We start from the raw sequence: 65,732 nt of genomic DNA on the forward strand, positions 1-65,732 counted from the left end.
AATTGCTTTTTTTTGAAGAGTAAAACGTGAATGTAATGTGGTTTTATAGTTATTGCCCCAGACCTCTGCACAATAGCTTAAGTATGGTGAAACCAGTGAACAGTAGAGAATATGAAGTGATGTTCTGTCGAATACCTGTTTTGCCTTGTTTAGTGAACAGTAGAGAATATGAAGTGATGTTCTGTCGAATACCTGTTTTGCCTTGTTTAGTACTGCAATGCTTCGTGATACTTTGGAATGAATATATCTTACGTGAGCTCTCAGTTAAGTTTTTCATCTGTTATTACCCCCAGAAATGTATTTTCACTGACTCTTTCAATATCAACACCATTTATTTGAATCTTTGCATTTGTATTTAAACTACTATTTCCAAATGACATAAGTTTAGATTTATTCAAATTTAATGATAATTTATTTTTATCAATCCAGAACTTCACTTTACTTATTTCATTAGTCATATCCTCCAATAAATTCTGCAGATCATCACCAGAGCAAAAAATGTTTGTATCGTCAGCAAAGAGAACCATTTTTAATACTTTGGACACTTTACAGATGTCGTTAATGTACAAGTTGAAGAATTTTGGACCCAAAACTGACCCTTGGGGTACACCACAAGCAATGTCCATACATAAGGAGCAACCACCATTTATTTTCACAAACTTTTTTCTGTCACTTAAATAACTCCGGACCCAATCTAAAACTACCCCTCTGACACCATAACGTTCCAGTTTTCTTATTAACTAAGTGACGGTTATTGTAACTGACTGCAAAAAGTCAGCATAACAAAAATAAACTCCACCTAAACTTGGTTTATATCTGACCAGATAGACTGCAGGTCATAACTTCTTACCTGAAGTTCAGTTCACCTGACACTCGGACCGGCAGCCGCCTCGGGTCTCTGCTCCTCCTGCCTCCCCTTTCCCTCATCCACCCGCTGGCCTCTGTGGAAGCTCCGCCATAGCCACCACCAAACAACTGAGTTATTTTCACACATCGGCCAGCATCTGGCCAAACCACCACCTTTCATTGTTTATACCTTTACAAAAAACAAACAAACAAACAAACGAAAAAACATCAGCCCATAAATGCCCGGTATGCATGATGGCTAGTCCAGCTATGACAATAATGCTCAGTGGCTAGTGGAGCTAAAAGCAGATCACAGCATCTTCCTGTGTAAAAAGAGTTGGACTGCACCAGGCCCTGATATGATTCATAACAACTTGCTAAAAACGCTAAGTGTATTTCATAAGGGTCTGGCAGATCAAACAAACCATCTGCTATTGGCTCAATAATTGAGTGGGGTCTAGCTACTGCTAGATAGAGCAGCCACTGGCGATTGCAATCATATGACCCCCTATGAGCAAGCACTTTGGCGACAGTGGGAAGGAAAAACTCCCTTTTAACAGGTCTGTGAAGGTTCTCAGTCATCCAGGTCATTGTAGTCAAAGGAGCTTGCAAAGAAAAGCGTCTGGACTTTAAGTTGCTTGAAGATGTTTCACCTCTCATCCGAGAAGCTTCTTCAGTTCTAAGGTCAAATGGTGGAGAGTCCCAGATATAAACCTAGTGGGAGTTTCCCCCCAAAGAGGGACACTCTTTCGAGGATGCCAATGTTCACCTTTTGGACAGAGAGGACAGATGGTTTGAAAGAGGATTGAAAGAAGCATCTATGTCCACTGTGAGCGACCGTCTTTGAACAGAGGCGGCGGGGTTTACGACACCAACTGTCTGCCATCTATAATCCAGTTTTGAGATCCCTCCCCAGACACCTTAACGCCCACTCACATCCTGGGCCATCTGATCTCAGGAATTCGCATGATAAGGTGGGGCCAGGTTTCACAATGAACACACCCGAAACTCTGGCTGATTGGGACCCACACCCAGTTTCACACCTTGGCTCAGGCGATTTGAGGATCATCAGGGGGTCCTTTTGTCCCTCTGTGGGGGGATACTCCCACTAGGTTTAAATCTGGGACTCCCCACCATTTGACCTTAGAACTGGAGAAGCTTCTCGGATGAGAGGTGAAACGTCGTCAAGCAACTTAAAGAAGTCCAGACGCTTTTCTTTGCAAGCTGCTTTGACTCCCTTTTAGGCTCAGGGAGGGGCGGCCGGTTGGGGCGAGAAAAGGAAAAACAGGATTAAGACGTGCTGTGGAAGAGAGACAGAGATTAATAACAGATATGATTCAATGCAGAGAGGTCTGTTAATACATAGTGAGTGAGAAAGGTGACTGGAAAGGAAAAACTCAATGCATCATGGGAATCCCTGGCAGCCTACGTCTATTGCAGCATAACTAAGGGAGGATTCAGGGTCACCTGATCCAGCCCTAACTATATGCTTTAGCAAAAAGGAAAGGATGATGTTTGTCATTTGGCAGATTACAGCTTTGGGAGTGGTGGTAGTGATGTAGACATAGTGACTGCTGATGATGAAACAGATAGCAAAACAAATCTGCACTCCATTATGGCTGTGAAACGTGAGCTGTGCCAATCATTTCCTGTTGGTAATGTCTCTTAAACTTAGCAAGAGATAAGGATTTCAGGTTTACACAACACACTGGAGCATATGATCCTGTAATTGGGATTTCCTGGAATCTATTTTTTGATCCTGTACCTTAAGTGTGTTTATTTGATTTTAAACAAATACTGACTAAATGTGAGGTTTGGTTTATATGCTGCGACAACACTCATCGCTGTGGCCTCTGAACGTTGTCTGTCTCTCTCCAGGTGCCAACATTTGGTACATTTGCATTGGTTAAACGGCATTTTTGACTTCCTTGTTGGTTCAAACTAGCCAATCAAGCAAAGGTAGAAAAGCCTGACAACCCCCAAACAGCATCACATTGGAAGGTCTTTTAGGCTAGGAGCCAGACCCAACCCTCAGGATGTTTTCTGTAATACTAAGTTCCTTATCAAATCCTAATATCCTGTGAAGCTGGCAAATAAAAAGTGAAGGGTCAACACCTTCAGTCGAGGGTGGTCAGAATCAGCTAGTTAAGGTTACATTTAAATACTGACTTGAACTTTGACCTTAAACAGATGAAGTGGTATTTAAGCCTCAAGAAGGGGACTTTTCCATACACTTCAATTATTGTTCTGTCAGACAGTAATGTTGCCTTTTAAGTTTGACCCATGTAATGACAGCCTTAAAAAAGAATTTTTTGTTAAAGCCTTTGTGTAGAATTTAAATTTCTGACTTTTGTATCACTGGCTGCAACAAAAATGTATTTGTATCTTACACACAGTCTTTTTGTGCTGGTAAGCCTTAGGCTATGCCACCAACCAAGTGTGTGTGTTGTATGATTGCTCTTTTGTGTCGTTGTCCTGTTCTTGCCGGTCTATTGCCATATCTGCCTTTCTCTCATCCTCAAGCTCATTCTCCCTCAACTATCTCTCTCTCTCTCTGTATGTGTGTGTCAGTGTAGGGCAGGGGTCAGCAAACGTTAACACCCAAAGAGCCATTTGGACCCAGTTTCCATGGAAAAGAAAACACTGGGAGCCGCAAATAGTTTTTGACATCTAAAATGAAGATAACACTTTCTTTTTTTTTACCTTTATGCTTTGTATAAACAACTAAAGTGTGTTGCTTATGAAATACACGAAGTGCTACAGAGAAAATTACATTTTATTTCTGGAATGAACACATTTTGAACTAAACTAAAAATACAAACAAAAACGGTAGTGAGGCGTCATCCTTATCACCTTTGGGATTTCGCAGCCTGTAGCGGAGCCTTGATCTGAATTTTAAAAATAATTTGAAAAAAGCAATATGCTGCTAAAAAATGAAAAATAAGTATTTGCAAAATATCTGCATGAATACTTATTTTACGTGGTTAATGTGTGTGGCAGGGCGTAGTCTGCAGTGCCGCTTCAGGGGAGGTGGACGCACCTGAGCGGCATCTGCAATCAAGCCTCGCCGGCTTAAATTCTGTGCTCTCTCTGCTGTTGTGTTGGTATGTATCAGGCTGTGAGCTGTAAAACTACAGCTGGCTGTGTGAAAAGTAGTCAATAAAGGAAAAAAGCATGTTCATGCGAACATCGTCGGGTCTGCCGTGGTATGTTGACAAGGGGACTTCTGCTCCCGACCGTCTGCGCACAGCGTCTGCAGACCGGGGCTGTACGAAGTCACTAGTAAGCTGTCATCTGTGAGGTGTGAGCGGTGTTTGTTTTTACCACTTGGCCTACCTGGGGTTGAAAGTCTTGATAAATGCACAGCATTTCAGCGGGTATGGTTTATGCGAGTGTGACGCTTATTTTGAGCGATGAAAAATAATAACATAGTTTTATTTTTATATTTCAAGATCACAATAATCTTCCAATTTAGAACTACAAGTTTAAAAAGAACTAACGCAAATAAAATACACTTCAGTTAAATACTTATAATTTTTTTCCAAACCACGTGGAGCCGCAGTATAAGGACTAAAGAACCGCATGTCGGTTGCCGACCCCTGGTGTAGGGACTAACGCGTTATTAAGTAACGCGTTATTAAGTAACGCGTTACAGTAACTACGTTATTGTTGTAGTAACGAGCACGGTAACTAGTTATTATGCCAAAATCAGGAACGCGTTACTTGTTACTGGGATTTAGATAGGGTCGTTACTCGTTACTTTGTGTGGTGGCTATCGCGGAGCTTCCACAGATTCAGTAACATTAGCAAGTGGTGGAGGCCAGCAGGTGGATGAAGGAAAAGGGAGGCAAGAGGAGAGACCCGAGGCGGGCGCTGGTCCGAGTGTCAGGTGAACTGAACTTCAGGTAAGAAGTTATGACCTGCAGTCTATCTGTGTCAGATATGAACCAAGTTTAGGTGGAGTTTATTTTTGTTATGCTGACTTTTTCGTACTGCGTGCTAGCTAGCATGACGGAGTTTCTATACAGCTGGGTGGTGCTATGTTACTAATGTTGAACTTTATTTTGTTCATAAGTTATTAGAGTTGCCAACCGTCCCGTCTGGTATTCAGAGAAAATATTACGCGTTTCGTGTTGAGGTGAAAAGGAACAGTTTGTCCCGTAATTCAGCTACAATGAAAAAGACACAAAGCTGGATTTATTCTGTCGTTATGCTGGACAGCTGTCTCTTCTTCTCTCATTCTCTCCCCTGCCTCTCCCGTTTCTACTTCAATCATGAAACTGATCAATGATCAGCTGATCGTCTCTCTTGTTTGTTTATCGTCCACTTTGCACCAGAAAGAGGAAACCAGCGGATGTCGTGCTAAACAACAGCAGCACGTTTAAGCTGATCAGCTGTTGTTAGAATTTATTTAATATTAATTTCTAGTATCAGCTGATGTTTGCTGGAGCCACAGCTGCAAAAAAGCTGCTGGTCATGATATCGGTTTGTATATCTGGTGAGAGGGAAACATGAAGATGAAACCAGGAGATGTCCTTACTGAATCATCAGAGCTGAACAGGTGATGGAGGAACAGGTTTACCTTTTAGGTGACATGAATGAGTTGAAGGGAAGTTATGAACTGTTTCTGAGAGACAAATAACACCAGGATCCTTTTTTAGGTAGCTGACAGCTGGTAACTGTGCGGGTCTAGCAAAGTGTTGCCAGGGGCCAGGTAGGGCATTAACAGGGAAAGGGGGGCACAAAGAAATACTTTTCTTTCTTATTCTCATTTAAAATGTCTAGCTTTTAAAAAATAATTATCTGAATCTTACAACCAACGATTGATAGATAATAATAATGGATTGGATTTTATATAGCGCTTTTCAAGGCACCCAAAGCGCTTTACAATACCACTATTCATTCACTCTCACATTCATACACTGGTGGAGGCAGCTACAGTTGTAGCCACAGCTGCCCTGGGGCAGACTGACAGAAGCGAGGCTGCCATATCGCGCCATCGGCCCCTCTGGCCAACACCAGTAGGCAAGTAGGGTAAAGTGTCTTGCCCAAGGACACAACGACCAGGACAGAGAGCCCAGGGATCGAACCGGCGACCTTCCGGTTACAAATGCGATTCCCAACCCCCTGAGCCACGGTCGCACATTGATGCATATATACCATCAGAACAGTGTACATCACTATCACAACAGTGTTTATTTTCATTCAAAGGCTTTATGATTTTTCCTATAATGGCGGTCGGTCTCTAGTCAAAATGCCCGGGACGATTTTTTGTCCCAGTCCAGCCCTGTATGCAGCTCATCTGCAGTCTGGTGTTGCCTACATCTTCCAATTCAGAAGGCAGAATTTCTGAGTTCTGAGTACAATTGAAAGCACCACGACTGCAGTTTTTGTGTTGGATGTAAAAGGCGCACATGACGCTGTGACGTAGGCTAGAATCATAGCGGCGGTCAACGGGGATCCAGGCGTGGGGTTTCTCTCGTGGAAATGTGCACATTATCTTTTCCTTTCTATTGGTAGGTGGCACAGTGCACTTGTGGCAAGTAAGCAAGCTAGAAGACTGGCAAAGTTATGGAAGAAACACATTAACAAGAGAATTCTGAGTAAAACCAAAGTTACTTTCCCTAGTAACTAGTTACTTTGAAAGTAACGAGTAACTTGAAGTAACTGAGTTACTTTTCAGAGAAGTAACTAGTAATGTAACTAAGTTACTATTTACCCAACAGTGGTGTGTGTGTGTGTGTGTGTGAGTGTGTGTGTGTGTGTGCATATTCTGGCGCTCTTATCTTTTGGGACATTGATGAGAGTTTCCACTTTGTAAATATTTAGAGAGAAGCTGTGAAGGGAGTATTCAGTATTGGGATCAGTGTGCCAGGAGTCTGAAATACTCTGCTGTGGAGGTCACGTTTTGGAACTGTTGTTTGTTTTATTACTCAGGGGATTCTATGCTTAAAATACGGAGCCCCGCAAGGGACATGGGAGAAAAAAAAATTACGATGAACTTTTGGGAGATCTCGCAAAACAAACTTGGGATCTCGCAAAACTTTTGCGAGATCTCTCGCAAATGTTGAATTCCAACAATGGCGGCAGCTACTTAGTTGTAATATTACTCTTTCTGGGTCACAAAATACACTTTTAAGATATTTAGAAATAGAAATGTGGCTTGACAGAAAAAAACTGAGCTGAACAAAAAATGGATTTTAGTTTTAGATTGTGACGGTTGATGAATTTGGAGGCAGTTTTTAAGCAGAACCTCAAGGTGTTTTTCAACTATAAAAATGTAATGTGGCTGTGCTGATGACAATATGTGTATTCAGGAAATTCTTGATAAAGTGATGCCAGTTTTTAAAAAAAGACACTTTTATAAACTTCAATAGTGTGCATCTCTATAAAAAATATTTTTTCACCTTCAACAAATATATCACAGTTACTGCTATTACCCATAACCTGAGCAGAGAGCATAGCCCTGAACACTTTAGAATTCATTCTGCTACTTCCATTAGCAGCCACATGATCCCCAGTGGCTGGTGTGAGTCATTGGCATGATGTGCCAAAGGCATCAGATTATCTTAGATAAGCAACTGTTGTCGGTCATCAGTTTGGAAAAAGATCTTCAGGCCATTTTCAAATACTATGAACTCTACACTGAGAACACTTCTACATGTTGAAAGAATTAAAAACAGCTGCAAGTTTCCCAGAGAATGGACGCCCCAGCAAATTCTCCCCAGTGTCAGACTGAGCAATGCTCAAACTGGACCAAAGGTTTGTAGATTTGTGGTCATAAACATGTCCTATATGTAAAGCGATCGTGGCTCAAGAGTTGTGGGGGCGCCGATGGCACAATATGGCAGCCTCGCTTCTGTCAGTCTGCCCCAGGGCAGCTGTGGCTACAACTGTGGTTTGCCTCCACCAGTGTGTGAATGTGAGAAGTGAATGAATAGTGGAATTGTACAGTGCTTTGAGGGGTCCCGAAAAGCACTATATAAATGCAATCCATTATTATTAAAGCAGTCGAACTTTGTCATAAGCTGAAGCCCACCTGGAAATGCAGACATCCAGAGTAAATGTACAGCACATTTATTTGTTTACACTAATGTTTTAGAGTCACTAAAGTCTGCATTATTTTTTATTTATTTTATTATTATGTTTTGCTGCGAAAAGCAGCCTTTATTTGTAAAGATGGTTTTCTATCCACAGACCTGTGTGGAGAGGCAGAGACCCAAAAAGGAAAGTGTATGAGGAAGTAATGATCAAGAAAGACGAGAGGAAAGGAAAGTTTGAAATCAATCAGAATCAGAATACTTTATTGATCCCTGGGGGAAATTATTTAAATACAAAACAATACAATTTTATTTATATAGCACATGTAAAAACAAGATGTATGCCAAAGTGCTTCACAGAAAGCAAATAAGAGCAATAATAAATACAAGTAAATAAAATAATAATATAAGCACAAATAGAATATACTAACAGGTGGGAGCCATAACGAACCAATGATACCAGGCATAGTAGGCACAAGTCAAAAGGCTAAGGTTAAAACATAACAACATTAATAAAAGCAAAAAAAGATAAGTTACAGTACAGTTAAAAATGCAGGGTCTAGGAGGCAGGGAAGGCAAGGCTAAATAAATACGTTTTTAATCGAGATTTAAAAGATTGAATTGAATCAGCTTGGGGAAGATTATTCCAGAGGTAGGGTGCATTAGAGGCAAATGCGCGGCCACCTCCGGTCTTAAGGCGGGATCTAGGTCGCACCAGGAGCCTTTGGCCTGCTGATCTAAGCGCTCTCCCAGGGGTATAAAAGCTGAGGAGACCCTTAAGATAGCTGGGCGCGGTGTTATTTATGATTTTAAAAGTGAGCAATACAATTTTAAAATCAATACGAAATTTAACAGGGAGCCAGTGCAGGTCGGAGAGAACTGGAGTAATAGACTCACACCTACCAGTTCCGGTTAAGAGACGTGCAGCAGTGTTTTGAACGAGCTGCAGTTTGTGAATAAGGGCAGAATGGAGACCAGTATAAAGGGAATTACAGTAATCTAATCTTGATGTAACAAAGGCATGGATACGTTTTTCCAGGTCCTTACGTGGTATGTAGGGCTTGGTCTGAGAGTTTAGAGGTAATTGATAGAAACCAGATATAACTACAGAGGACACATGTTTGTCCAACTTGAAGGAACTGTCCAAGACAACACCAAAGTTTCTGGCAGTATCAGAAAGGGAGTCAGCAAAGGGCCCAAAAATACCAGTTAGTTCAGCCCGAGGGATGGGAGTATCAAAGATTACAATTTCTGTCTTCTTATCATTTAAAATGAGGTAATTGCTCAGTAAACAGTTTTCAACTTCACTCAAAATCAAATAAAGAAAAATTCAATCAAAAAAGTGTTGCAACGACGACGTGACATCCTCAGCAAGTTCAAAATAGATTTGAATGTCATCCGTGTAAAAATGAAAGGAAATATTGTATTAGTCAAAGATTCGGCCCAAGGGTAACAAGTATAAAGAGAACAGCAAAGGATTGTGACTGTGATCCGTAATGACAGCCGACAGGAAACCTGCCTTATGCAACCTAACAGATTTCTGGAATTCCAGGCGGGTCCTGCAAAGGAGGTCAAAAGACACCTGGAGCTTATCTTTTTTCCACCGTCTTTCAGCTTGGCGGCAAATGCGCCGTAGAGCACGTAAAGAGTCATTTAACCATGGTTGAGGGCAGCTTCTAAGCTGTTTTACCTTTATAGGGGCCACAACGTCCACTCATAATTCTTACTCTCATGTATATATGTTTGGCACTGATCACCACCTGCACTCATGTATATATCTTTCTACGTAGCACTCATAATTCTTATTCTCATGTATATATCTCATGTATATCTCATGCACATATCTTTCTTTCTACATAGCACTTTAATTCTTATTGTCTGCACTGAAGCACCGCAGCAATTTCCTAATGTTGTAAACCTCAACATCTGGCAATAAACCCATTCTGATTCTGATTCTGATTCTGATTCTAAAGAAGAACATGTATAGAGGAAGGAGTTGGCAAAATCATCAACTGGAGAGGGTGTAGAACGATCAATGTCAGGAAGAACAGATTTGGAGAAAGCAGCCGAAAATTCAGCCACAGTCACAGGATTGATTATGCGAACAAGACGTCGAGGACCCTCAAAGCCAAACAAACCCACAGGATGAGATTAAAAGAGGCTAAAAAATCCTTGGCAAACACATCATCTTTACAACAAATGTGAATGTTAAAACCGAGGGACTGATTAAACCCAGCTGTGAAAGCTGGGTTTAATCAGTCCCTGACAGAAAGCACACTGTTCAGTGCCAGCTCTTCGTCACTGACTCAAACATGTTGCTCGCTCATCATTTCCTGTGCGTGTCTGTGTGGGCGTTTGCGTTTATATTTCTGCTTGCATCAGTCAGAGATCATTCAGCGTTCTCTGATGAAAGATTTATCCTTGCATGCCTCTAGGCTGTTTAGAAATTACTTGTGTTTGTTTTTTATTTTGTTTTATTTGTATTTATTCTATTTTATTTGTTTTGCTATGAAAAGCTGCCTTTATTTGTAAAGACAGGTTTCTATCCACAGACCTGTGAGGAGAGGCAGAGACCCAAGAAGGAAAGTTATTTGAAGTAGACCTGTGTTTTATTCATCTGTCTGCCATGCTGCTCTCTGCCAAGAAAGAAGCTATCAAAACAACTATCTTTATACAATCCTTTAAATATCACGGTAGTTGCAGGCAAGTCACAGCCTGCCTGCAGCTACTGTGACTGTAAATCAGCTGTAAGATTTATTACAGTCAGTGCGCCTCAGGTGGCTGTAGCTACAATGTAGCTGCCATCACCAGTGTGTGAATGTGTGTGAATGGGTGGATGACTGGTTGTGTAAAGCGCTTTGGGGTCCTGAGGGACTAGAAAAGCGCTATATAAATACAGGCCATTTACCAATTCAGTAAATCAATTTTCTTTTGATGTGTGAGAAAGTATCAAAAGATTACGTTTCCACAAATCATTCTTTTTCTTTTAGACAATCTAAATCGGATTTTTGTGGTTTTTTTTTTTTTACTTCTGTAAGAATATGAAACTGAGTATGTGCCATGATCACAATTTCACACCGCTGAGTACTGAAACTTCCTTTGTGCATGAATTGAAACCCGGGAATGTCCAGAAAGCTTGGTTGCTATAATCTCGTGCCACAGACTAGTAGTGTCAAACACAAAGACGCATGTATGCTGTCCTGTGAAGTCCAAGCAGAATTCAGTCATTCGCGGGACTTCAGTATCAGTGCCAAGGAATTAGTTGATCTTTAAAAAGAGACAGAAAGTGGCACAGAAGTCCTCTTTTGACTGATTAAAATGTGCAATTGGAGGATTATATAGGGTGATATCAGAGTTGGCCACTGAGTCAAGTGTCTCAAGCAAGCTGAGGTCAGACAAGTAATGAGGCTGTCATATGCAGAAAGTAAATGCTAGAGGTGCTGGGACATTAGTAGGGTACTCGTGTCGTGAGAATAAAAGACAAAAACACAAATCTGGCTGCAGTTGCTTCACTGAATCTTTCTGTTCATGTTTAGAGAGGGCCTTGGGCAAAACATGAAACCATGACCCTCATCAAGTTTCGGACAAAACGAATTAAAGTGGCAGACTGCTAGTGTGGCTGGTTAAAAATGTGTCCTGTTTTTCTTCCTGACTGTGAGACCACACACACACAATAATGGAAATACTGCAGTCATGCAAAACTCATGGGGAAATATAAAAGAGTTGCTCAGCAGTTTTAACAGAGGTCAACTCTTCCAAATTGTAATGTAACATGTTCAATTTGTCTTCCCACTATTCATATATCAGATACTGTTCGCATCTTTGCTTTCACAATGAAAGGCAAAACAAAACTTTATTCTTGGACAGAGCCACTTCTAAAGCGTTGTTGTTTTTGTTATTGTCACCCTTCTCTAAGAACTAGGCACAGTTTTATGTCCCAGCACTGACTTTTGAAAGTTCAGCTAATTAAAAAGTGTTTCAACATAACTGACCAAATAAGTTCCTGGGCGTGTCAGCAGGAGAGTTCCTGGGTGGATAGACTTTTTATGCTACAATTAAGTGTACATTTCATTTTTACAGCTATCATTTAGCAATTTCAGCACTGACCACTTTCATACACTGCCACATTTCCTTTTAATTTATGCAAAACAGTCAACGAGCTCTATGATTTATTTTGCAGAAACTGTGGTAGATTTAGATTTTTTTTTTGTGCTGTCCAATTAAATGTCAGGTTTTGCTATTCATACCAACACTGCGATGTGTCTTTTTGTGTATAAGTTTCAGCATTATTTGTCCAATAATCATTAAAACATTAAAAGCATTTCACCCATTAATATACATTATTCGCTTTGTGTGTGACCTCTGCCAGCATGTTACCCACTGGCAAAACCTCTGTAACACAGTAACAGTTTGCCCTAAAGTTGCAGGGTATTTCTATAAATACATAGAAAATGCCATTCACATGACACTTTTAGAAAGGATTAATGTAGCTGATTTAAATCAAATCAAATCACTTTTATTGTCACATCACATGTGCAGGTACACTAGTACAGTACATGTGAGTGAAATTCTTGTGTGTGAGCTTCACAAGCAACAGAGTTGTGCAAAATACAATAATGTAAAACAAGCAAAATATAAGAATGGCTAAATCTGAGACTAATAAATATATGTACAATATATAATAGTATATGCATTACTGGATGTGTATACTAGATTTTTTTTACTACGTGTGTGTGTGTGTGTGTGTGTGTGTGTGTGTGTGTGTGTGTGTGTGTGTGTGTGTGTGTGTGTGTGTGTGTGTGTGTGTGTATTTTACAAATTAAATAGAGTAAACAATAAAATAAAATATATAAAATATACAGAGGTGTGTAGTTGGATATTGTGCAAAACCGTCGCATTAATGTACAGTATGTAGTGCAGTGTAAAACTTCTGCAGTGTAACTTACACCAAATAATTTCACGCTGAGTAGACTTCATCACTATATTAAAGGAGCCTTTGCTTTTCTGCATCTTCTATATCATCGGCAGTAGGAATTGTGTCAACGTTTGTAGTGATTTCAGGAAGTGATTTGAGGCAGGAAGGATGGATTATTTTTGGATGTGGTTAAGTGGTTTCCTGCTGACATTATGTAATTTGATCCTGAGTGATTAAGGCTGTAAAACTGCAAAGTGCCTCTTTTAAATCTTTACACTCATGGTGATACTGCTGCAGTCTTACATACACTATTTTCTGGTGCTGCTGATTCTGAGAGAAGGGCTTCTTATTTTATATTCAACATATATGCTTCTATACACGCAAAAAGAGAGAATAAAATGCCTTTAACAAAGATCTTTTCTCCTAATGTATCATTCCGAAACCTGTTGGCTGAACTTCAATAACAATGATTGGAACTTTATCATCAACTACTACCTTATAAAAGATGCTTGTTAATATCTACAAAACTCTTAATTATGCTAAAGTCAGTGCGGTTCACGCCACATCTGTCATGGTCCTGGGTCTGCAGTGTTTATGTTTGGTTTTCCTTTGATTTTATGTTTTCCAGAGTTTAGTCTTTTGTGTTTCTAGCTTTGTGATTCTCAGTGATTTGATAAGTGATCTGATTGCCCCAGCTGTGTCTCCATCTGTTCCCCATTCTCTTGTTGTCCTGCTGTGTATTTAAGCCTGTTTGTTGCCACCTGTTTGTTGCTGATTCGTCATCCTCCATGTTGCTACTGCATTTCCTCCTCAGTGTTTCATGGCTCGGGCTCCTGGTTTCAGGTGTTTGTTAGGGTTTTCATTGTTCATCCCTTCATTCATTGCTGTGAAGTGTTTTTTGTACAGCCACCAAAATAAAGGCTCGCTTTCAGTTAAAAATTCATCCTGCATCTGGATGAGGCCGATGGGTGGTTGTTACATTCTACTAAAGTATGGAGGACCACAACAGCCACGTTCATCGAAATAAAGAATTCTGCGCTTAAATAATGAATTGTAGAATAAATTCTCCATTTGTAAATTCATTTCTGAATTCCAATTTAATAAACTGATTTTTAAAATGCTTTTTAAAACCTTCATTTCAAAAAACATTTTTCAATTCTAATTTAATAAACTTCATTTCCAACCCCTTTTCCCAATTGCACTTTAATAAACTGCATTTCAAATTCCTTTTCCTGTTTGCTCAGGGATTAACTTTTGGATTAGCTGTTGATCCAACCAATCAGAGAGCTCCTTACATTCCACGGTGTGGCTAATTTGAATAGCTGCAGGATTTTTAAAATAAGGTTGTTAATCCAGCAGCTAATCCAGCAGCTAATCCAAAAATTTATCCCTGAAATTAATCCTATTTAAATAGGTTTAAATGTTAAACAAATTTCTTCCAGTCAGAGAATGGTGCATATAACTTAATTTTTGCTTGATGCATAAAGTTAAAAGATTAAAACTAATAAAACAAGTTAAAAAAAAAGAGACGTTTCCATTTGATTACATTTTGTATGATGGATTATGCAGAAAAAGTAGAATTGGGCTGAAAGATCTATCGCTTTATCACCTATTCAGGTTGTAAATCGTGTTTTTAAAAAGTAACTAAGTAATTAATTACTTTTGAAAATAAGTAATCAGTAAAGTAACGGGATTACCTTTTTGGGGAGGTAATCAGTAATTAGTTACTGATTACTTTTTTCAAGTAACTTGACCAACCCTGCTGACGACACAGCCGTAGTTGGACTCATCAGCAGCAACGACGAGTCAGCACACAGAGATGAGGTTCAGTAGATGCCGTTCTAGTGCAGCAAAAACAATCTGTCACTGAACGTGGACAAAACCAAGGAGATGATCGTTGACTTCAGGAAGACTCGCTCCACCCACAGACCACTCAGCATCCATGGTTCCATGGTAGAGACTGTTAACAGCATCAAGAGGAATTCACATCTCAGACGTCCTCACCTGGACCACCAACACCACCTCCATCACCAAAAAGGCCCAGCAGTGCCTACACTTCTTGTGACCCCTGAAGCGGGCCAACCTTCCTCCTCCCATCCTCACCACGTTCTACAGAGGCACCATAGAGAGCGTTCTGACCAGCTGCATTTCCGTGTGATACAGGAAATCTTCCAAAACCGCTGCATCAGTAAGGCTGCAGGCATCGTGCTTGACCCACCAGACTCCTGAACTCACTATCAGCCCTCCCTCTCTCCCCACCACACACACCCATACAATCTGTGATCTGACTTTTTTGCACTTTACACAGCACTACCCCTGTAAGACACGCTGACCTATGGACAATTGATGCTGCTCTATGGACAATCTTCTTTACTCCGGGTTTACAAGCTGCTACACCAGTCACCTTAAACCACACCAAAGTGTAAATTCTAATTGTAACTCTTATGCATAAATTTATTTATTTTCTTCTCCTTTTTATATCGATTTATTAGCTTGTTTTTGCACTGATGTAAACTGAGCCTCATTGTCTCTCTGTATACTGCACTGGATATAGCAGAGATGACAATAAAGTTTACTTTGACTTTTGAAAAGCCACTATCACCTTTAAAAGAAAGGAAATAACAAAACCCAGAAGTTGGTCACTAAACTTAAAGGTTTGTCAGTACGGCTAAAAAACCAAACACACACACACACACACACACACCTCCACAGAGCAGGAGCATGCAGTAGTGATGTGCGATACCACTGATTTCCTTTCCGATCTGATACTAAGTACAATTCAGGGTGGTATCGACGATACCGATACTTTGTACAAAAACGTAATGTTTTTGCGACACATTTACACTGCCGTAAGGTGGAAGACGAAGTAATTCCTTTAAGGTTAGATGATCCGAATGATATAGTTTCTTTCCACTGTGTTCCTGTATGATAAACTACAAATTTACTCCAAATTACTAAAATATCGATATTTTAATATGAGAATCGATTCTAGAACATAAATAACTTGTACTGGAGGAATCAATATTTCAATATTTCGCCTGCAACACCGCCTTTAGGTCAGGAGATGCACACGCCTACAGCACAGCCAGGGCTAATCTAAAGAAGGGCATCAAAAAAGCCAAACACCATTACAAAAAGAAGGTAGAAGAACACTTCTCCAACTCCAACCCCCGACGCATGTGGCAAGGACTCCAGACCATCAGACTACAGGACCACCAAACCCTCCCCCGCATCCTCTGATGTCTCCTTCCTCAACGAGCTCAGCAACTTTTATGCTCGTTTTGAGCGAGGGAACCCCACAACCACAACCAAAGCAGACGTGACACCAGACCACCAACCTCTGACTCTCTCCCCCACCAATGTAGGAGCGGTGCTGAGCAGGATCAATGTCCACAAGGCTGCAGGTCCTGATGGCATCCCCGGGCGTGTTCTCTGAGCGTGTTCTGGGGAGCTTGCAGGAGTGCTGACAGACATATTCAATCTGTCCTTGGCCCACGCTGTGGTACCGGCCTGCTCAAATCCACCTCCATCGTCCCGATACCCAAAAACTCCAACCCATCTTGCCTCAATGATTACTGCCCAGTAGCACTCACCCCCATCATCACTAAGTGCTTAGAGCAGCTGGTCCTAGCACACTTCAAATCCTGTCTCCCCCCCACCCTGGACCCCCACCAATTCGCATACCGCCAGAACAGGAGCACAGAGGATGCAGTCTCCATCGCACTGCACTCTGTCCTCTCACACCTGGACAACAACAACACCTACGCCAGAATGCTGTTTATAGACTTCAGTTCAGCATTCAATACAATCCACCCCTCACAACTCATCAGGAAACTGACAGACCTGGGTATCAGTTCCCTCATCTGCAAATGGTTACTGGACTTCCTGACCAACCGCCCCAACATGTCCGGCTGGATAACCACTGCTCATCTACAGTCACGATGAACACCGGTGTACCACAAGGCTGTGTGATGAGCCCTTTCCTCTACTCCCTCTTCACCCACGACTGCAGACCTGCTGATGGTTCCAACACCATCATTAAGTTTGCAGATGACACCACGGTGATTGGCCTCATCAGTGACAACGATGAGGTCGCCTACAGGGAGGAGGTGGATCGTCTGGCTGAGTGGTGCGACACAAACAACCTGCTGCTTAACACCGAGAAGACCAAGGAGCTCATCGTGGACTACAGGAGGAATGCTGACCCACATCCACCCATCCACATTAAGGGGACGGCTGTGGAGCGTGTGAGCAGCTTCAAGTTCCTGGGAGTCCACATCTCCGAGGATCTCACCTGGATGACCAACTGCTCCAAGCTGGTCAAGAAGGCTCACCAGCGCCTCTTCTTCTTGAGGACCCTGAGGAAGAACCACCTGTCCTCAGACATCCTGGTGAACTTCTATCGTTGCACCATCGAGAGCATCCTGACCAACTGTATAACAGTCTGGTACGGGAACTGCTCTGCCTCGGACCAGAAGGCGTTGCAGAGGGTCGTGAAAACTACCCAGCGCATCGCCGGAGCACCACTTCCTGCCATAAAAGACATCTACAGGAAGCGGTGTCTGAAAAGGGCTGGGAAAATCATCAAAGACCCCAGTCACCCATCACATGGACTCTTCACCCTCCTGCCCTCTGGGAGGCGCCACAGGAGCCTCCGGACTAAGACCACCAGGTACCGGAACAGCTTCTTCCCCACAGCTGTCAGACTCCTGAACTCTGCCTCCTGACATCTGACCCAAGTTAACACATGGACTGAACATACACACACCCACAATGGACACCTGTACCCTCAAACACACAATAATAAAATAGACTGACTCACAACCACCAGCACTTTATATAGCCTCTGTAGAATTATCCACATATCTCACTTATCTTAACTGTCTGAGGTAGTCTGAGGTACACCTGTGCACTACTCATGATGTCAGATCAGCATCCTGATGTGGCACACCTGTGAGGTGGGATGGATTATCTCAATATAGCAGATGTGCCCACTACCACACATTTGGACTGATGTGTGACCACTGTTTGGGAGGGATGGTTATATTGTGTATCTGGAATGAATTTTAGGTCTCTACGTCCATCCCATGGGGAATGGGAGCAGTAACAAAGGTGTTGCGTTTATATTTTTGTTGAGTGTAAATAAACTTGTAGTACCATATCACCCTATTAGAGCACTTCGCTCTCACACTGCAGGCCTACTTGTTGTTCCTAGAGTATTTCAAAGTAGAATGGGAGGCAGAGCCTTCAGTTTTCAGGCCCCTCTTCTGTGGAACCAGCTTCCAGTTTGGATTCAGGAGACAGACACTATCTCTACTTTTAAGATTAGGCTTCAAACTTTCCTTTTTGCTAAAGCATATAGTTAGGGCTGGACCAGGTGACCCTGGATCCTCCCTTAGTTATGCTGCAATAGACGCAGGCTGCCGGGGGATTCCCATGATGCATTGAGTTTTTCCTTTCCAGTCACCTTTCTCACTCACTATGTGTTAACAGACCTCTCTGCATTGAATCATATCTGTTATTAACCTCTGTCTCTCTTCCACAGCATGTCTTTATCCTGTCTTCCTTCTCTCACCCCAACCGGTCGCAGCAGATGGCCCCGCCCCTCCCTGAGCCTGGTTCTGCTGGAGGTTTCTTCCTGTTAAAAGAGGGTTTTTCCTTCCCACTGTCGCCAAAGTGCTGCTCATAGGGGGTCATATGATTGTTGGGTTTTTCTCTGTATCTACAGTACAATATGAAGCGCCTTTTGTTGTGATTTGGTGCTATATAAATAAAATTGAATTGAACTCTTAAAAAAACGAATGCCACCTTTGTCCGGGAACCACACAGTACTGAGGGTAATGCTGCTGACTGGAAGAGACGGGTTCATGTCAGGGAGTGAGTGGAGCGGCAGTCTTTAGCAGATTCTACAGGATAACGAGGGCATATTGAGGTCCTTAAAAATAAAACGTCCGCTTTAGTGAATCTGCTGGTCGTGTCTGGTAGGGTTGCTGTGGTACGCAGTAGGTTTCAGAATGTCACCCTGATGGATGCTCCTTCTCACCTTTTCTTTTTTTGAATTGGAGAGGAGAATCGGGCAGAGGAAGATAATTGATTCCTGCTGCTGGTTTCTGTAAAACTTTCTTCCAATCGGAGTATACAGGGGACTCTGATTTCCTAAATTATTTTTTCACTGAACTGCCAAAAGTGTCACCAGGTATGGCTGCTGAGCTGGAAAGTATGAACAGGTCATTGCCCTGCAATTCCTGCAGAATGGAAAGACTCTACTCCAGACTGTTTTGCAAGAAAAACAGGAGCTATCTGTTTCTTGATTTACATAAAAGGCAAAGAAAAAACCTAGATAGGTTCACATAGCTGATGTCCTTTTTCAGGAAGGAAATCCCCAGACTGCTCTTCCTGAAGAGAAGTTGCTTCCTGAGTGACGTTACTTACTTTTGGCCAGGTTTCTCTCTCACCGCAATATTCAAATGAGACTGTGAACTCAACTCTTCACCCTTTGGATGTAAAAATATCATTGCGACAAAAGTTCGTCCTGTTAGACATTTCTATTATTTTTTGACAGCTTGTGAATTCTTGAGCTACTGCCAACAACTTATTTTCTGTGTTTTTAGTGATCCTTGAACTTTTGTCATCCACAGCACGTAGGCATGAAAAGAAGCAATAGTGACTGTCACACATGGCAACACACAACAGCAATGAGCCACAACATGGATTTAATGCTATTTTAATAATTAGCAATTAAAGTAGAAATACATTTATTAAACAGTGAAGCAGTGCATATTTGAAAATGTTAACACATATTATTAGTATGAAATAATATTGTAAGAAATGACATCATGCAGTACTGAATTTTAAATACACTGGGTTTATGTTTTGCTATTACTTGTTTCATCGAGCTTATTACTTGAAATCATGCAAGTGAAGTGAATATGAAATGCAGGTAAAATAGATATTCTGTACTATGAAATTTGAATATACTTAAAAATAAAAATATTTAGTTTTTAGTTGAATATCCTGAGTATATACAGTATATCTGGTACTTTTGCTTGTTCATCCTAGGTCAGCCCCTGTCTCCTCCTAGTGCGTGTGTCATTTGTGTCATACGAGTATTTTGGTCTTCAGTGTGAATTTATACAAACTGTAGGGGAGAGTGGGATGAGTTTTTACTTAAAGTGACTTTAAAGTGAGGCCATGACAGTAAAGCTTCCAACCAAAACTTCCCGGGAAACAATCACTATGGATCTGAAATATAGTTTTTAAGAAATGTAGCTTCCTGAAAAAAAGTGGTCTTGCGGCACAACTTGCCCCGGTGCAGGGTAAGTTGTGCCATTGATTATGAAAGTAAAACTCTTTTTCATCTCAAAAATTGTAATGCTGTATAAAAGGCTAAATGGTAAATGGCCTGTATTTGTATAGCGCTTTACTAGTCCCTAAGGACCCCAAAGCGCTTTACACAACCTGTCATCCATCCATTCACACACAGGTGATGGCAGCTACATTGTAGCCACAGCCACCCTGACAGAGGCAAGGCTGCCGGACATTGGCGCCACTGGGCCCTCTGACCAACAGGTGAAGTGGCTTGCCCAAGGACACAACGACTGAGACTGTCCAAGCCGGGGCTCAAACCGGCAACCTTCCGATTACAAGGCGAACTCCCAACTCTTGAGCCACGAAGGCTAAACAACGTCAACAAAAATTTCTTATCTAAGGTTTATTTACAGTTATTTTACAACATCAAAGGCCATTGCGCCACATGAACATACCAAAAGTCAATTTTCCTAAACAAGGTGTAGCGCCACGCTACACAGAACAAAATGAAATTCAAATGAAGATGAAGTTAACTGCAATTGTCTGCACATATCTGGCCTCCTCCATAACACCTGTTGATGCTACCCGATGCTCCCTTCTTGCTGTACCACCAAGTTTCAAATTCAAATTTTATTTGTCACATACACAGTCATACACAGTATGATATGCAGTGAAATGCTACACAACTGCTCCTGACCTAAAGAGACAGAAAAAAAAGGCTATGAATAAGATAGGAAATAAATATGAAAATTAAAAAGGGTCAATTTAACTAGGAAGGAATAAAATATAAAAATTAAAGTTAAAAATAAAATAACTGTACAGCAAAATACACAATTCACAAATACACAGTATAGAAATATATAAGAATGTATGAAGAAATATAAATATAAATATATATACACAATAACAGCAGCTGTACAGTATTAAGTGGAAATGAAGAAATATAATGTCCAGTGTTGTGCAATCCACATTTGTAAGTGTCTTTTGCAGTGCAAATATGCTTAAAGTGATTTAGTGATGAAGTGATTCGATTAGATGACCACGCATCTAATCGAATTAGTGTAAACAAAGTCCAGAATGTCCAGTGTGTGTGTAAGAACTGTATGTGTGGGTCAGTACTGTGTGGTGGTGTGATTGAGAGACCGTATCGCCTGCGGGAAGAAGCTCCTCCTCAGTCTCTCTGTGTTGGTCTTCAGGGAGCGGAATCGCTTTCCTGACCTCAGCAGAGAGAACAGTCTGTTGTTGGGATGGCTGAGGTCTTTGTGTGTTTTTGTGGTGTGTGAAGTGTTTTTAGGCATGTTTAGAATGTCACAGTAAAAAAACAGTAAAAATGCAATCACAATTACAATAAACTAATATGTATCTATAAGCTTAACCCAGGCCTCTTGACACAATTCACCCCCAAAAAATGCATTATCCAGCAGTTTCTATCTAAACTCATGCTAGGTGTGTAGACTGTAGCTTACCAAAGCACTAAAACATTTGTGAAATGTTTTCAAACTTATCTATAACTGTTCGGGCAAAACAATAAAAAAAACTTGATCATAGAAATTTTACTTTAAAAGCAAAAAGTAGTTTTTGAACTACAAAGGTTTTTATGCAATAAAGCTGTCTTCTTTGCTGGATGAGTAGAATGATTGATGCTTCAAAAATATGCGGTCACATGACCAATTTATTCTATGGTTCCCTAGAAACCAGGGATGGCACAAACCACCCCACTGTCCCCTGATTATTTCTGGTAGAGGATCCATTATTTCATGTTGCTTTATCCTGACACCATGGAGAATAAAACCTTATATGAGTATTACTAATTTTAATTTAGACAATAAGGTTATTGCTGATTGGAAGACCTACTTGTTTTTTAGACTGTGACCTGAATGCTAAAATTAACTATTAGAAGCAGCTTTTGAAACAGGAAAGTGACCCTTAAACTAATTGAAAGCAAGGACATAGCCCTGCTGATGGGGTAATAAAACAAGAGCATGTGGTTTCAGCATGATTATATGTGCAGCAGGATATTTTATACATTTGAAAGACTCCTTGTTACCGATCTCATTGTCTCTCTCTGGATTACAAGCCAGTGGTAGAGCATGTGACATACTAACCGTCAGGTTGGTGGTTTGAGCCCCGTCTGCTCCAGTCTGCATGTCAAATATCCTCTGGCAGGATATCAACACCACTGGAGTATGAATGTGGTTGAATAGGTAGATAGAAGCACTTAGAGCAGAGAGGGAAAAGTGCTTGTGAGTGAGGTAGATTGTGTAGAACACTTTGAATTCTCGCAGTGGGAAAGCGCTATATAAAAACCAGTACTGTAATTGAATGTGAAAGGTAAGCCTGGAAAAACTGTATAGAATTTGTTCTTCCAGGGGACCAACAAAAAGGCACCTGTTGGTTGCCTGCAAGAACAATTTCTATATAATCTTTGCAGGCTTACGTTTCACCCTGCAAAATGTACATTAAGGAATTCTACAAACTGTAGTAATATAAAGACCGGTCCTTTCCAGAGTAAAAACACATCATCTATGTACTGTTTCCAAGACACATCCATCCATCTTCATCTGCTGGGGCCGGGTCACGGCGTGTCGTGTTCCAACCAAAGATGGGCAGTAACGCGTTACTTGTAATGCGTTACTGTAATCTGATTACTTTTTTCAAGTAACGAGTAAAGTAAGGGATTACTATTGCAAAAACGGTAATTAGATTACAGTTACTTTCCCGTAGAAACGCTGCATTACTGCGTTACTAAAACCGTGATTTTTTTGCGAGAATGTCTCACGACAGTGACGTAAGCGAGTGCGCCGTTAGTGACAACAGCTGTGTGCAGATCAGCAATGGATCATATATGAGAGTGGAGAGAGTGTGAGCGTGCAGCGTTTAAAGCGTGGAAGTACTGACCTTACTTTGACTTTGATTCCATAAAAAGTGACAAAAACATTAGTGTCCGTTGTGCGTGGGAAGAAAACTTCTTTTTACAGCGAAAAAACCCCTAAACTTCCAAGCAAGCACTGAGTGCGCAACGACGTAATGGGAAACTCACAGAGAAAGTCGCGGATTCTTCAACTGACCGCGGCACACCTGCACCAGGGTAAACCTCCGCCTACCCCACTCCTGCTTTACAGGTGAAAATAGAGCAACAGGACCGCTGAGTCTTTGACTTTATTTATTTTCTGCTGTGTTTTACTTGCACCTATTTGAAAGACTGAGTGTAAACACAAAAAATATTTTATTTTATGTTCTGGAATGTGCAGAAAATAGGTTTAAATGTTAAACTAATTTCTTCAAGTCAGAGAATGTTGCAGATAATTAAATGTTTTGCTTGATGCATAAAGTTAAAAGATTAAAACTGATAAAACAAGTTAAAAAAAAAGAGACTTTTCCATTTGATTACATTTTGTATGATGGATTATGTAGAAAAAGTAGAATTGGGCTGAAAGATCTATCACTTTATCACCTCTTCAGGTTGTAAATCGCGTTTTTAAAAAGTAACTAAGTAACTAATTACTTTTGAAAATAAGTAATCAGTAAAGTAACAGGATTACTTTTTGGGGGAAGTAATCAGTAATTAGTTACTGATTACTTTTTTCAAGTAACTTGACCAACACTGGTTCCAACACACAATGAATGATAAATAAGGCTTATTTTAGTGATTATACAGAATTTGTTCTTCCGGGTGAACAACAGGTGCATGTATCATATTGCTAACAACAATGTTGACATTTGTAAATAAAAAATATTACATTTATTAGTTAAGTAAATTTCCTACACCTGTCATTGATGTTCACAAAAAAAAGTTACCCAGTCCAAAGTTCAAAGGTCTAACGTCATGTTGATGTCCAAACTGGGTCATGGTTGGACGTCCAAATTGCGGACCTAGTTTGCCCATCTGCCACTGAGGGTGCTTAAAAAGTTTTACTCCTGCACCATGGAGAGCGTCCTGACGGGAAACATCTGCACCTGGTTTGGGAACAGCACCAAGCAGGACAGACAAGATCTGCAAAAAGTGGTGCGCTCGGCCGAACGCATCATTCAATCAGAGCTTCCTGACCTGCTGTCCATCTGCACAAAGCGGTGCAAGACTAAAGACAGGAAGATCATGATGGACCTCTTGCATCCCGACAATGGACTCTTCTCACTGTTGATGTCTGAGAAGCGCTTCCGCTCCCTTAAGGCCAAAACAGAGAGAATGAGGAGGAGCTCCTTCCACCAGGCTATTCAGGCCCTGAACCAGGTGTAGGACTGGACTCTCCCACACACGTCACATCTCTGGTTTTTTCTTATAATTTATCATTTCTTACATCAACTGTTATTTGCACATTTTACTGTAACTTTCTAAGTTAAATCTATGAATCTGTAAATATTACTGTCATTTAATGGTCAGGCATTGCACAGCAATAAGCATTTCACCTCATGTCATTCTGTGTATGGTTGTGTGTGTGACAAATAAAATTTGAATTTGAATTTAGTTTGTATCCAATGTGTTATGGACCAACTGACCAGATATAGACATGACCTGCATGTAGTGGTGTGCGATGCTGCATATATTGGTATCGATCCGTTACCAAGTAAATAAGGCTGGTATCAGCGATACCAATACTTTTCAATAATAATGATGGATTGCATTTATATAGTGCTTTTCGGGGCCCTCAAAGCACTTTACAATTCCACTATTCATTCACTCTCACATTCACACACTGGTGGAGGCAGCTACAGTTGTAGCCACAGCTGCCCTGGGGCAGACTGACAGAAGCAAGGCTGCCATATCACGCCATCGGCCCCTCTGGCCAACACCAGTAGGCAACAGGTGAAGTGTCTTGCCCAAGGACACAACGACCGAGACTGTCTGAGCCGGGGCTCAAACCGGCAACCTTACAATTACAAGACGAACTGCCAACTCTTGAGCCACGCTCGCCCGTATAAGGTGGATGCGTGATTGAATTGCTAAATCGCTATTAGTTTCAATGACCTTAAGTGTTTTTTGTGATGTTTCCTTTTTTATTATTAAATAGTTAAAATCCAGTACATAATTAGGAGAAATCATTTATTGATAATTAAATTTAAAAAATGCTTTATTATTGTGGCAGGTCGTGGTCTGCAATCAGGTCTCGCCGGCTTAAAACCTGTGCGCTGTCTGTGCTGTTGTTGTTTTTGTGTTGATGGGTAACGCTGGCAGCAGGAGAGCTGCAGCTTTACTGTTACAGCAACCGTGTGATTATTGTAAGGGTAGACAGTGTGCGGCTTGGCGTGAGCCGGAGGCTGGCGCATCAGTCAGGGCTGGTTTGGGACAAAAAATCAGCCCAGGCATTTTGACTAGTGACCGGCCCACCAGGTATTATAGGAAAAGCCATAAAGCCTTTATAATAGCCACGACCAAAACCACGATTGAACATTTTAAACCCTGAATATGTATTCAGTGTTTTCATAAAGGCCTTACTTTTATAGATTTACTACTTGGAAGAACACACATGTGGTTTGAGGCCTGGAAAGTTTGAAACCTTTACGGATCACATTAACGCCACATTCTCCTCCTGAAGGCCCGCAACACCGCCTTCAGGTCAGGAGATGCACACGCCTACTGTACAGCCTAAGCTAAAGAGGGGTATGAAAAAAGCCAAACACCGTTACAAAAAGAAGGTAGAAGAACACTTCTCCAACTCCAACCCCCGACGCATGTGGCAAGGACTCCAGACCATCACAGACTACAGGACCACCAAACCCTCCCCCGCATCCTCCTTCCTCAACAAGCTCAACAACTTTTATGCTCATTTTGAGCGAGGGAATCCAACAACTACAACCAAAGCAGAAGTGACGCCGGACCACCAACCACTGACTCTCTCCCCCACCGACGTAGGAGCGGTGCTGAGCAGGATTAATGTCCACAAGGCTGCAGGTCCTGATGGCATCCCCGGGCGTGTTCTCAGAGCGTGTTCTGGGGAGCTTGCAGGAGTGCTGACAGACATATTCAATCTGTCCTTGGCCCACGCTGTGGTACCGGCCTGCTTCAAATCCACCTCCATCGTCCCCATGCCCAAAAACTCCAACCCATCAAGCCTAAACGACTACTGCCCAGTAGCACTCACCACCATCATTACAAAGTGCTTAGAGCAGCTGGTCAACCTATCTCTAATAATCGGCTATGTACCACAGGCCTTCAAGCTGGCTGTAGTTAAACCTTTACTCAAAAAGCCATCTCTAGACCCAGCAGTCTTAGCTAATTATAGGCCAATCTCCAACCTTCCTTTCATATCAAAAATCCTTGAAAGAGTAGTTGTCAAACAGCTAACAGATCATCTGCAGAGGAATGGTTTATTTGAAGAGTTTCAGTCAGGTTTCAGAGCTCAGCACAGCACAGAAACAGCTTTAGTGAAGGTTACAAATGATCTTCTTATGGCCTCTGACAGTGGACTCATCTCTGTGCTTGTCCTGCTAGACCTCAGTGCAGCGTTCGATACTGTTGATCATAATATCCTATTAGAGCGATTAGAACATGCTGTAGGTATTACAAGTACTGCGCTGCAGTGGTTTGTATCATATCTATCTAATAGACTCCAATTTGTGCATGTAAATGGAGAGTTCTCTTCACACACTGAGGTTAATTATGGAGTTCCACAGGGTTCAGTACTAGGACCAATTCTGTTTACATTATACATGCTTCCCTTAGGCAGCATCATTAGAAGACATAGCATACATTTTCACTGCTATGCAGATGACACCCAGCTCTATCTGTCCATGAAGCCAGATAACACACACCAATTAGTTAAACTGCAGGAATGTCTTAAAGACATAAAGACCTGGATGGCCGCTAACTTTCTGCTTCTTAATTCAGATAAAACTGAGGTTATTGTACTCGGCCCTGAAAATCTTAGAAATATGGTATCTAATCAGATTCTTACTCTGGATGGCATTACCTTGGCCTCCAGTAACGCGGTGAGGAACCTTGGAGTCATTTTTGACCAGGACATGTCCTTCAACGCACATATTAAACAAATATGTAAGACTGCTTTCTTCCATTTGCGCAACATCTCTAAAATTAGAAATATCCTGTCTCAGAGTGACGCGGAAAAACTAGTTCATGCATTTATTACTTCCAGGCTGGACTACTGTAATTCATTATTATCAGGATGTCCAAAAAACTCACTGAAAAGCCTTCTGCTAATCCAAAATGCTGCAGCAAGAGTCCTGACAGGGACTAGAAAGAGAGAGCATATTTCTCCTGTTTTGGCTTCCCTTCATTGGCTTCCTGTTAAATCCAGAATTGAATTCAAAATCCTGCTCCTCACATACAAGGTCTTAAATAATCAGGCCCCATCTTATCTTAATGACCTTGTAGTACCATATCACCCTATTAGAGCGCTCCGCTCTCGCTCTGCAGGCCTACTTGTTGTTCCTAGAGTATTTAAAAGTAGAATGGGAGGGAGAGCCTTCAGTTTTCAGGCCCCTCTTCTGTGGAACCAGCTTCCAGTTTGGATTCGGGAGACAGACACTATCTCTACTTTTAAGATTAGGCTTAAAACTTTCCTTTTTTCTAAAGCATATAGTTAGGGCTGGACCAGGTGACCCTGAATCCTCCCTTTGTTATGCTGCAATAGATGTAGGCTGCCGGGGGATTCCCATGATGCATTGAGTTTTTCCTTTCCAGTCACCTTTCTCACTCACTATGTATTAATAGACCTCTCTGCATTGAATCATATCTGTTATTAACCTCTGTCTCTCTTCCACAGCATGTCTTTATCCTGTCTTCCTTCTCTCACCCCAACCGGTCGCAGCAGATGGCCGCCCCTCCCTGAGCCTGGTTCTGCCGGAGGTTTCTTCCTGTTAAAAGGGAGTTTTTCCTTCCCACTGTCGCCAAAGTGCTTGCTCATAGGGGGTCATATGATTGTTGGGTTTTTCTCTGTATCTATGAAGCGCCTTGAGGCGACTTTTGTTGTGATTTGGCGCTATATAAATAAAATTGAATTGAATTGAATTGAATTGGTCCTAGCACACTACAAATCCTGTACCACAAGGTACCGGAACAGCTTCTTCCCCACAGCTGTCAGACTCCTGAACTCCTGACATCTGACCAACATTAAACTCATGGACTGAACATACACACACCCACAACCACCTACACACACACAACAGACAAAACAAACAAATGGACAACTGTACCCTCATACACACAACAATTAATCCTTATGAATAATAATAATAATAATGATAATAATCATTATTAGAATCAGAATACTTTATTGATCCCTGGGGGAAATTATTTTTTTGTTACAGTGCTCCATTATAAACCAACATTAACAAGACAGACAATACGCTAACTAAGAATAGTACAATACATACATAGATATATACATAAGTCACTCATAAATAAATAGCTGGAAAAGAAACATGTGTAGTTGTAGCAGCAAACAATGTGTTAAGTGGATGCGTTGTACAGGGAGCCACAGACAGGAAAGATTTCCTGTGTCGTTCAGTGGTGCTTTTCGGTAATCTCAGTCTCTCACTGAACGAGCTCCTGTGACTGACCAACATGTCATGGAGTGGGTGGGAGGTGTTATCCAACATTGTCTTTATCTTGGACAGCATCCGCCTCTCCGACACCACCTTGAGGGAGTCAAGCATTATGAAGTGCTTGTAACGCATCAAATCAAATAATCTCTTTTCCCCAACCTGGATCCATTTGAGTTCGCATACCGGTCAAAACGCTCAACCGATGATGCAATTTCAACTGCCCTTCACTCAGCCCTCACACATCTGGACACTATAGACTCATACGTTAGAATGCCGTTCATGAACTTCAGTTCAGCTTTCAACACCATCATTCACAAACTGGATCTGCAGAATCAACCTTTTGGGATTTACTTATCTGGATGATTAAGCCCGCATTAAGACATTAATTTATTAATATTTTTAAAATGATAGCAGCACAAACAAAAATTTTTGCAGCACAAACGTTTGACATCAATTTTGTTTGATTTGGGTGATGTGGGTGGTCGATCTTTTGACCATTAATATCTTTAAAACAGAAGCAGCACAAACGACAATTTTAGCACAAACCAGCACAAACGTAGCACAGTTGATTGACACCAGTTTTGTTTGATTTAATTAACATGGGGGGGCTGGTTTGACCTCTGATGACCTCTAGAAATTTTTATTAATATCTTTAAAATGAAAGCGGCACAAACGAAAATCTTTGAAGCACAAACGTGGCACAAACGTTTGATACCACTTTTGTTAGATTTGAAGAAGGTGGGGGGGGGCAACTTCACTCACATAAAGCAAATATAGTGGCTGGTGAGTAGGGTTGCCAACTCCCTGAAAAATAAATAAGGGACACCTCGTGGCCAGGGCCGGGCAACCCAGTTGTCTTCACCCTTCCCAGTGTGGTAGCTCTTTTTTTGTGTGTGTGAAATTATTTTTTAACCATTTGACTTGAATTTGATTTAAGCAGAGGCATATTCTTTGTGATATGACCATATGGGAAACAAATGATCATTTAGCCATTTATTTTTAGCTCAAAATGACAACATTAACACAGTAAAACAGGTCTCTTTCTTAAACAGAAGCCTGTCATGCTTAACTTTTGAGAATATAAGTAAATCTTTCTTTAAAAGAACTCTGTCCTGCTTAACTTAAAATTATATAAATTAATAGAAAGCAATAGAACGAAAAATATTCTTGTAACAGTGCACATATAGTGCATTTAGTACAATTGGCTTCAGTTGAGGTATTATTTCAGCTTTTCTAATGCTAATCAGCTGCTCCTGTTTGTAAACCCGCTTGTTCCCATGATTACGCATCTTAACTCATCATCATTATTCATCTATGTATTACTTTTATGTATTAGTCATCTATTTGTTGTAATCATCCATCCTTGCAGTTGTTTATTACACAAAATAAATGATATTATCACACTTCTGGCCACATAGCGCTGATATTCACCGCACATGCCCATATTAACCTTAACCAGAGGGTCTAAACAACAAACCAGTGTTTACATACCATATCTGCTTCTGCCGTGGCCTGGTGGACAAAAAATTGGTTAAGGGTTCCCCGAGCTTTCACGCCCCTCATGTTCTTCTTGTGCCCACCACTAGAAGCATGCCTATGGAAAAAGTGCGCCGGCACACAGTGCAGTGCGCTTTATAGGTGTTATCGTGCACTTTCCCAGCCAGGTGTTTTCCTTTTCCCAGTCCTCCCTGTACTTTTGCAGCCTTTTTTCTTTTCTTTCTCTGAGGGGAACAAACATTGCTGCTCTAACGCTGGGCTTACACTGTGCGATTTTTGGCCCATTTTGAGCCGATTTTTGAGTCGTGCGACCAATTTGGTGATCGGCCCGATTTTGGCCTTCATCGTGCGTCGTGTAGTATACGTGGGGTAACGAGAAGCGATTAACACCTCACGACCAGCTCCCGATCATCAATCGCTCGTGAGGGTGTCACCACAGCCGCTCACACTGCTCATGCGCAAACACGTAAACATCGGTGAAAAAGACGGCGCAGCACGGCTGTGCAGCGTGTGATCTGGACACAAGTGATGGAGGCACAACTTGTAGAACTTTGGAAAGCTCATCCGAGCCTTTTCGATGTGGCATCACAAAATTATCACGACCACAACAAACGTGAAAATAGTTGGATTTACACTGCTGCTCAATCACAGCTGCCTGATCATGTTTTTCATTAGAAATTTAGCAAAGTTGATGGTGGTGTGCGTGTCTGTGTGAGTGAAAGACAGAGGGAGAGCGAGCGACAGATTTTCTGTTATAACCTTCATGTTATGTTGGCACAGTGTGAGCTCTCAGGTCGCATCAGAGCATCGGGCCGTATAGTGTGAGACCTGCATCGTGACCTGCAAACTTCTAATCCCTGCGAGTCAATCGTGCAGTTTGAGCAAGAGCTGAATAACGTGACTGAAAAAAATCGCACAGTGTCTGCCCAGCTTTAGGTGTACTGTCATCCGAAACTTGCACCGCAGTGTCGGCGTTTGTTTCCCTGTTGGCCATGCTTCTTGTTGTGGTCATCTGTTGTCTTCCGGTATTTTCTCCGCAAGCGACCTTTCCTCGACCAATGAGATAAGCGGCAATCTGAATTGTCATACTCGAATTGTCATAAGTGTGCTGTCAGCTCATTGGTCACAAAGCAGGAGAGGGGCTGGGAATTATGTTTTCAAACAAAGTGTTAATTCCATTAACATTTATAGACTACTTTTGATTCTCACTGTATTACGGGACAAAGTGCGTCCCTTATTAGCTCAATACGGGACGTGTACTTTTGTTTCGAAATACGGGACGATTCCGTTTTTTAAGGGACGGTTGGCAACCCTACTGGTGAGTGCATACGATTAGTTTGCCATATATTTTGTGCTGGAACAGTGAAAATAATACAGCAAATATTTATGATGAATGGCTGAATTTCGACCTCTCTACCTAAGAAATTTCTCAATTTACACAGTAGCAGCAAGGCTATGTTTACAAATGAATCGCTTCAGCCCATTTGTAGGAAGTCGTTTTCGGTCAGTTCAGTTTATGGATGATTTTATTCTGAAATTTCTGGTTCGGAAGTTGCCATTGGAACGCTGTGACGTCTAACAACTGCGCGACATCTAATAGCGATTACGGGCACGAGAAACAAGGTAAACAGACATCTATTTACGCACCTTGTAAACATAATAAATTGCATAACAGAAGTGAAAATGACAGGAAACGGAAAGCTAAAAGGAGAGGTTTTCGGCTGGTAAGCTAGTAAACTAAGGCTAAGCTAACGTGTTTATACGGGTAGCAACATGGACAAACATGTGCATAAACAAGTAGTTACGATCTAGCCAGTAGTTTTATGTTGCGCTTTGGGAACATGAAAGAGTTCATATTCGCCAGTTTGGCTGTACACCTAATAGTGTCAGTTTTGCTACTAATATTATTATTGTGTTCACTTTAATTCTCTGATGCTCATCTGATGTTTTATTTGGTATAAACTGGTAAAATTCTGGAGACATTCTTCAAAGATTTTGCTATATCCAAATAAAATTGAATTGAATTGAAAATATTGGCATGATATATACTTGTAAATGCACCATGGGGGGCTGTGTTTCCAGTGTACCGGAAACAGAATTCCGGTACACTGTACACTGTGTATGTTACTGTATTGAGAACAAAGCTCTTGAATCTTGAATAACATCATGCAATGCTTTTTCACACAGGGCCAGGGAGGTATGAATAGCTTTTTGACCTTAATAAATAAAAATTATCATTTAAAAACTGATTTTAGTGTTTACTCTGTTAATCTGTATAATATTTAAAATTACTATGATGATCTAAAACCTTTAGGTGTGACATATGCAAAAAGCTAAGCCAAATACTTTTTCACAGCACTGTGTATGGGTCAGATCAGAGGTGTAGCGCTACTTGTTTAAATAGGAGACTTCATTGGTCATGCACGCGTCCATGTGCACAAGCACCTTTGTCTTGTAGCTTTTACCACATTCAACTCTAACTGAGCAAAAGTGATCAGCTGTCAGACTGAGTGTAATAACATGACATCATCTCTCTGGCCGTCTTCATCAGTTCTTACATGCTGCGTGCAGCTCTCCACTTCCTGGATGTCTTCTCTCTCTTTTTCTTTGTTTCCTGTGGGATTGATGCCTGCTCTCTTTCGCCCAGGCCTGATTTAGACTTCAGTGGGCAATCTTTGTCAAGCCTATAATGTAACTTATATAAATGGCCAGTGGCATCCTTGGTATTTATGCTTGTCTGTGGTGCATTATGCGTTAATGGCCGTGTGGTCATGACCTGATGTTTTATACGTGATGCCAGCCAATAAAGACCAATAAAATGCTGATAATTCTTTTGCTCTTTGGTGCTCACTCTTGGTTGTGGTATCTTTTTTTCATATTTGTTTCTTTTTTTATCCTTCACGTTCATTCTGATAGTTTCATCTTCTGTGAATTCAGTGCTTGTGTTTCTCTGGTGTAGATCTGCTACCTGTGTTGTTCTTAATGTGTGATCTGTGGTACACAGGTAGGACACTACCATACACTTTTCTGCATGAAATTTTATACCTTGCACATGACACATAATTATGCCCATGAACTGATCCATAAGTGAAATTATTTTTTTTTATTCAATTTTATTTATGTATTTATTTATACAGCTCCAAATTATGAGAACAGTTGCCTCAAGGCTCTTTATTTTGTAAGGTAGGCCCTACAATAATACATACATGAGAAAAACTTAACAGTCATACAAACCCCTATGAGCAAGCGCTTTGGCTACAGTGGGAGAAAAACTCATACAATCATTATCTTTGAATGCAGTAGCTCCATGCAGGAGCATGCACCGATTAGTACAATGTTTTTTCATCCTTGAGCTCTAAAAGGCTGATGGAGTAGTTTGTGAATGCCATGACTTTCAAAATGACACCATAGATGCATCTACTAAAAATCTCAGACTAGTTTGAACCTCGATAATCTTGACCTCAAGGTCAGAGGTCAACATCTACTGAAAGGAGATGCACCTGCTATTGCTATTCAGAGGTAGCAATGGCGGAAACTAGTATTTTGTGCATTATTAAACGTTTTAACACGCTTTGGTGACGTGATTGTGCAGCACTTTGCTGATGGCTATCAAAAGCGTCTGGTTGAGGAGCAACTTGCTAAGAGACACTGAACCAAGTATTAGTGGGGATATGTAGATATTTGAGGTTGTATTCACATTTTACATTACACATCCATTTTATCTTATTAAAGATGTATACTGCACAATCATTCCACCCTGGAAAAAACAATTAAGGATTAAAAAGCCCAAATTACCAGACCTTCATGCGGCTGAATGTCCACTGATGATGAAGATGATGAGTGTGCATAAATTTCTGACCACAGCTTTACGCTTCTGCCTGTAAATCTGCCTCTTGAAACTGGTTGTTTTGGTTGTCAGTGTTTTGTAAAGTTTATGAGAATAGCTGCAAGTATGAGCAAATTTAGTAACATTGTTATTATTAGAAATGAGTCAATTAAACAATTGATTTCTTATATGATTGTAGGAGTTGCTGAATGATGACGGACTCGTCGCTTCTTAACTCTGAGCTGGACTTACAGCAACAGGAAGAGTTGTATCAGCAACTACTGTTACAGGTAAGTTTGCTTTTATGTTAACTGTGATCACATGGTAACGCATTTACAGTGGAACCCCCACTTATGAAATTAATTCGTTCCCGAGGGTCTTTCGTAAGTCAAAAATTTTCGTAACTCGAAGCACCCATCGCACCTTTTGAGTGAACGATAGGCTACAGGCTAATTGCTAACTTCAACAACAATATGTCGTTCAAGTGGAACGAAGTGCAAGTACCAAAGCCAAGGGGGTTGGCACATGATTCGGAACGCATTGTGGGCATTTCTGGGCTCAGCCAATCAGAGCCAGCGGATTTCGTTATGCAGGCATTTTGCCGTAACACGGGCAGAAATATTGCCGTTAAGTGCCTTCGTAACTTGAATTTTTCACTAAACAGGATATTCGTAAGTCGGGGTTCCACTGTACTTGGCAAGTGGTCAGCAGTTCGATCCTAGCTGGAGACAGAAATCCCCACAGGGTGTTAAATAGTAAAACACAATAAAGGAACAAAGGTGAATTGTTTTGAGGTAAAGCTGGCCCTCTGACTTAGTCGTGCTACATGAGAAACAAAAATCTGACAAAATGTTACATTTGGTCATGGAGGAAAATTTGTTTCATATGTGTGGGTGAAATGCAATGGAAGCATTTGCAGTAACTGCTAGTCAGCCCTGAAAGACTCATTTTAATGTTTTTCCCATCAGCCTCTCGTCAAAGATGCGTTACAGGCTGAGATGTGTTGTCTTGCTGCATCAGCCAAACTCTGTTGTTTACAAACAGATGTTCTGTTATTTTCTTGGGATATGCTGCTATCATTCACAGCTCTTTGTTTCACAATGATAATGCAGCTGCACCATTATGAGCTCACTATTATGACTCATATATGAGATAAACGTGGAATGTGTTTTCTTTTTTTCATTGTCAACAAAAAAATTTTGATCTCATCGTTTTTTTTGTTGAGAATGTTGGTCTCATCTGTCCCTAAAACTCTGTTTTCATAGTAGGACTGACTGACTATGTCAAAAATCCTAATCACAATTGTGTTTTTGCTACTAAGATTAAAGTTATATTTATTAAACTTAAAGCACTCATGTTAAACGGTGGGTTTCTTGAACAGTAAATATAGGGTCCTGTACAGAAGTCTTGAGCAACCCCGTGTTTCTTAATATTTTGATAGAAAAATAGGAAACTGTATAAACATTGAAAGATTCCTGCCTTCATCAGTTCTTACATGCTGCATACAGCTCTCTCCTCCCTGGATGTCTTCTCTCTCTTTTTCATTGTTTCCTGTGATTTAGACTTCAGTGGGTAATCTTTGTCAAGTCTATAATATAACCTAGATAAATGGGCCAATGGCGTCCCAGGTATTTATGCTTGTGCCTGCCAATAGAGACCAATAATATGCTGATAGTTCTCTCCCCCCTTGGTGCTCACTCTTGGTTGTGGTATGTGTTTTTCATCTATTTCCAGATTTTGTTCATCCATATTCATTCTGATAGTTTCATCTTCTGTGAATTCAGTCTTGAATCAACTTGAATCTTTACTGAAGCTCAGTATTTGAAACAGAGTTCAAGCTCACTGCTGTGATAAATCATAATTAATATAATAATAAATATAATATTGGCCATATTATATTTACATTACCAAAGTGTAATACACTAGTCTCATGAGTGACATCAAGGAACATTCATAAAAAAACAAATGAACAAAAACATTTTTTTCCTTCATTTCTGTCAAACAATGCTTATGAAACCTTTCTAGCGGTTATTTTCATGGTTGCTAGGCAACCTGAGCAGCACGACAGAGGCTAGATCGTCCCATTTCACAAGCCTCGCACTTCCGCCCTCCTCGCTCTTCGGAGTACCCGGCCCATATAGACCACGAAGCCCGGGTCCTACGAAGTGTGCGGCCCCTGAATTGGGACACAGCTAGTAACATACCTCGCTCACTTACAATAACTTAAATGCACATGGACCAATCGCATGATATGCACAAGTCACTTTGCAGGCCCACATGGGGTTTTGAGAGATATCACCCTCCAGCCTTCCGCAGATCCAGAAAATGTACGGTGCATTCAAGTCCCAGTGGGAAAACTGGGACATCTGGGTTTCCTCTGTATTTTCTTCTCCAAATAAAGCAGGTGTTTCTTTTTCTAAATAAACAGAAGAGCTCATCACTGCTCGAGTAGAAAGCACAGACATTGTTGGCATATATGCATTCCAGATGATGACTACACGTCATGTAGAACCATCTGCAGCTAAAATCAAAAGTCATAGCTGTGCTGAATATTGCGACGTTCATGTAAACTTTAAGATAGACATGTGAACGGAAGCCTACCCATAAACAGAGCTGGCCTGTGACATTTAAAGTGCACTCAGAAAACTTGCATTGTTTATATTGTCCTCTGTTCGATCTTGGGAAAAGAAATTTGTACAGAAAATGTTATTGAAAAATCTCCATGCACAAAAACTGTGAGAATCACAGATGACATTTGATGTTACAGGTGTTTTTTTTCTTTGCTGTGAGTTTGCCAAACAATAAATAATATGTGTAATATTTGTTTAGACCCTTGGACAGATCAACAGTGAAAGTCCAGACTCCAAAGTAATCCGACCGGAGCCTGGTGAGCTATGTCACAGATAGATAGTATATATAATCTTTACATTTTGGAACAATACTCTAAGTTTGCTCATTAATACAAAAATTTCTTTTTGTGTGTTTTTCCCTTTGCCTTTCCTGTCCCACGTGTCAGGCATGTGTGTGAAGACTTTCTCAGAGTCAAACAAGGAGAAGGTATTTATAAACGTCTGTCAGTCGAACTCAGTCCCGCCTCCTCCAGAACTCTCCAGAGAGAAGCTTGTGGAGCTGCTCCAATCAGACGATCCTAGCGGCTTTCGAGTTCCCATGAGTCTTGGCGAGCCACACACAGAAATAGACAATAGTACGTAACCGCCAAACATGTGATTTTGTATGTCAATGCTTTTGCATTCTTTCAGAAATGTAGCTGGGTAATTATGTCATTGGCATCGGTGAGCCACTGTCAATATGTGACATATTGAAATCGCGTTTGAATTTGCGCTTGTTTTTTTGCTTTCACTTTGCAATCGTGCGAACTGTGTATAGAGAGCGACAGCACTGATCTGTGAGTGATGATAATTTGTGCACCAATTCCTCTGACATCGTCTTATTAATCATTAGCTTACTATGCAAACATGACAAGTGAAATCTCCCGCAGCTTAAACATGTGAGAGGTTGATCGCGCAGAGAATCGCTGAGCTTATGTGAGTGCGTGTGTAAAAGCAGCAGGATATATATTTCAGTTCTGCTGAGCCAAATAAGACAGGTCAGGGTGAAGAAGTGACAGCCAAAGAAAAGCTTACCACAAAACGGAGAAATTATGACAAATCAGACTATAAGGCAAAAAGAAAGTGCAGCTTTATGGTTTCATGGACAAAAGAATTTCTGTGGCTGCAATATGACGAGCTAAATAACCAGGGCTGCACATAAGTGGTCCGCAGGTGCGCATTCTCTGTCAAAACAAAAGACACGCACAAGATAAGAAGTTGCAACGCGTGTTTGCGTACATAAGATTTTCTGGAGGAGGACAGACATTTGTTTAGAACTCTTAAAGATGTCGAAGAAGCTCCTTTAAGCAATTACTTTGGTGTTCCTCCACCTCCAAAGAAATGTCAGAAGGAGTCCGGACCACAAAAGAAGCACGTATTCTCGGAAAAGTGGTTGCAGGAGGTGAGCTGGCTTCAAACAAATGATGAACGCACAGAGATGTGGTGCAGAATGTGCTGTGAAAATCCCACTCTAGGACAAAAACAGTGCTTTTTATATGGACGCAAACGCGCGTTGCAACTTCTTATCTGGTGCGCGTCTTTTATTTTGACAGCGAATACGCACATGCGGACCACTTATGTGCACCCGTGTAAATAACATAATGTTCTGCCGGGTGTGTTGTTGGTTTTCTCTCGATTTCTGAGTCGACAAGCGCCTTTGTTACTGGGACCAGTCATTTTAAGAAAGGCCCCCATTAGAACCCATGAGAAATGCAAGAAATGCATTATTGCTCAGTCTGCAATATCTTTCCCAGAACAAACACCAATTGCAAATAACATACTAAAAATAAACCTGAAAGTCAGTTTAAAACAGCTACTATGTTGCAAAGAGTGAACTATCACTGGCACAATGTAGCAGTCTTTGCAAACTTCAAAAAGCAAATGCCCTCGATCTTGGTTCCACTTGTCTCTTACCCGTGACTTCAGTGGAAATTTCAGATTCAGGATCTGACACAGACTGATTCATGTTCTACAGTTCTTACAAGTTCATAGAAATTTCTGTTCAATTAGAACCAAGTATTTGAGTTGATGATTGTAATTTTTATACAATGTTGTAATTTGTGTTTCAACAATTTTTTTGATTAATGTTTTGTTTCCGTTACAATATTATACTTTAATGTATACTTTCCATTGTAACGGAAACAAAACAGGAAACAAAACATCAATCAAAAATAGATCAAAAATTGCTCTCTTTTTTATTCGGGCTACTTAAATTTATTTCGGGCTACCAAAAACTGAAGAGTCCCTGCCCGAAGGGCTACCAGGGAGTTTGAAATTTTGCGAGCCCTGCTGAAAGTTTTTCACCCTGCACACATTAGGTTCAGTAACATGTTGTGACAAGAGTTTGAAAAGGTTGAGAGCTGGTGTTGGGTTTAGATTTTATTATTGTCATTTGTATTAGGAAATATTTAACCATAGATGCTTAGAGGTGTATAATCAATTGTGTAGTGATAGGTTGTGTGATCTTTAACAGGCTGCAAAGGCTTGGTGTGTATTCCACACTAGAATGAACACCCACATCCTGGGAGCACGGGAGAGGTCGTACCTTGTCTTCATTGTTTTATGGTAGGATTAACGTAGCTACGTCTGTTCTAGTCTAAGTGCTTTAACTTGACTTCCTCACCGTGTTATCTAGGGTGAGGGGGGGTCTACCCTCTTCCTGACCAAGGATGTTTGCCTTTGTACTTTTATGTATATGACCCTTTGATCAGCAGTAACACACACACACACACACACAGTATTCTTTGTTCACATGTATACCTATGTAAGATGCTATATGTTAATGACCCTATGCATATTCATGTAACCACAATAAAAGGAGTGCTGTGGGGAGCCTGGCTGGGAGTCTGACAGAGGTCAAGTGGTGGAACGACACTTGGCTCCAGCCAGGTCTCCCTCATGCATGAGTAAACCAGAGAACTTTGGTGCCTTGCTTTTTGCTGCGTAGCAAGTTGTCCTTAACGTTCCAGCGAATAGGTTTATGCTACGAACCTATCAGCTGGTTTATTTGCCACCCAGTATGTTAAAGACAAAACACCAGGTTGCTGCTTCTTATCTAAACAGATTTGGGTTGTTTGGAGCTGAGCTCTGAGCTCTGCATGCCTTCCTTTGCCGCGTCCATGAACTACTATGTAGTCTTCCTCTTTGCCCAGTATATCCAATAGCCCTCCTCTGCACATGTCAGTCTTGCCTCAAACTGCTTAACCTGAGCTGTTGGTCACTTCTATGTTCCAGCACGGATGGGCACATTTGCAGGATCATAAGTTACATTTTAGTCCACTGCCTGGATTTATTAAAATTGTCTTTATTTGGGGAGTTCCTGACTGAGGCTTCCTCTGTTAAAATCACCAAGAACAATAACTAAGAAGTCTGCGATTCTTTGGCAAGTGAGCACTGAGCCTGGTGTATATACGATGGTGTATATACGATGGTGTACACACACCGACCAGAATGAATGAAGGCCAATGGTTAATTTAAAGGTTAATGAAACAGTGTTTCTGAATAACGATAACATTGTAACACTGTAACAATGTACGGTACGTGTTGTTTACCTCATCTCTCAGTTGTGTATTTTAATGTTGTGACTGACTGGTCTAAGGTCTACACAACATCAGTCTGTATTCATCGTCTTTCCTGATTCAATTTGCCGACAGGATGGAAGCGTTTCAGCTTCCTGTGTTGTGGTGAAAGTATTTTTAATGTTTCTTTGTCTGTTTCAGGCTCTCAGGGTTGCACAGCTTATGACGTTGTCATTAACCAGGACTTCTTCCAGAAGTGTCAGGTGTGTTCATGTGCCTGTGGTTGTTTTCCTTTTGCAATCAAAAAGGAATTTTTTATTTTATATTCCTTTGACTCCTCATTGCACTGACCTTCATTAACTTTCTTAATTTATAAACTCTGCATAAAAAGTGTTGTATGATTTTTGTCTTGCAGAAGGATCCCTTATTCCAGCAGTTTGTTATCCTCGTGTCTGTAGAGGGTTTAGAAAACAAATACAATCTGGAGCTGAGTAGAGGTTAGTGTGTCTGTGTGTGTCTGTGTTAATAATTCTTGTTCTGGACTAGAGCTGGGCGATAGAACGATAACGATATGTATCGCGATATAACTTTTACTCGATAGAGAAATTAAGCTATCGCGATAGACCTCGCTGCTCTTGTCCTCTTAAAAAAAAAAAAAAAAAAAAAAGGTCAGCCAATCCAAATTAAGCAGCGCAGAGCCGAACCAATCACAGCCGCAGCGTCACGTCGCGTGACTTGTTACGTACAGCACAAGTGCCAAGCCACACGTGTGTTTGTTTGGGAAGCAGCCAGCGGGTAGTGGAGCCAGCGCGTAATGGAGGAAATGAGTGTGCCGACTAGAAAAATCAACCGAGCGTGACCGAAGAGAAAACAGATGATGGTTCCAACGCCGGAGAGATTGTCGAACGGAAGAGCCATAGAAGTTCCATAGTGTGAAGGTATTTCGGCTATTTCAAGTCTGACAAAAAACAGAGTAGCGTTCACTGTAAATTGTGCCGAAAGCAAGTCTGGAAATACAATAAACTGGTGCATGCGTCACACTGTGCGCCACGTTATTGTGTCGGTGAAATGAATTTCTACAATACTGTTAATTCTACTCTCTGCAGTGTTTAAATGCTTACATATACACACAGTTACTGTCCGTCCACACATACGACTCGGTTCTGCTTCTATGCCCCAGCTTTGTTTACTTTTTCCCACCGAGGCTTCTAGACTTCTGATTGGCCAACATTTCTGCACGGTTAGGAATCTAGCGCCACCTGCTGCTTTGGCATGTTCATAGCAGCGTTTTCCTTCATTTCTCCCTTTATGTGTGGACGGGATTATTTTTTAAAACGAAAACGGAAAATCTCCGTTTTCAAAAATACCCATGTACGTGTGGACGTAGCCTCAGTCTCTGACTGGAAGCGCTGATTCGTCATTCGGCTTTTGTCAGACTAAAGTAACTGTTAAAACTGTTTGAAAAGCTAAGCTATACAACAAGGAGAGATTGAGAATTTCCTTTTAGTTCTCAGTTTATTTGATATTGACAAAAGTTAGTCAGTTTTGTCTGTTCTTCTGTAAAACAAACTAAGATTTATTTTTAGAATTAATATTTTGTTTCTAAGTGGAATTGACAATTTAGTCTGTTTCATTTGTTCTATTTTGAAACTTAAACGCTTTAGCGGCTGCCTTTTGTGTAGTTTGCAATATTTGCCTTTATTTATCTGAAAAAGTCTCATGTTCCTTAAGTACATCTACCCTGTTGAACTTATTATGGGAAATAAATATTTAAATAAAAACAAGCTGCTGATTATTTCAAATTTTACTTGTGAGCAACGGCACATTTAAATCTTACAAATATAGTTATTTGGCTTATATCGTGATAGATATCGTTATCGCCTGAAATGAAAAAAACATATCGTGATATGAAAAAATCTCATATCGCCCAGCTCTATTCTGGACGTACCCCGCGCTTGTTGTTAGGGGTGGGTTTCGATGATCGCGTTTCCAATTAAAATCGAGTCTAGCTTGAATAACGCCATATTATCAGATTCATTAAAATCCTGAATCGATTTTTAAATATAAATTTATTTTGCCCGAAACGCCAGAATCTCAGGTTAAACCTCACAAAATTTCAACAACCACTAAACAGCTAAAACAGCAAACCAGAGCATGTAAGCAGATTCTGCACAAAGACATAAACACAAAGCGCGGACCGCCGACGCATCAGAATCAGTGAGATGTCGCCTTTCTCACCTGACGACACGGACACGGTCGGGCTGAAAGCCGACGGCGCACTGATGTTGATGTTTCGGTGGGTCCATGCTGTGTGTTTACGTCCTTTTTGCATTTGATTCTGAAGCTGCAGGTTTTATCTCTCCAAACAATATTGACTGAACCAGCAGCAAAAGAAGATCCAAACTAAACTTCACATTTCGCTTCACACAAACATCGTCATGAATTCACTCTGACTTTTGCTGTTTTGCTTCCACCACGATAAAAATCACACTTCATGCACAGCTCTCTCTCTCTCTCTCTCTCATGAACAGTTTCCCATCTAAAAATCTGTTTTCTGCATTATTCGCTTGCTTATCACCCACCAGTCTACCGTTGTTCACAGCGCTGTCGGCCGCTGTGTTTTTTACTTCTGACAAGAAAGCCTCATTTCTGCTGTTTAATCGGCTACTAAATAGATTTAAACTTTTTAAAATTATGCAAAGTTGCAAAATGCTTAACTGTGTCTCTAATAAAACCTCTGTAACTTTGCTCTGCTTCACTTCAGCAGCATCAGGTAATGTTCACATGCTGATTCATGGTTTTCTTCTGTTTTTGATCTACTGCAGAATATTTTTAAGGTCATCTGCTATAAAATCCCAGGCCAGGAAAATCTCCTTCACGTTTTTCTGTGTTTTATCCTCAGTTACTTTGACACAAAGGCCTCTGCTGTGATGCTCACACCTTTGATAAAGTCTCACAAGTGTCAGCTTTTTTTTTATAGATATAAAAATATGGAAATGTACTGATAAATGATAAGAATTATAATATTTCTGACTGTTCAAGGCAAAATTTCCACGATTGGAATCGAATCAGGACCTTGTGAATCGAATCGATTCTAGAAATCAGTGACGATACCCAGCCCTACTTGTTGTGTGTGTTTTTGCAGAGTGGAAGGTCCTGAAAAACAGAAAGTTTTTGGGTTCTGTCAGTGAGCAGAATATCCGCACAAAGAGCAGGCCGGTCATTGAAGAGCTGCAGCCTCCGTATGTACCCCCACTGTGCTCAACAGAAAACACACTGACACACATCATTGCACTTGGCTTACTCAATAAAGATGCAGGCCAATTTGCATCACTGCTGTAGTTTATCATTTGCAGGAATTGCGGTTTCAGCTTTCAGGACTCACAGGAATCTGTTTCTGTATAATTTGCAACACATGTTGAAATTTCTTTGGCTTTCTTTCATCCCGCAGGGAGAAGTCACCCGCAACCACTAAGAGGTGAACCTTTGTTCATTGTCCTGTTTGTCTCATTTTCCACGAAAAGCAACGTGATCTGAAATGTCAACCCTTTCCTCAGTTTGCGCAGACCAGAGTTCACGATGATTGTTGAGCCTCCTGCTGGTGAACCAGAGTATCTGATTGCAGAGATAAAGCTTCCCGGAGTGGTGAGATATTAAACAAACACACATAATTAACCACACATTTATTTCAGTCCTCTCTGCCTACCTGTTTCTTTCAGGGTAGACGTCATCCTCAAATACAGGCTGGTTTATTTTAGCTTTACTTTGCTGTTAGGGAAAATGAGATGAGATTAAAAATGTTTTGAAGGTCATTTTTTGTTGTTGCTGTCACAGAGCTGAGGTGTCTTAGCAAGGCACTGGTGTGTGTATATATCTACCGTATTTTCACGACCATAAGGCGCACTGTGCTAAAAGGCGCAGTCTCAGTTATGTGTGCCATTACTGTATTTAACACACACATAAGGCGCACTGGATCATAGGGCGCATACAAGTACCGTATGCGTATTTAAAAATAAAGCGGGAGCAACCCTGAATTCGGTACCTTACTCACATAATCGTCATCATCAACAACACACAAGCATACAAGTGTGCGTATTTAAAAATAAAGCAGGAGCAAAACAAAGTTTGGTACTCACATTTTTATCATCAATCAAACCCATGGAAGTCCTCATCCTCTGTGTCTGAATTGAACAGCTGCGCTAAATCTCCATCAAACATGCCAGGTTCACTTTCTTCACTGTCAGAGTCACTTTCCGTGCCGTGCGGCTCCTCGGAAACGATGCCGGCTTTTGCGAAAGCTCGAACAACAGTGCCAGCAGACATGTTAGCCCAAGCATCTACAATCCATTGGCAAATTGTGGCGTAACTCGCCCGGCGCTGCCTTCCACTCTTAGTGAAACTGTGGTCTCCATCGGTCATCCATCGCTCCCACGCCGCTCGCAGCCTTACTTTGAACGGGCGGTTCACACCGATGTCCAGCGGTTGGAGTTCCTTTGTCAGGCCTCCCGGAATGACAGCAAGCTCACCGTTCATTTGTTTCACTAGTTTTTTCACATCGGCTGTGAGATGGGCACGCATAGAGTCACAAATTAAGAGCGATGGTGATGCGTGGAAAAAACCACCTGGTCTCCTTACATACACCTCCCTCAGCCACTCTTTCATCATTTCCTCATCCATCCAGCCCTTTTCATTTGCCTTAATGATGATTTCTGCTGGAAACTTCTCTTTAGGCAAAGTCTTTCGCTTAAAAATCACCATAGGCGGCAGTTTCTGTCCATTAGCATGGCAGCTAAGCACAACAGTGAAAGAAGACTTTTCATACCCCGTTGTGGTTATCGCAACCGTGCTGGTCCCCTTCTTCTCCACAGTGTGACTCACCGGGATGTCAAAAGTGAGCGGGACCTCGTCCATGTTTGTGATGTGGCTGGCCTGGATGTGTTTGTCGGCGATGTGTTTGCTGCAGTAGGAGCGGAAGATGGCCAGCTTTTCCTTATAATCCGCTGGAAGTTGCTGCGCTACCGTAGTCCTGGTCCGGATGGAAAAATGGCACCGTTTCATAAAACGAAAGCACCAAGACGGACCTCCTTGGAAATGTTCAATGTTCATCTCTTCAGCTAGTGAAACTGCTTTTAGCCGAATGGTGACCGTCGAAACGCTTCTCCCGCTCGCGCTTTGCTCGATGATCCACCGCTCGAGTCTTTCCTCCAACTCGGGCCACCTCGCCTTATGTCCGCGGAAACTCAGCTGCGTTTTCTTGACCTGCCGGAGCTTGTTTTCCAGCTTCCTCCATTTGCGAACCATCGATTCGTTAATCTTAAATTCTCTCGCCGCTGCTCGATTTCCATGTTCCTCCGCGTAGCTGATGGCCTTCAGTTTAAACTGTGCTTCATAAGCGTGTCTCTTTGCCATTTTCAGGGTTGTTAAAACAACGATGTCCTGCATAATGCACATACCTGTTCTTTTATACAGGTATGTGCGATTGTCCCGGTATATACGATCAACGCCCACACTTCACCCTTTAACGTTCTCATGGTGTTCTCTACTACGTCCTCCTTACAACACATAGGGCACACCGCGCTATAGGGCGCGCCGCACTTTTTGAAGAAAATCTAAGACTTTTAAGTGCGCCTTATGGTCGTGAAAATACGGTAAGTGTTAGGGTTTGCGTTTACCTTGAGCTTTACCCCAGCCTAGAGAAAACATAGAGGAGGAGCAGTACGTCTGTCCAAAACACACTGATATATTTGTCTTTGAATATATCAGAAACAAGAAACAACCTGAGTGGTTAACTTACACTTCAGTGTGGAAACCACTCTCCATTTAACAAAGTCCAGCATAAAGTTAAAAATATGCCTATCTTGTTGTTTAAATATTTACACCAAGCTTACAATAGTCACATGTACCTGATGGCCTCCACAAACAGCTGGAGAGGTCTGTGCCAGTTGGCTAAAATTAAAAAGTTGCTTTCTTAGTTATTCTTGCTCAAAACCATCTTAAAAGTAGAGATCGACAGCTCTGCTCTTAAACACGATGATACGATATGTTGATGTCTCCTGCACAGGGGTCGTCTCGCTCTCTGGTTCTGGATGTGGGGGAGGATCGACTGGTGTTAACGGCTCGGCCCTCGCTCTTCCATCTTGACATCTTCCACCCCTTCCTGGTTGACCAGGAGAACAGCGTGGCACAGTACAACAGCAGCACACAGGTACAGAAAATATACACCCTGTTCTTGGACCCTGTCACATACAGGATTGTGTTCGATGCCCATTGTTGTTTTTGGGATTTATACACGAGCTTCTTACCAAGCAGTGCCACCAGCAACAGCAAGCTTGCTGAGGTCAGCATCACTTTAAGTGTGGCTATGTTTCTGGAAACTGCGGCGTAGGACTAAATGTGCTCTGAGGTCATTCTGTAAAACCTTTTAACCCATCATGCACATCCTTTCACTCTGGAGAGAAAACAGAGCAGTTGAAGAAAATTCAAACGGGCACAAGAAGAACGTGCAAGCTTCAGACTACAAGCTGTGCCATGTCATGTCGACTGCAGTAACACCAGTTTAAATATTAATGTGCTATAGAAATGTTATACAGCAATATCATTGCTATTGCAACACATTCCTTAGTGCAAGAGCAGTGTGTCAGCCTCAGAAACTTGAGACAAAAACACACTGTGTGGGCCTTATTCCAGGAAGCTGGTTGGTTAGTTTGTTTAACCTTCACATTAGGGAAACTCTGGTTTTCTGTTCTGGAAAGAGAGTAAACTCATCTTACCGGGGTAAGAGAGTGAGCAGGTTCAGTTCAAGAGCAAGTTGATCTGTAAAAGTTTATGTTTTTACAGTCACTGAAATCCCAGTCAGATGTTAATTTGTAACTTTGTGTCCTTAACACGAGCACTTTAATAGTTGTTCAGTCCTTGAACTATAAGAAGACAGCACAGATTTAATATCGTCTCAGAAAAAGATCTCTGCTCTGCATCTTTGTAACTCTGAGACTCTGAGACAGTGATGATGTCCACAGTAGGGCTGCCACAAATAGTCTAGACTATTAAAATCGTCGACGACTAATTTAATAGTCGACGCGTCGTTTGAAGCTTTGCAAGATCCTGAAAGACGCAGGAATAAGTAGTAGGATTTAAGAGTGTAATAACGGACTGAAACAGAAGATGGCAGCACTGCATGTACAAGGATGCCAGCTGCTGTTAAGCCCAAAGAAGAAGAAGCTGTGTCCGGTATCGTAGTTGTGTCCAAATTTAGGGGCCGCATCCTTCGGAGGTCGCATTTGTAGGCCGATTACTTTACAGTGTCGCGATGAAGGGTGTCCAAATTCGAAGACTCCTCCAAATGCGGCCTTCATTTCCCTGGATTTGAAGGATTGGTCGGGTGTATCCTTTGTGGCCCAACCTATCCCAGAATTCATAGCGCGGCCCAGCCAGTTCCAGTTTCCAACAATGGTAGCAGCTATTTATTTTCATATTACTCTGATTATTCTTTCTCGGTCACAAAATAAACTTTTAAGATATTTTCAGGTGAGAATGTAGCTGTGTAAACTCCAAATATCTGCTCAGTTTATCAAGACATCACATATTTGCAAAAGCGCTCCGACGTTTTCGGACACGTCTGTTACCCACCAGCTCGTAGCTAGCCGGGGTTCGAGGCTCACGAGAACTGGCGAGAACAACGAACTCCCTGCACATCCTTTTCGCTACTCAGGTTAAACATATAAGTCACTTTGATAACTTAAAAATGTTATTGTTTGGCTTTTTTCAGTATTTTATTTGTTCCTGAGTAAATCGGTTTGGCTGAGATTAAAGTTATAGTTTTTACACAGCTGAATAAACATCAAGCAGACAAATGATTAAACAGAAGTGTGAGATGGTAGCGCTAGTCCACAGAGACTGTCAGTTTCCCCTTTATAATATGCTACACACTGATCAGTGATCAATCGTTAGATGTATAAGTGATCACACTGATGGGAAAATATGGCGTTGTTTTAGTGCCTCTATTCTGAGCACACGTAAAAAAAAATGTTGTGTGTTGAGGAGAAAATGATTTTGAGCGAACAAATTAATTTCTGCATGCAAGAAATGTATTTCAGTGTTTGCTAGTATCCACACACTCACAATAGCAGCCCCTCTCGCTCAGTTGTTGGCATTTGCTCTTGCTCAGATCTCTGCGGACCTGCTCTCAGTGTGTCGTTCGCGCTCACAACATTTCTGCTTCATGTGCGCTCAACTCTTTCTGTACACCGTTAGAAGTGTGTCACAAAACCAACCAATCACAGACTTGGATGCAAAAAAAATCTAACTGGCTGTTTTGGTCTCCAATCAGCTTGCTAGCTACTGTAGCCAAACCCAGGCAAATATCCCAGAATGCATTTCTTCCAAACCTCAAATGAGGCAGCGGCGGAGGAACGCAGAGTGGCGGAGTTTAAAATATTACTCTTTCTGGATCACAAAATAAACTTTTAACATACAAAAGTATTGGGCCCCCTTGAACTTTCCCACATTTTGTCACATTACAGCCACAAACACGAAACAGTTTTATTGGAATTCCAGATGAAAGACCAACACAAAGTGGTGCACACGTGAGAAGTGGAACAAAAATCAGACATGATTCCAAACATTTTTTACAAATAAATAACTGCAAAGTGGGGTGTGCGTAATTATTCAGCCCCCTGAGTCAATACTTTGTAGAACCAGCTTTTGCTGCAGTTCCAGCTGCCAGTCTTTAAGGGTTTGTCTCTACCAGCTTTGCACATCTACAGACTGAAATCTTTGCCCATTCTTCTTTGAAACAGCTCCAGCTCAGTCAGATTAGATGGACAGTGTTTGTGAACAGCAGTTTTCAGATCTTGCCACAGATTCTGGATTGGATTTAGATCTGGACTTTGACTGGGCCATTCTAACACATGGATATGTTTTGTTTTAAACCACTCCATTGTTGCCCTGGCTTTATGTTCAGGGTCGTTGTCCTGCTGGAAGGTGAAGCTCGTGGCTCATGGCTTGTGGCAAACTGCAAACGGGACTTCTTATGGTTTCTGTTAGCAATGGCTTTCTTCTTGCCACTCTTCCATAAAGGCCAACTTTGTGCAGTGCACGACTAATAGTTGTCCTATGGACAGATTCCCCCACCTGAGCTGTAGATCTCTGCAGCTCGTCCAGAGTCACCATGGGCCTCTTGGCTGCATTTCTGATCAGCGCTCTCCTCGTTCGGCCTGTGAGTTTAGGTGGACGGCCTTGTCTTGGTAGGTTTACAGTTGTGCCAGACTCCTTCCATTTCTGGATGATTGCTTGAAAAGTGCTCCGGGGGATGTTCAAGGCTTGGGAAATCTTTGTGTAGCCTAAGCCTGCTTTAAATGTCTCAATAACTTTATCCCTGACCTGTCTGGTGTGTTCTTTGGACTTCATGGTGTCGTTGCTCCCAATGTTCTCTTAGACAACCTCTGAGGCCGTCACAGAGCAGCTGTATTTGTACTGACATTAGATTACACACAGGTGCACTCTGTTTAGTCATTAGCACTCATCAGGCAACGTCTATGTGCAACTGACTGCACTCAGACCAAAGGGGGCTGAATAATTACGCACACCCCACTTTGCAGTTATTTATTTGTAAAACATGTTTGGAATCATGTCTGATTTTCGTTCCTCTTCTCACGTGTGCACCACTTTGTGTTGGTCTTTCACCTGGAATTCCAATAAAAGTGATTCATGTTTGTGGCTGTAATGTGACAAAATGTGGGAAAGTTCAAACTTTTGCAAGCCACTGTATTTTCAGGCGAGAATGTTGTTGTGTAAACTTCAAATACCTGCTCGATTTATCAAGACGTCACATATTTGCATAAGTGTTCTAACGTTTTCCGAGATGCCTGTTACCCACCAGCTGACCGCACAGCTGGACTGGCCATCGGGCACACCCGGTGGGCCGATGGTGATTTTTTCTTTTTATGTTTATTTGTTGTTTTTGTAACGGTATAAACAATGAAAGGTGGTGGATTAGCCAATTGGTCATGATCGACTCTGGGCTGGACCAAGTACAATACATCTGTATTGAGGTGAAGTGTTAAAACATTCTTTTAAATGCAGCTGCCCTGCATTTTTTCAGCTAAACGTGAAACGACTACAGAGCTCTGGTTATCACAGAAACTCAGTAAAGCATCCCTGCTGTGGCTGTTAGAGAGCCAACATCTATCAGTGAAGGCTGACATTAGATCAGATTAGAAAACTGTGGAGCATTAAAGCAAGGTTTGCTGTGAATGTCATTAATCATTTTTATCTAATAATTCAGAAATAATGAAATGAGGTTGATAAATATCATGGTCAGCCCTCCATTTACCTGTTGCCATGGTGAATCCTGATCTCAAAGCTGCATTGCTGGATGCTTTCTTTCCCTACTGATGTAGGAGTACTCAGGATAAACACTCGGATGTTTTGGAGTTTTCTGCTCGAGAACACCCGAGTTGCGAGTTGATCCGTTACAGTTTGTTGGACATGCTTTCTGGAATAAGAGGAGGAGATGCTAGCAGGTGGTGATGTACGACCCAAATCTGCAAGTGCCAAATGATGAACAGTCAAAATAAATCTGAAATAAGTATAAAAATGAGTGAATTAGCAGACTGCACAACGTGAGATGACGAGTAACAGTTCAGAATTCAAATGACGCAGCAGCCACAGGAACCACACCAGCAAAGAACAGCTTAACGTTGCAGCAAACATACACACACACACAACTCAGTCAAATTCAGTCTTTTAACCTGCTGTACGATGTGTTTCTGTTTTCTTTCCCCCAGATCCTCACAGTCACCATGCCCGTAGTGTCTTCATGAAACTGCAGAAGTCTTGTTCAGTTTGTGATGTTTCTTTAAAAAATAATACTGCAGCAATAAAAGTGTTATTCATAAAGTCGTTTAGTGTTGTTTTTCCATTAATCCTCAGTTATCACAAGGATAATCTGGAGGGCCTGAAGTCTGTAAAACCTGTTTGAAAGTTTTCTCAGGCTATTGCCCCACAGTTCATGTTTATTTTTCTTTTCTAAAGCAGATGTTTCAGCAGTTGTTAGACCTGTCAGATTGAGTGCTTTGACATTTTGAAATATTCACACACCATGTAGTAATTACAGGTAATTTTCAGGTGTCGATGACATATGTTATAACAGGGAAATCGCTCGAAGGTGGAAAAGAAAATATTAATAACACTTCACATTTTGCTAATCCTGTAGCAAAGCCTCTAATCTCTGTGAAACTCCTGCTTAATGAGCACCTGTTGAGTGAAGCGAGGCAATGCCTCTTCACATTATTCTGGAAAACCAAATGTTTTTAGAAAAAGGACAAGAAACAAACATAGCAGCAAAAGGACTGCCATATATCATAAACACATAAAACGCTCATAATAATTCATTATCTTGTTGGAGAAGATTTCTGACTGTAGAGAAGCCTGGAGTTACTTTAAAGTTACTTTAACCAACAACAGCCAGTGCAGTAAATACCAACCATGGTCCCTCAGGGCAGTGAAGATGATGAAAGAGCTAGAAGTGATTTTACAACTTTGACTGACTGCCAGATTTCCTCTGTGCAACCATTCCTAGACAAGGGCAGAAATGTTACCACGGACAATTTCTTCACATCGCTTTCACTTGAGCAAAAACTTCTTAGACGGAAAACCACCATCCTCGGCACAGCCAGCAAGAGTCGCCGGGAAATGCGATGTGTTCACTGCTACAGATACACATGTGGTAAATGCAGACTACAGATACCATGGCAGTGCCAGGATTGTGAGTGATTGCTGAAAATGTTGAAATGTGCTGACTCACTTTTTACTATTATTTGTAAATATGTGTACAAATAGTTGGGTTTTTTGTACTGTTTTTATCAATCAATCTCAGCAACAAAGGACATACAAAGGACATGTGTTGATTTCTCCCTAAGATGGCAAACTGAAACACAAGTTTCCTTGTGGCTCAGGAAACTAACCACTCCAAGTTGGTGACTTTTGGAGATTTATTTCCCTGGATGATTGAGAATGCATCAAGACGAACACAAAAGGAAGTTCACAGCTTTTAGCAGCCCCTCCCCCCCGACAAACAAAGAGGCAGTTGGCAGTTAGAATTCTCAGGTAACAACTTAATTTCAATATAAATTGATGACTAGACAATTTAGCTTCCACTTGGCTGAAGCTAAAGCCTAGCTAAAAGCCTACCAGCCATTTGGCTGGAAGGCGGGTTTTAAAAGGTAGAAAAGCCAAATGGCTGCTCTCTGGGACTCTAGGTGTTTAATACAGAGAGTGTGAGATACATTAGAGTGTGTGGTTCCAGTGTGGCTCGATTTACCTGTCTGAACTGCTTTCCAGGCTTGGCTCCATTTGCTGCCAGCTGCTGGTTCTTTGTGTCTGGTGGGAAATTAATATGTTTTCAAAACTTGGAAAGATTTCAGTTTTATCTGTGAAGCAATCTTGATGTTGGATAGGTGAAGATTCTGTAACTGAAAGCTCAGAGGTAATCAGCTTTTGTTTGCGACGATTAATGAAATTACCCGCAAGTATCTGTGAAAGCGCTGGAGGATCCTTTACGACAGGAAGCTCTCAACATGACTGACAAATCACAGATCTTGGAAAAATTAGTGTTTTTTCTTTTTAAAGGCATGGCATGATCTGCTGATATGTTCTCAGGCTGCACAGGCTGTTACACCCTCCGCTCATCAATGAATGTTATTACCCAAGCATCAAACAGGCCGCCTGGAATTATTTTGCAATTTTGGCTGTAAAATTACACAATACTTCTGATCTTTCAGAAACAATTTGGAATTTCCCAAACATTCATCTCTCAATCAGGAATTGTCCCGCACACATTTCCTCACCCATTCTGATCTGCTCAACGGCACCCTCCCCTGTGTTCGTATCACTCTTATAACTCAGCAGTTTCAGAATCAGCTCCTTCAACACAAACATTCACGTCTGTGTCCACACAAGCCGTTTAAAACAAGTAGGTCTCTGTAGTTTGTTTGTTTGTTGATTTGATTCGACTCCACTTCTTTTAAAGCAGTTTATCAGCCCACAGTCGCCTTCAAATGAAAGAAAAAAACTAAATAGTAAAACTTGTGTTTTTACATCTTTTTCTGCTGATACCAATTAATGACCATTAATACTACAAAGTAAATAAATGAAAGATGAACAAATCACATTTTTCTAGTATTTTACAAACAAATTTCTTACAATTTAAGCACAAACAGTCATGCAGAAGGGGAGTTCACTTCTCATCATCAAAGTGAACTGTATGTTGTAAATTGAGTTTTATATTCCAGGTATCCTGGGACTATCCATCCATCCATTTTCTTTCACTTAATGACTTCAATGCCACAAGGCGAGAAGCAGAATAGTGTTGATATAATGTTTCCTTACCATGCATGTGTATGCGTCACCAGAACAGGTGGCTTTGCTTGTTCATGTGTTCATTATTTGAATTGTTTCTTTTATTGATTTTAGTCACCGTGAATGATCAAAAGCTGTCTCGGGTCTTGGGGAGGAAGCCGTAACATTAAAAACAGTTTTGATTTAGTTATTATTTCCAGTTCACTCCGGGATGGGGCTGGATATCTGGTGTCCTACACTACCCATGTGATCCAAGTCTTCAAAGAATGAACTCTTATCCAAGAATCTCAAAATAACCTTTGAATATCAGTTGTGTGTTCACAGCAGATCACCAGACTGTTCCATACATTTTCCTAATACTCGCCGAACTGTCCCAGGTAGCACAACAATCACCATTATTGCTTGTTTTAGCTTTAGCGCTGAAGGTCTGATAAAGCTCATCAATTTATGTGCACAGAACTGATGACCTTTAGCTTTTGAATCTGATTGACTACATTTTATTAGACTGTGTAATTGTCCTAGAAGACGTTAGCGTGAAGCAGTATGGCCTCTATAGAGGTTTCGCAGATAGTCCAGCCACTCGAGGATGGCATTGCCAGAAGGTTTACTGTTTCCCAGCATGCTCTTAAGAGCATGGAGGAGATTCTAGGAGACAGGAAGTTACCCTACGAGATCTGGACAGGGACGTAGAAGATCCATAACCCATCAGCAGGACTGTGACCTGCTCCTCTATGCAAGACAGAACAAGATGAGCCATGCCAGAGCTACAAAATGACCCTCAGGTGGCCACTGGTGTGAATCAGGAACAGACTTCATGAGTTTAGCCTGAGGTCCTCTAGTGGGTCCTGTGCTCACTACCATGGAGCATGATTGGCATTTGCCATAGAATACCAGAAATGACACGTTCACCACTGGCACCCTGTGCTTTTGTCATTAGGTTGTCTTTTGAGTTTCCTCATAGGTTACATTTAAGTCCTGGAGTTTTCTCTTTTTTAAGCCTCCCCTTTATTCCCTGTGTCCTGGTGTTAGTCTTAGGGTGTATTCCAATAGCCAAGAGAAGTGACCTGGAAGTATCTGCGTGGCCACCACAATAAGAGCTGTTCTAATTTTCCAAAAACAAAGGAAAAACTCTTGAGTGCTTCCTTTATTGCACAGGAAACACTGGAACCATCTTTTAAGAAAGAATAGGAGAGACTGTCATGCCATAATTCATCGCGGCGAACTATTCGACGAACAGTCAACATCATAAACAAAGTGGTGGAGATCATATAAATGTTAGCTGTAGCTGGATTTTCCATTTCATTATAAGCTGAACTGATCAAAGTGTGTTTAAGGTTCTGTAAAATCAAAAAGAAAAGTTTGTTGAAATTAATTTTTACTGTCCTTTTCAAATTTTCAGCTGGAAGCTTAGGGAGGAGGGAAAGGGGAGCAAAGGAGTTGCACCGGATAACAAGAAAATATTCTGGTTTAGATGCTATGGGGCAGATTTAGTAAGAGGACAACTAACAGAAACCTCTTTTATCAGAATCAGAATCAGAAACTTTATTGTCATTGTCATGAGAACAACGAAATTAAGAATGGTCCCCGATCATTGCATCATCCCTAGCAATATCAAAATATAAATAAAACAATAAAATTCAATAAATAAAATAGATAGAATACTTAAAATACTAATAAGATATAACAGTAAAACATTCACATACATTCCCACACACATGCTTCAGACCGTGCATAGATTAACACAAGAGTGGCGTGATGGACATTTTTTTGTAGTATTCAGATGTGTTATTGCAGTTGGATAACAGCTGTGTTTGAGTCTATTAGTCCTTGCTCTGATTGCCCTGTACTGTCTGCCTGAGGGCAACAGTTCGAACAGGGAGTGGCCAGGATGTGAGGTGTCTTTTATGATGTTTTGGGCCTTTTTAAAACAGTGGGCGTTGTGTAGAACTTCCAGTGTGGGGAGAGGGCAGCCAGTGATCTTTTGGGCGGTGTTAATGATCCCTTGGAGTGCTTTCCTCTGAGCCCCTGTGCAGCTAGTGTACCAAATACATATGCAGTAAGTTAGAACACTCTCAATGGTGGCTCTGTAGAAGGACACCAGCAGTCTCTGTGTGATGTTATTCCTCCTGAGAATTCTCAGGAAGTACAGTCTCTGTTGGGCCTTTTTCAGCAGCTCGGAGGTGTTCACACTCCAGGAAAGGTTCTCCTCTATATTGACTCCCAGGAAGCGGAAGCTTGCCACCCTTTCTACACAGTCCCCATTTATGAATAGTGGTTGGATCTCTGCCTTTTTCCTTCTGAAGTCTATTATGAGTTCTTTGGTTTTTGAAGTGTTGAGGAGGAGGTTATTGGCCTTACACCATGACGTCAGCTGCTCCACCTCGTCTCTGTACGTAGACTCGTCTCCCTTGGAAATGAGCCCCACCACTGTGGTGTCATCTGCAAATTTCACAAAGATGTTGCTGTGGTGGCGAGGAGTGCAGTCGTGTGTGTAGAGAGAGTAGAGCAGTGGACTGAGCACACAGCCCTGGGGTGAGCCAGTGCTGAGACTCAGGGCTGAGGATGTGTGATGGCCAACTCTGACTCTCTGTCTACGGCCCGAGAGGAAGCTGTTGATCCACATGCAGGTGCTGTATGGAAGCCCCAGGTCTTGTAGCTTGGCCACCAGTTTGTGTGGAAGGATGGTGTTAAAAGCTGAGCAGTAATCCACGAAGAGCATCCGCACATAGCTACCATGCTCTTCCAGGTGAGTTAATGCAGCATGGAGTGCTGTGGCTACAGCGTCTTCCGTGGATCGGTTTGCTCTGTAGGCAAACTGGTGTGGATCCAGGCTGCGGGGCAGGGCTGCTGTGATGTGTCCCGCAGCCTGGATCCACACCAGTTTGCCTACAGAGCAAACCGGTGTGGATCCAGGCATGCGGGACATTATCAGGGCTGTGTAGTGTACTCACTTGGTGTACATTAAAAGTTGTTGGTGCACTTGTACTTTTTCATATTCTAGTAAGTTGCTTGATTGCTTTTGTTTGTTTATATATAAACAGTCCTCTGAAACAAACAACACACTTTTGTTTGTCTCAGAGGACTGAGACTCAGATTCAGACTGAGACTCACTGTTGTGAAATCTGTTTATGTTGTCCTAGTAAGGCTACCATGAGGGCAGCCACTAGAGGTCGCTAGCAGACCGGTGTATATGTGTTTTTCCAGAAATTGATGTAGCCACGTACACTGCTGCTACAATTCAATAAAAAGTGGTTCGTGCTTGAGAACCCTGCGTCTTATTGCCTCCGAACATGACATCGTGCCAGAATGGAGGACTTCACGCCAAGTTACGCGAAGAAATGGCTAAATTTGGACCTCCGGAGCCGTTCGACTTTACACAGCCGGCAGAGTGGCCGATATGGCGGCAGAGATTCTCCCGTTTTCGAGTGGCGTCCAAGCTAGGGATGGAGAGCGGCGAAGTGCAGGTGAACTCGCTTCTTTACTCCATGGGTAGAGATGCCGAACCAATATATGGCTCGTTTGTGTTTCCTGCTGCTACGCAGGCCAGGCCAAGTCCGCAGTTTGAGTATGATCTGGTTATACAAAAGTTCGATGAGCACTTTGTCCCAAAGAGAAACGTTATCCACGACCGTGCCTGTTTTCACAAACGGAGCCAGAGGGCCGGGGAGACGGTCGAGGCTTTCGTGCGGAGCCTGTACGAGCTCGCGCAGCACTGCGAGTTCGGCGGCAGTAAAGACGAGCAGATCCGGGATCGTATCGTCATTGGATTAATTGACAAAGATGTTTCACAAAAACTCCAGCTCGAGGCGGACTTAACTTTGGATAGAGCCATTCAACTAGCACGCCAGAGTGAACAAGTCAAACAGCAAAGTGCAGACCGAGTGGAAAGCACGGTGAATGAGGTGAAACAGAGGCATTATAACAGCATGAGAAGGAGTTACTACCAACCTCATCAGGTACGTGAGCAACAACATGGTGAGAGTAAACCAAAATGCCAAAGATGCAACAGGGTGCATGACAAAAGAGAAAACTGCCCAGCCCGCAATAAAAGATGCAGAAAGTGCAATAAGTTGGGACACTTTGAAGTTGTATGCAAAACCAAAATGCTAAAAGAGGTCAGGGCTGAGGCTGTAGAGGACTCAGATGAGGATTCATTCTTCATAGGGGAGCTTTTCCTGGGAGCAGTAATTGAGCCAAAAACAACAGTCATTGAGGAGTCAGGCTCAGATGGCGACTGGGACATTGAGCTATTGGTAAATGGCAGTCCAGTTGATTTCAAAATTGATACAGGCGCAGACACCACTGTTATGACAGAAACGACCCTTAATAAGCTACAGCAGAGACCCAAACGTATCCAGTGTAAGCCAACTGTGTACAGCCCTGGTGGAAAAGTCAAGTGCATGGGTAAATTCCTTGCTACTACAGAGTACAAAAGCCAAAAGTACCAGTACTGGATTACAGTTATAAAAGGGCAATATGCAAGTAACCTACTGGGGAAGACAGTGGCAAAGCGCATGGGATTAGTCACTAGAGTTAACAAAATCAGTAGTGACTTAACAGAGGATGTGTTCGGAGAAATTGGCCTGCTGAACTGTGAACCTGTAAAAATCGAGCTGACCGAAGATGCAGTGCCGTACAGTGTAACCACCCCACGCCGGGTGCCTTTTCCTCTCCTCCCAAAAGTGGAAAAGGAAATAAAGCGCATGCTCAAACTTGGCATCATTGAGGAAGTCACCGAGCCAACAGACTGGTGGGCACCAATGGTGCCTGCTCCAAAGCGCAACAAGGATGAGGTCAGGGTGTGTGTGGACTTAAAACGTCTGAATAAGGGAGTAAAGCGTGAACGGTACATCTTGCCCACATTGGATGACATAACTCCTAAGTTAGCAGGGGCTAAAGTTTTCTCCACTTTGGATGCCTCCAGTGGGTTCTGGCAAATACCACTGGATCCCAGCTGCCAAAAACTAACCACGTTCATAACTCCCATGGGCAGGTTTTGCTTCAGACGCCTGCCATTTGGAATAACTTCAGCACCCGAGATCTTCCAGCGGCTCATGAGCACCTTGCTCAAGGGCCTAGAGGGGACTGTCGTCGTGATGGACGACATATTGGTTTTCGGGGCTAACAAAGAGGAACATGACCAACGCTTAGGTGCAGTATTACAGACAATCAAAGCATCAGGACTTAAGCTCAACAGGTCCAAGTGCCACTTTGGAAAGAATGAACTACAGTTCTTCGGTCACATCATCAGTGCGGATGGTGTGAAACCTGATGGTGGCAAGGTGGAGGCTATTGCCAGGATGCCCAGCCCCACCAATGTAGAACAACTCAGGCAGGTACTCGGATTAATAAACTATGTTGGAAAATTCCTGCCAGGCCTGTCCACGGTGCTGCACCCCCTCTCCAATCTACTCAAAAAAGAGACTGTATGGGTGTGGGGTGAGCCTCAGGAGCAAGCATTCAACAAAGCAAAAGCAATGCTCGTGGCTGCACCAGCACTTTGTTATTATGATGCAGGCCGACCAACAGTTGTCAGTGCGGATGCCAGCAGCTATGGCCTGGGTGCTGCACTGTTACAGGACAATGACGGGGAGTTACGGCCTGTTGCCTTTTGTTCTCGCACGCTCACAGACGCAGAGAAAAGATATTCGCAGATCGAAAAAGAGTGTTTAGCATCTGTCTGGGCCTGCGAACGTTTTACCCGCTACATCCAAGGCATGGGTCATGTACGTCTACAAACTGACCATAAGCCCTTGGTGCCTTTGATCAACTCATACGACCTTGATAAAACGCCACTGAGATGTCAGAGATTGCTGATGCGACTGATGCGATTCAATGTCACTGCTGAGCATGTTCCCGGTAAACAGTTAGTTGTGGCGGACGCACTCTCCAGACATCCACTGCATGGATGCTACCCGTCCGAGACAGACAGCCATGTCAAGGCATATGTGAGCAACGTAGTGACAAGCAAACCTATCAAGTCACATAAGTTGGAGGAAATTCGTAGAGCTACACAGAGGGACCCAGAGCTTCAAAAAGCAATCATCTTCATCAGACAAGGGTGGCCTCGGAAAATGGCAAAGAGCTCACCACTGCAAGGCTTTTATGCAGCCAGAAGCCACCTTTCAGAATCAGATGGTCTAGTGCTCTACCACGATCGCATCGTAATTCCCACAGCACTTAGACCCAGTGTCCTTGACCGATTACATGAAGGCCACCAAGGACTAACTAAATGTAGAGAGCGCGCAAGATCAACAGTGTGGTGGCCCAACATTGGACTTCAAATAACACATAAGGTGAGGTCATGCAACTTTTGCAGAGAGCACAAGCCTACACAGCGACGGGAACCTCTCGTGACTACTCCTCTGCCCAATGGCCCCTGGCAAAAGATTGCAGCTGATCTTTGCGAGCTTGAGGGTAAGAACTTTCTTGTCGTTGTTGACTATTTTTCAAGAGACATTGAGATTGCTTCCCTCACTACAACAACCAGCAGACAGGTCATTAACAAGCTTAAACACATGTTCGTTAGATGGGGCATCCCGTTAGAACTGGTCAGTGATAATGGGACGCAGTTCACATCATCAGAGTTCCAAGACTTCAAACTGAGTTATGGCTTCACCCACACTACGTCGAGCCCTCATTACCCCCAGTCAAATGGAGCTGCTGAAAGAGCTGTCCAAACGGCCAAGTACATTCTCAAACAGCCTGACCCCTGCTTAGCCTTAATGAGTTACCGCTCTACACCAATTGCAGCAACCGGTGCAAGCCCAGCTCAACTTATGACAGGACGTCAAATCCGCACCACCGTCCCAGTACTCGAAAAGACATTGCTGCCCAGTCCAGTCAATAGGGACACAGTGTGCCAAAGAGATGCTGCAGCTAAGGACTCTTACAGATTCTTCTACAACCGCAGACATTCAGCTCGTCCACTTCCTGAGCTTCTCCCAGGCCAGGATGTTGTAGTGAAGCTTGACGGGGAAAAGGGGTGGACGACTCCAGCCAAGGTCATCAGTAAGTCTAAGGAGCCGAGATCCTACTTGGTGGAGATGGCGAATGGGAACGTGACTCGCCGCAACAGACGACACCTTCAGCCTGTCCCAGGCACCGCTGATCCTGAGGAGCAGCAGCAGAGCACTGTTCCAGCTACACCGACTACTCCAACTAAAGGGGCGGCCGCTTCCCGAGAACCACTAGTAAGGCAGACATTGCCAATCCCTGTCCCGGGGTCTCCTCTCCACCCTACCACACCTGTGAGAGTGACTTCCAGGGGGCGGGAGATTAAAGTACCTCTCAGATTCAGAGACTGAGGACTATCTCCTTTCTATGTTCTAAGGGCAGAATAATCCCTTATCAGGACTGAGGGTAGTCTACCCCCGTGATGTCCTGCGTTCTGACAACACTGTTTTATGTTTAAAGTACTTTTGTTAAAGGGGGAGATGTTGTGAAATCTGTTTATGTTGTCCTAGTAAGGCTACCATGAGGGCAGCCACTAGAGGTCGCTAGCAGACCGGTGTGTATATGTGTTTTTCCAGAAATTGATGTAGCCACGTACACTGCTGCTACAATTCAATAAAAAGTGGTTCGTGCTTGAGAACCCTGCGTCTTATTGCCTCTGAACATGACACTCACGCTTATGCTTCAAGCAAAGAGAGGAGGCTGAAGGAGAATCAGTATGTTTTTGATATTATGGAAAACTTCTGATAAGGTAAGTGAGGTAAGTGACGGAAGTGACGGACAAGGTAAGCGACTCATGTTGTAACTGACGTCAGACGCCGGAGATTTTGGCGGAAAATTAAAGCAAATGGTAGTTTAGATCTGAACAAATTCATTTAAGCTTCAGTATTACCAAATACACTTATCAATTGTCTTATAACTAACACTATTTGTCTAAATAATCTCCAACACCCTGGAGAACAACGAGGAGAGTTTAGAGACTCTCCAAGATTATATTGATCAGTGCTTTCAGGATCTCGTGATGAAGAAGACCCAGTGTGCAGCTCCCCCGGCCAAACCTGTCGAAAAGACAACGCCCGGCAGATTCCCCCGGCTCAACATCGCCAGCCGGCAAAGATATTGCTGACATACTGGAGTCAATCGACAAGCGATTGTCCAGTTTCGACGCAAGGCTGTCCTTGGTGGAGATTCTTCACCGAGAATTTAAATGCTTGCGAGAATCCCTGGAGTACAGCCAGCAGCAGGTGGAAACGCTTGCTGCTGAAAATGCCACGCTAAGGGAGTCGGTGAAATGTCTCACAGATAATGTTACCCAGCTCAATAGAGAAAATAAAAAAATAAAAGAAACAGTTATTGATCTACAAGCTCGTAGCATGCGTGATAATCTGGTATTTTCTGGTATTCCAGAAGCCGCTGGAGAGGACGCGGAGACCACGGTAAAAAGCTTCATCAAAACCCACCTGAAGCTGCCGGAGGACACTGTGAAGAACATCGTCTTCGATCGGGTACATCGCCTCGGCCCCATTCGGGCTACGGCCGGGAGACCACGTCCTATCGTGGCCAAATTCGGCCACTTCAAACAAAAGCAACATGTGAAAAGCCGCGGCAGGGAATTAAAAGGAATGGACTTCAGCGTGAACGACCAGTTCCCCAAAGAGATCTTGGAACGACGCAGGGTCCTCTTCCCAATCCGACGCGGCTTCATCCAGAAGGGCTCCCGCGCTGTCATCGCTGTGGACCGGCTGTACGTGGACGGACAGCTCCACCGCAACCCCAACATCACTCCGTGGCTGTATTAACCTCACACCAGATAAGAATCAGCTACACCATTTCCCTATCCACTCACACTAACTTGCATTAACATCTGTTTAACTTACCAGTATCAAATCGCATCTTAAAGTGTGATTTCATAGCAGAATTAACACCGTCACTCTCCGTCAGTGATTTAATTGGAATGTTTACGTTTTGTTTCTGGTTTTTTTTTCTTCTCGTTTTTTTTTTTCTCCTCTCTTTTCCCCCTCTTGGTTTTATGCTGCTCACCCCTGTCCTTGGTTTCTTTCTTTATTCCTTTCACTGCCTTGATCACCTGCTTCGACACTCATCCACAAACATCCTTTATTTCGACACATACACACCATGCGCTCAACGGCAGCACATTTACATCAGTCAGACAGCGCACACAGTTGTTTAGGATACACACACTTAAGTCAAGCCTACTCATATTAGTAACTATGCATACACAAAGTCAGACTCAGGGAGCATCTCGCCACACATTTTTTCTCTCTCTCCTTCTCTTTATTTATGAACAAGTGACGTATTCTCTCCACCTGTCTAAGCGACGCACACAGCATACATCCCTAGTTATACACAAACATCTATGGGTACACTGAGGTTCATTACATGGAATATAAATGGAGCTGGCTCCAGAGTAAAGAGGTTAAAAATATTTAACCAACTCAAAAAACTACAGGCGGATGTTGTCCTTTTACAAGAGACCCACAGACCTCTTAGAGGTTCGAATGAACTTAAAACACCTGAGTTTCCCAATGTGTTCTCAGCTTGTTATAATTCTAGACAAAGGGGAGTAGCAATTTTAATACATAAAAATATTAATTTCACAGTACTCGATACAGTTATAGATCCAGAGGGCAGATTCTTAATCATTAAACTATCTATACTTGATAAAAAGCTATGCATTGCAAGTGTATATGGTCCAAATGTTGATGATCCCTCATTCCTTCATGGTTTTTTCAGTGCACTCTCTGAACACTTAGATGGCACACTTGTTCTTGGAGGCGACCTCAACCTTGGACTAAATGAAGACATGGATAGGCTCAATACAGCGGGAACTCAGCGTAATTGGCAGTCCACAAATATAATCAAACAGTATATGAGCGACTTTGGTCTTTGCGATGCATGGCACTCCCTTCACCCCACCAGTAAGGAATATACTTTTTTCTCACATGTCCATCACTCCTACTCTCGTCTGGATTATTTTTTGGTCAGCAGCTCACTGCTGAACGACATTTCAGACACTGAGATTCATCCTATAGCTGTCAGCGATCATGGTCCTGTATCTTTAACACTAATGCACAAGAATAATACTACGCCAAGAAAAAACTGGAGATTTAATATATCACTTAAAGATGAAGACTTTATTAAATATTTTAAAAAAGAGTGGACTTCATATTTGGACTATAATGACACTCCCGAAACATCAGCTTCTGTTATATGGGAAGCAGGGAAAGCTGTGATGAGAGGTAAAATAATTTCTTTCTCATCACATAAAAAGAAAAAAGAAAACAAAAATATTCAAGAATTAGAAAAAAACATCAAATCACTAGAAGAAGCCTACGCGTCCCACCAAGATCAGGAAACATTGAACAAAATACGTAAACAAAACTAGAATTAAATGAGATAATTGATAAAAAAACAAAATTCTTAGTACAAAGACTACGCCTACAAAATTATGAACACGGTAATAAATCCGGTCAATTTCTAGCAAACCAGCTAAAAATAAATAAAGAAAAAACAACTATATGTGCTGTTCAAGATTCATCTGGGAACACAATATATGAACCGATACAAATAAACAACATTTTCAGGGATTTCTATAAAACGTTGTATTCACCACAAATAAACCCATCTAAAAAAGAAATTGATCAGTTTTTGGACAACATAACTCTTCCAAAATTATTGGACACTCAAGCAATGGCACTGGATTCACCACTGACACCAGGTGAACTCCAGGAAGCCCTGATAAGTATGCCCAATAATAAGGCTCCAGGTCCAGACGGCTTTCCTGCAGAATTCTACAAAGAATTCTGGTCGATTCTAGCACCAGTTTTCTACAGAACGTTGTTGGAAATTAAAGAAAAGGGCAGACTTCCATCAAATATGAATTCTGCAAACATTAATCTCCTGCTAAAACCAGGCCATGACCCTGTATATCCCTCAAGCTATCGTCCAATATCCCTTATAAACGTAGACCTTAAAATAATCTGCAAAGCTCTCTCAAAGAGACTGGAGAAAATAACCCCCCTCTTAATTCATCCTGACCAAACTGGTTTCATAAAAGGTAGGCACTCATCAACAAATACACGTAGATTACTTAATTTGATAGACTACTCATACAGTAAAAACCTAGAAACTACAATATTCTCTTTAGACGCAGAAAAAGCATTTGACAGAGTTAACTGGAAATTTCTATTTGCAACTTTACACAAATTTGGTTTTGGATCCTCTTTCATAAACTGGTTAAAAATATTATATAATTCCCCAACAGCTTGTGTTAGAACAAATGACCAGACATCCTCCAGCTTCTGTCTCTTGAGGGGCACCAGGCAGGGATGCCCACTCTCCCCTTCACTGTTTGCAATTTTTATTGAACCACTAGCAGCAGCAATTAGACAGAATTCAGTAATTAAGGGCATAAAATGCAAGAACGTGGAACATAAAATCAGCCTTTATGCGGATGATGTGTTACTCTTTCTCTAAAATTCACAAACCAATATCTCTGGGGTGATTGCATTGATAAACTCTTTTGCAAGAATATCAGATTACTCAATTAACTGGTCAAAATCTACAGTTCTACCGATTAATTGCTCCCTCCATAATTCCTCTTCTACACCACTGCAATCGGGAAATATAAAATATTTAGGTATTAATGTTTCTCCCAAGCTTGCAGATCTAACTAAATTAAACCATATCCCACTTTTAAAGAAGGTAGAAGATGATCTGGCTAGATGGAAATGTCTACCCATATCACTCATGGGAAGGGTTGCCGCTATAAAAATGATGGTCTTACCAAAAATAAATTATTTATTCTCAATGATCCCAACTAAACCGCCACAAGATTGGTTCAGATCTCTAGATTCATGTATGTCCAAATTCCTTTGGAAAAATAAACCCCCACGTATAAGCTTAAAAACACTACAAACGACCAAGGATAAAGGAGGACTAGAACTGCCTAACTTTCAGCACTACTTCTTAGCCAACAGGCTTCAGTTTATCTCAGGATGGCTAAAACACACCCTCTTAGATGAACCTTGGCTAGATGTAGAACAAGCACTCTGCAATAATCTAGAGATCTCAGACCTACCATTTATCAGCTCAAACATCCAACGACATGAATGCTTTAAAAGCATCAACATCAGCTCTTCTCTGACAGCATGGTGGGAGTTTCTAAAATTGACGGCGTCTTCATTAATCCCATGCAAACGTACACCTATCTGGAACAACCCTGACATATTACAAAACAATAATATGATAAACTTTTCAGATTGGAGTGATAAAGGAATCAAATATTTAGAACATATACTAGAAGGAACAGAATTTATCTCATTTGACGGACTAGTTACA

At 41.8% G+C, this 65,732-nt stretch overlaps 1 protein-coding gene and 1 long non-coding RNA gene across 4 annotated transcripts; one reads left to right on the forward strand and one right to left on the reverse strand.

Moving 5' to 3' along the window:
• Positions 1 to 28,321: 28,321 nt before the first annotated feature.
• Positions 28,322 to 30,218, reverse strand: LOC145428623 (uncharacterized). Its single transcript, XR_013908926.1, has 2 exons — positions 30,103 to 30,218; positions 28,322 to 28,704 (listed from the first exon to the last, which is right to left on the reverse strand). It is a non-coding gene; the product is annotated as an uncharacterized LOC145428623 (long non-coding RNA).
• Positions 30,219 to 31,220: 1,002 nt separating this feature from the next.
• Positions 31,221 to 50,957, forward strand: pih1d1 (PIH1 domain containing 1). Of its 3 annotated transcripts, none has more exons than XM_080301047.1 (11): positions 31,221 to 31,426; positions 34,134 to 34,224; positions 36,764 to 36,821; positions 36,951 to 37,139; positions 40,263 to 40,324; positions 40,477 to 40,558; positions 43,207 to 43,303; positions 43,513 to 43,539; positions 43,619 to 43,706; positions 46,123 to 46,266; positions 50,846 to 50,957. In XM_080301047.1, the coding sequence occupies exons 2-11, from the start codon at positions 34,144 to 34,146 to the stop codon at positions 50,879 to 50,881; spliced, it is 864 nt and encodes a 287-aa protein (XP_080157173.1). In that variant the 5' UTR covers positions 31,221 to 31,426; positions 34,134 to 34,143; the 3' UTR covers positions 50,882 to 50,957. The 3 variants fall into 3 exon arrangements, with proteins under 3 accessions (XP_080157173.1, XP_026021879.2, XP_026021880.2); XM_026166094.2 differs by lacking the exon at positions 31,221 to 31,426 and adding an exon at positions 31,595 to 31,731; XM_026166095.2 differs by lacking the exon at positions 31,221 to 31,426 and adding an exon at positions 31,689 to 31,832.
• Positions 50,958 to 65,732: the final 14,775 nt, after the last annotated feature.

This window comes from Astatotilapia calliptera, chromosome 4 (genome assembly GCF_964374335.1).
Source record: "Astatotilapia calliptera chromosome 4, fAstCal68.1, whole genome shotgun sequence".
Classification (NCBI taxonomy): Eukaryota; Metazoa; Chordata; class Actinopteri; order Cichliformes; family Cichlidae; genus Astatotilapia; species Astatotilapia calliptera.

Coding starts and splice junctions, on each gene's coding strand:
- pih1d1 (XM_080301047.1), top strand. CDS start 34,144: ATGATGACGGACTCGTCGCTTCTTAACTCTGAGCTGGACTTACAGCAA. Junction 37,140..40,262: donor ACACACAGAAATAGACAATA/GTACGTAACCGC, acceptor TGTCTGTTTCAG/GCTCTCAGGGTTGCACAGCT. Junction 43,540..43,618: donor TCACCCGCAACCACTAAGAG/GTGAACCTTTGT, acceptor CCCTTTCCTCAG/TTTGCGCAGACCAGAGTTCA.